The 70,614-nt window shown below is 47.6% G+C and overlaps 2 protein-coding genes and 1 pseudogene across 4 annotated transcripts in view; 2 read left to right on the top strand and 1 right to left on the bottom strand.

The window, feature by feature from the left end:
• Positions 1-13,552: 13,552 nt before the first annotated feature.
• Positions 13,553-34,024, bottom strand: FGD2 (FYVE, RhoGEF and PH domain containing 2). Its single transcript, XM_039856114.1, has 16 exons — positions 33,802-34,024; positions 30,359-30,584; positions 28,694-28,774; positions 27,858-28,006; positions 26,456-26,612; positions 26,029-26,167; positions 25,421-25,479; positions 25,028-25,174; positions 24,298-24,390; positions 20,358-20,437; positions 20,245-20,275; positions 19,697-19,789; positions 18,947-19,078; positions 15,974-16,120; positions 14,672-14,818; positions 13,553-14,349 (listed from the first exon to the last, which is right to left on the bottom strand). Exons 1-16 carry the CDS (start codon positions 33,867-33,869, stop codon positions 14,134-14,136), a joined length of 1,965 nt encoding a protein of 654 aa, XP_039712048.1. The 5' UTR covers positions 33,870-34,024; the 3' UTR covers positions 13,553-14,133.
• A 4,524-nt stretch (positions 34,025-38,548) lies between these two features.
• LOC120597568 (40S ribosomal protein S3a-like) lies at positions 38,549-39,347 on the top strand (annotated as a pseudogene).
• Positions 39,348-53,665: 14,318 nt separating this feature from the next.
• The window catches only part of MTCH1 (mitochondrial carrier 1), an 18,441-nt gene continuing 1,492 nt past the window's right edge, over positions 53,666-70,614 (top strand). The window contains exons 1-11 of one of the 3 annotated variants that reach the window (XM_039856066.1): positions 53,666-54,359; positions 58,189-58,273; positions 61,251-61,357; positions 61,764-61,841; positions 62,222-62,279; positions 62,635-62,686; positions 64,155-64,214; positions 66,422-66,515; positions 68,597-68,644; positions 68,845-68,912; positions 69,175-69,250. In XM_039856066.1, coding sequence (XP_039712000.1) covers positions 54,039-54,359; positions 58,189-58,273; positions 61,251-61,357; positions 61,764-61,841; positions 62,222-62,279; positions 62,635-62,686; positions 64,155-64,214; positions 66,422-66,515; positions 68,597-68,644; positions 68,845-68,912; positions 69,175-69,250 — 1,047 coding nt within the window. In that variant the 5' untranslated portion in view covers positions 53,666-54,038. Of the gene's footprint in view, positions 54,360-58,188; positions 58,452-61,250; positions 61,358-61,763; positions 61,842-62,221; positions 62,280-62,634; positions 62,687-64,154; positions 64,215-66,421; positions 66,567-68,596; positions 68,645-68,844; positions 68,913-69,174; positions 69,251-70,614 lie in introns of those variants that run through there. The other 2 variants (XM_039856065.1, XM_039856067.1) reach the window with 2 other exon arrangements.

The raw sequence follows: 70,614 nt of genomic DNA on the forward strand, positions 1-70,614 counted from the left end.
TTCAAATTTAACTGGATATCCTGTTTTGTATCTAGCAAATCTAGACACTCAGCATCTGGGGCAAAGCTCTAGCCTTCCCCAAGGTCCCAGCAGAGTGCTGCACAGGGAAAGAGACAGCAAGGTTAGGGGCACACCACTGACCCGAGATGAAAACAAACCTGGGGGCTTCAATGGTCAGAGAAGGGTGGAAACACTCTCCCTCGAGGAGGAACTCCTGAAAAATCTCCAAGTGTCGATCTCTCCCCAGGACAGAGTTCCGAGTTCAAATTCCACAAAAATGAATGGGCGCTGCTGAAGGAGACGCTCCTTTCTCTGGGCCTTGATTTTCTCATCTCCGTGATGGGGAGGAGGTATGGATTCTATGAGGGACAAGGACCCTCTTAGCCCTGGGCTTTTCTGGCTTGTGGGAAATCTGCTAGAAGCAAGAGAAGGTGTGAACTAGCCAAGGGGCAAGTTTGGAGGAGGGGTGGGGCAGCTTTGCTGGGAAAAGTGCCACCCTCCCTCCTCTAAAGGGGACAGGGGCTTTGCAGCTGGTCACTGGGTGCTTTGTGGGCTCCTCCTGGGTCAGGCACACCCATTGTACACTGGACCACCTTGGAAGGGGCCCTGGGGATGACCCACAGCTGAGTCTGTGGCTGCCATGCCTGAGGCCAGCCAGCTTTTCATGGAAATGACTGAACCACAGTGGGGATCACTATTAGCTCCAAAATTAGAAAAGTGTGTTGTAAGGATGAAATGATTAAATGTCTACAAAATGTTGACTAGACTATTGCAATTTGACTCCTATGGTATATGTAAATTATATGTGATGTGGTATGCGGGTTCGTTTGAATATATTTGAGGAATGTGGCCTCTGAGAGTAAGAATGTCCAGGGCCTCTAGGCTCCACGAAGGGCAGTCCTGGGGGTGCGGAGGCAGTGAATTCCCTCCAAACTAGCAACCATATTCGAGGCTGAAGGCGGATTGGGGGTGAACCTTAGCAGCCAGATCTCTGGGGCTAGAGGGGCCTGGTGTGGGAGGGGGCAGCTAAAAGGCAGGGAAGGCTCCTTCTGAGAAGAGTGTCAGGGGACCAAATGGTCCCTGGAGGAGACTGGAGAGACCAGGCAGAGGCCTCAGGCTCCAGTCTTGACAGAGAGCTGGTGGCCACATGGCCTGCCAATTCCCAGGCACTTCTCAGGCTGGATAGGTAATGGAATTACTTCTCTACCTCCATCAGGGAGCGGCCAGGGATGCTAACTTGAAGCCTGCTGGAAAGGCACCTTAGGGGCTGGGGGTACCATAATTAAGGCCCCCATTATCATCATCAGTTGTATACCTCAAAGCCTCCATCAGAAGATCATAGTCTTCGCTGTAGACAGCGCATCTTATTAAAAATATATTTCTAGGAGACTTGGTGTATTAGTCTGCTTGGGCTGCCATACAAAGTACCACCATCTGGGTGGTTTAAACAACAGAAACTTATTTTCTCACAAACTTGGAGGCTAAGATCAAGGCGTTAGCAGGGTTAGTTTCTTCTGAGGCCTCTCTCCTCTTTGTCTTCACATGGCCTTCTCCTGTGCCTGTCTGTATCGTAAATTCTTCTTATAAAGACGTATTGGATCAGGGCCCACATTAGTGACCTCATTTTACCTTAATTACCTCTTTAAAGGCCATCTTTTCAAATACAGTCATTCTGAGGTACTGGGGGTTAGGACGTCAACATATGAATTTGGTGGGTGAGAATATACGATTCAGTCCACAACACTGGGTGATTTTTAACCTATAATGGAAGGGAAAACCTGTGTACTGGCTTCGGAAATGCAGGGTGGAGACTGGTCCCGAGACCATGCTTCAGAGATGGCTACCTTCCTTTGGAAATTCTGGAGCTTCCCCTGCCTACCTAGTTTTGGTCAGGGGTAGTCTGGAGATGCAGCCTCTGGATGTGGCTCCCACTGGCCAGTGGGCTGGGAGGGGGTTCATGTGGTGACTAAAATGCTAGGACTTCTTAAAACAGGATGGGCAGCTCTCTCCATCCAGGAATAAGGTCTAGTAATCTTTGTCCTTGAAAAACTGTCCTCTTTAAAACAAAGTTTCTAATTCTCTACCTGGAGCTGCTATTTATAGGATCATCTAGGAATCTTAAAAAAAAGAGAGAGAGAGAGACAAACTTTTAGCATTTATGTTTTTACAAAAGTAACACTTGTTTATTTTCGAAAACACAGACAGAAAAGAAAACAAAATTAACAATAATCTGACCTCCCAGAGATAATCACTGTTAACATTTTGGTTTCTATATCTATCTGTATCTCTTCATGTGTCTTAAGCCACATCTCCATTTACATTTATATGGTTCACTTTAAAGAGGAGATTATATCGTACCATTTCATAACTTCTCATAGCTAAATCTTTGTCATAATTATTTACTAACGATAAATTCCTAGAAATAAATTATCTGAGTTGAAGAGAAAGTACTATTTATACAAAATGAACTTTATTACCAATGTCTTATGTTTTTTACAGAGATATTTTGTATTTATATATTATATATAAACATAGTGTGTGTGTATATATATATATATAAAAAAATATGTGTATTCTCTATAATTATGCGTATGTACATAGATATGTCTGTATGTATATACATTTTTTTCATAAATGGTAGTATCCTCTATGTACTATTCTGCATTTTGCATTTTTCACTTAAATTATATTGGAGAGCTTTCCATGTCAGTATATAAAGAGCCTCTTCATTTTTAATAACAGCTGCACAATATTTCATTATATGCATGTAGTGTAATATATTTAAATAGTCCCCTATTGATGGACATATAGGTTGTGTATTAATTATATATATGGTTATTTAACAAATCACCCTGAAATGTAGTGACATAAAACAACAATAAAAATTTATATTATCTTATGGTTTCCGTTGGTCAGAAATTTGAGAAGGCCTCAGTTGGGCAGTTCTCACTTGAGGTCTCCGACAGGCTCAAGTAGGCCTGGAGGGTCTATTTCTAAAGTTACTCACTCATATAGCTGGCAAGTTAGTGTGGACTGTAGCCTGGGAGCCTCAGTTGCTCTCCACATGGACCTCTCCACAGAGCTGTTCAGGTGTCCTCATGACGTGGCAGCTAGCTTTCGCAGTGCAAGTTATCCAAGAGGCCAAGATGGAAGCCTCAGTGCCTTTTATAACCTAGCTTTGGAAGTCACACACCATGGCTTCCACTCTATTCTATTGGTTGTGGCAACTACAAAGATCTGTTCAGGTTCAAGGGGAGGGAATAGACCCTACCACTCAATGGAGGAGTGCTAAAAACACATTGTAAGAAAAGCATAGGAAATGGGTTATACTGGTTCTTCCATCTCTAGAAAATACAACCTGCCATAGGTCATTTCCAATATTTTGCTATTATAAAAAAATGTTAGTACATTTTTAAGACCTTCAATGTGTATTACTAAATTCCCTCCAGAAAGTTGTACCAATTTAGATTCCCACCAGTGGAGGTTGAGAAAGTCTATTTCTCCATATCCTTACTACTGCTAAGTTAATCTTTCAAAAATCTTTGCCAGTTTGTTATACAAGAAATGATAGCTCACTGTCTTAAGAAAATTCCTTCTAAAAAAGTAGAAGACCTAAATCTGAGTATCAGCATCTATATTTGTTCGCTAGGGCTTCCATAACAAAACACCACGAACTGGGTGACTCAAACAACAGAAACTTATTTTCTCATAATTCTGCAGCCTAGAAGTCCATGATCAAGGCGTCAACAGGTCTGGTGTCTCCAGAGGCCTCTCTCCTTGGCTTGCGGACAGCCACCTTCTTGCTGTGTCCTCACATAGCCTTTTCCCTGTACGTGTCCTCTCGGATTAAGTTTCACTCATAAGACCTCATTTAACCTTAATTACCTCTTTAAAGGCCTTGTCTCCAAATACAGTAACATAACAGGGCTATGTTATGTTAGAGCTTCAACATATGAATTTGGGGGGACACAATTCAGTTCATAATAACATCCTTACTGACTTGCTGTGCAATCCTGTGGCAGTCATATATCTTTCTGTGTCTCAGTTTTCTAATTTGTTTAGTGAAAATATGCCACATTTTCTCTTCTTTTTCCTCACTGGATTGTCATGACAATTAAATTAGATAGTACATGTAAAGGTGATCTGGAGAATATAATTATTAACACATAAGATATTTATAATTCTGGATCTCACAATTCTGAGTTTGCCTAACATGAGAGAGCCTTTGTAGACTGGACAGTAAATTTACAGGATAGAGGGATGCATCAGTTATCTGTTGCTGTGTAACAAACCATTCCCAAGTTTGAAGCAACGATCTGTTATTTCTTGCAGGTCTATGAGTTGGCTGGATGATTCCTCTGTTGGTCTTATTCATGTAGCTGCAGTCTGCCGACAGCTCAGCTCAGCTCAGTTGGAAAGCCTAGGCCTTTCTATCCCTGAGGTCTTTCATGCTTGGCTTCTTTACAGGATGACAGAAACATCCCCAAAGAGAGAAAGCAGGGTCCCAGACTCAGAAGTTGCACAACATCACTTCTACCACATCCTATTGGTCAAAGCAAGTCACTAGGCCAACCTAGATTCAAGGGGAGGTGACATACATCCCACCTTGCGATAGCAGAAGCAGTAGAGTCCATTGCAAAGGGGCATGGACATGGTGGGGGCAATTCTGTTGGGGGCCATTACTGTAACAATTTTCCATAAAGATGGTGTACGAAGTCCATATGCTGGATCAGCATGCCCCACACATGCACCCAGGGACCAAAGAACTTTGGCTTCACTCTTGGAAATGACCTGGTACTTCCCAACTTGTTCCTAACTCCATTCCCATCTAGTCTAGCTCAGAAGCTCTGCCTGTTGGCTGTCTCTGGCTTGGGGCCTAGTTTATGCCTTTTGGCCTTGCTGATGCATCTGAGGACTTTGATTTGGATTACCCGGCTAGCCTTCCCGATCCTGACTGGGCCCCTCTCCCGCTTCCTGGCAGTCCCAGCCCAGCCCAACCCTCTCAGCTGCCCTCTGGCAGGGCTCCACTTGCCCTCCCTTTAGGGAAGTTCATACAACGCCAGCAGATTCTCTTGACCAATGTTCCAGGAAAACTGCTTAATAACCCTGAAAATACAAAATATTTCTTCCTCCTTTTATTCACCCCAACCTTTGAGAAATTCTACAATTTATGCTCCAAATTTAAGTCACCATTTGTTTTGGTCTCTCACATGTGTCGTTTAGAGCTCATGAGTTATTAATAATATAAACCCATGATGTTGTTATTGATATGAGCTATAAAAGGAAAAGATAATACCAATAAGATAGAATCCTACGGAATGCTTTATTGGATAGGTTGTCGAAAAGTTATATGAATCACATTTGTCTGATTGAATTGTATTTTTTGGTATAGCGGAAGAACTCACTGTCTAAGAACCCTCAGAAGGCTGTAAAGCAGAGCATAGAATTATTTGGTAATAAAAATTTGGCATTTTTATAAACCAAGTTTTTTGTAAGGTACAGCTTTTTGGTAAAGGTATTAATTTTTAAAGGTATTAATTATTAAAAATAAGGGTACTAATTATTTAAATGGTCCTAGTGTTTTAAGAGTATTAAGTGGAAAAAAGCGTACAATCGCATAGTTAAGTACCTTTTGTGTAAAAAGAGAGAAAATATGCAGTATAACAACACAACGTAATGTGTGAGTGTGAGTGTGAGTGTGTGTGTGTGTGTACATATCTTCCTTCTTTGGCAGTATCTATAAGAAACCAGCAATATGGATTTTTGGGTAAAAAAAAGTGGATATCTGACAACAGGATGGGAGGGAGATTTTTCAATTTATCCTTTGTATCGCTTGGAGTTTGTACCGAAAATAAATATTGTGGGGACAGGTATTGCCTGGGGGTGGGGCACAAGGGAAGCCTCCAGGGTTCTAGGTCTTGGTCTGAGTGGCGGTTATGGGGGTGAAGACACGTGAAAAGTCATCAGTTCCTACACATAAGATCTGTACACTTCGTTGTAAATTACAGCATCAAGAAAATGAAGTCTTTTTTGTATTAAAGATTGTATTTATATTTATAATAATTCAAGGAAAATATTCATCTTTTCAACATTTAGCAAGTAATGTAAAATGCCTAATTTATTTAAAGTTAATTCTCTAACATAAAATATGATTTCTCAACAAATAGATTTTAAAATGACTTACATCATGTTTGAATTAGGGCCTAAATATTTATGAAACCATAGACTAAATTTAACTATGTGTTCTGGAAGAAAATGAAGTCTTTTAATGAAAAAATTAAATATATTTAAAAATACTGTTTTAAAAAGAAAAATAAAGTCAGACCAGGATTTATTGCCTTGCTCCACAAAAGTAGATGTGTTTCTGAAAAGTTTACTTAAGCCAAATTCTATAAAGTGAGGCATAATTTCCCATTGGCCTCCATTATAATGTCTAAGGTGTATTTGTGTATTTATTACAGTGCTGGTCTGAATTTGCATGTTAGAAGCTTGCTAGGGCTACACTCCCACCCTCTGATCCTGGGCATGATAATAGTGAGAGTAGGGGTGAGGTGATCAGTCTCCCTGAAAGCTTGAGAAATAAGAGCCCAGTGGGAAGACAGAGGGAAAAAAGTCACACTGAGGACTCTGAGACCAGAAGCCTGCTGTGCGCTACACAAGTTTGTATAACCGAGGCAGACAAAGAACCCTTCTGAGAGGCAAGAGAGAAAATTAAAAATGGAAAACAGAACCATTTACTAATAATCCACTCATTTGCCCAGCATTTTACCATTTTCAAAGCCCTTTTATACCCATTATATCATTTGACCTGAAATAACCCTGAATCGACAGGGCACATGTTGGTCATCTCATTTTATGAATAAGGAAGGAAACTGAGGCCTAGAAAGCAAAGTCACAAGTTGGTGACAGAGCCAGAACTCAAACTGTGTTTTAAAATTCTAAGTCCGATGTGTTTATTGCTGCTTCGCAGAGAAGTCACAGAACATCTCTAGTCAGCTCTGGCTTCCCTACTTTCCAGCTACGTGACTTGGGGCAAATCACTGAATCTCTCTGTGCTTCCCTATTCTCATCTGTACATGGAGCTGGCGTAAAGATTAAATGAGTTGATTAATGGAAAGCACACAGTAGGTGCTCATTAAAAGTTAGCTCTTGCTTTTACTCTTAGCGATAAAGAGAGACACGAGGAGAATGGCGAAGATGAGAAATAATAGAATCGTGGCGAGAGGGGGGTGAGGAGAAAACTTCAGAGGCAGAAATGGCTCCAGCATGTCAGTGCATAGTTCCCGCCCAGCCAGTGACAAACAGGAAGGGGGTGACTAGGCAGAGGCCAGGGTCAGGTCAGTGGCACCAGCAGGAAGGTGCCCTCACCCCCACCTTGGTCTTCAACCTGCAGAAGCTCACTTTTGCATGGGGCTACAGCCAGCTGGCAGCAGGCCCAGGACAGAATGTGAGGCCTGGCAGAAGAGAAAAGAGAGAGATAAGGCATATGGGCCAACCATGAGGGGCTTACGGTCTAGTTGTAAGCTCAAGATGTGGATAGGTGAGCGGGCAGCTTCACTCAGTCTCCTAATTCTGACCAGGCACTCCGTGTCCGGCGATGTGCTGCTAAAAATTAACAACCAGTTCTTGGGAGGTGAGGGTCAGTGCTGGCAGAGGGGCAGGCATGAGAGTTCTATGACCTCATGTAGCTATAGCAATAATTGGGAAATACAAGGTGACCGCCTTGCTGTATCTGAGCCATACAATTCATTCTGTCAATCCCAGAACTTTAGCAAGGACAAACTATGGGTCCGATGCTGGGAAATAGTGGTGAATAGAGACAACGTTCCTGCCCTCCAGGAATTTACATTTTTAGTGGTAGAGAAAGATACCAACCAAACACAAACTAGATATAACGGTATGACGTCAGTGAGATCATGATAAAGTGAAGCAGAGTCAGGGAACAGAATGGCAAGGTGTGTGAGGTTAGGCAGGTCGACAGGGAGCCTCTCCGAAGAGGGGCATTGAGGCGGGGACCTGAGTGAGGTGAGGGAGGGTGCCATGCGGATTTCTAGGGGAGAGAGTGTCCAGGCCAAAGAAACAGCAGAAGCAAAGTCTCCGAGGTGGAGTGTGCTCAGTGAGGGGCAAGATGTGGCAAGGGAAGGAAGGGGTGAACTCTGAAAGGCAGCTAAGGGCCGGATCACAAAAGGCCTGGTGGACTGTGGGAGGGAGGCATCAGATGGACTTCTAACTGCGATGCCCCTGCGGAGTTGCATTAGGGTCTCAGATAGAAAAGAACCCCTTTGTGGGCTGTTTGGAGAATGACCACCAGGGGGCGAGTGTAGCAGAAGGGAAAGCCCCTCTTCTGTCACCAGAGATGGTGGTGGCTTGGACCAGAGCAGTGGCCTGTAAGAAGTACGAGATGTGAGGAGGGGCTCCCTTTGGAATATATCCTGAAGGTAGAAGCAACCGGACTTGCTGCTGGAACAAATCATTCCAGGAATGGAACTACATGAAGAGCATAGCTAGTAACAACTCCAGGCTATTGAATTCCTCCTGTGGACCAGGGAGTTCCTTGCATTATCTTCTTGGTTTTCCCACAAAACCTGGAAGGGGGTATCGCTCAATCTACTTATGATAAATAAATGGGGCTCAGAGAGGCTGAGTGATGTGCCCACGGTCCCACAGCAAGCCCACAGCAGATTGGAGCCTTTCTGGGATTGGAGCCTTTTGGACCATCATGGGTGATTTCCCTGTCATATCAGCCACCCCTGGGACTTTGGAAGGATTAGGATACTGCTTAGTACATAGTAAGTGTGTACACGATTATGAGTTTGCAAAATATTTACTATTAAATGTCCTTATTCCTTTACATTCACAAACTTTTCCCCAGCTTTATCGAGGTATCATTGACAAACAAAACTTTTAGATTAAAGTTGTACAATAGATTAAAGGTGTACAATGTGATGTTTTTGACACATTCATAAACTTTTAAAAAGGTTGTAAGCACTACACAAGTACCAGAATGGCTAAAATTAAAAACAAACTAAACAAAACAAAAAAATCCTGACCCTGCCAAATGCTGGCAAGGATGCAAGCAATGGGAACGCTCATCATTGTTGACAGGAATGAAAAATGGTATAGCCACACTGGAAGACAGCTTGCCAGTTTTTGAGAAAGTTTATCACATGTTTATCATATATCCCAGTGGTCCAACTCTAGATATTTACCCAAGATAAATGAAAATATATACTCACACCAAAACTTGAACATGAATGTTTATAGATCATCTCAGCATTATTCATAACTACCCCAAACTGGAAATAAGCCAAAGGTCCTTCAGCTGGTAAATAGATAAACAAACTGTGGTATATCCATACAAGGGAATACTACTCAGCAATGAAAAGAACAAACTACTGATCCATACAACAACATTGATGAGTCCCACAGCTGAGTAAAAAAAAAGCCAGACTCAAAAGGCTACATGCTGTATGAAATCCATATATATGAAATCCTGGAAAAGATAAAACTAAGGTAAGAGAACAGATCGGTGGTTGTCAGGGGCTAGGGAGTGAGGGAAGGGAGTGACAACCAAAGGGGTAGCACAGAGAAGCTTCTGGGGGAGATAGAGCTCTTCTATATCTTTATTGTGGTGGTGTTTACATGACTCATAGTACTTTTGCTAAAATTCATAGTATTATACTATAAAGGGTAAATTTTACTGTATGTAAATTATCCTTCAATTAACCTAATTTAGTGCCATGGTAAGGCCACTTCCCATACCCCACTCAGACTAAGCTCCCCTGCCCCCGGCCCTGGGAACCCTTGAAGACCAGAGTCAGGGCTCCCGGGCTCTAGAATTGATTCTGCCCTTACTGAGGGGCTGGCCATCAGAATCACTGGTGATCTTTAAAATGCTCATGCCACAGCCCCAGCCTAAATCAGATGTTCTGATTTAATAGGCTTGGAGTACAGCCTGGGCATTGGGAGATTTTCAAAAGTTCCCCAGGTATTTCTAATGACATAGATGCTGAGCTCCCTAGGAGCAGGGACTATAATTTGTTCAACTGTGTATCCCTAGAAATCCCATAAATATGTGCATTGCAGCTCATGAAGGCAGACGACACAGTGTGAAAGAGCTGAGAACTACAAACACCTGTAATAACCACCTCTGTTCTGAGTACTGGATGCATATTCATTCATTCAGGACACATATTCATTCAGTTGAGCGCCCCCAGTCCCCAGGGATGTAGGAGCATGGTTATTCCCCAGGAGGGAAGGCAGGAAGAGGCAAGGTCTTCCCGCTGACTCAGGGTCTGCTAGGCCCCCCAGAGATGCCCCAACCCTGGTATCTATCAGCCTTCCCTGCTCCCCACAGACGGAGCCACCAGACTGCCACCAGACTGCTGGGGGAGCTTCCAGATTTTTATTTTTATTTATTTATTTTCCCCTCTTTAATTCCCTCTTCTCCCCCCTCCACCCCCACTTCCACCCCTGACCCATGGATGTTGCCGTTTCCCCTTAAGAACTGGATCTCTGAAGGTAGAGCGTCCCCTCCCACATGCTCGGGGCATGCACCCATGTACCCGGGGCCTGGCGCACCCTGGGTGTGGTCCGTGGCTCCACGAGCAAATCTGGGGTAAGGTACTGCCCGGGACAGTCGGGGGCTCCCCCGGGTCACACAGGCCCCTTCGAGCTCCCAGGGAAGAGCCTCGAGGATAGCACTCTCTGGCTCTCAGTGGGACCCTGGGTACTGCCAGGTCCGGGCTCTGCTCTAACCCTTGTCACTTCTCATTTCCATGTCCCCACACTCATTTGTAGAATAATAATCACCCCCATTCCTACTGGGTGCTTTCCGGTGGTTCCTGGGGCACAGAGCCTCTGGGCTCTGGCACTGATGCTTTAGTGACCCCACATGGTGGCACTTCAGGCCTCTTGGGCAGGGCACATGAGTCTTATTTTCACCCTGACACAGGAAAGGCACTTTTGTTCTTGTGATTATAGAAATAATGCATGATATTGAAAAAATATATACAAAAAACACAGAAGCATCTAAAGAAGAAGCAAAACAGCCACTTCCGAAGGGTGTCACATACCCCTTTAGATGGTGCAGATATAAAATGTCTTCGTCCAAGCAGGACCAGAATGTTCCACAGCACAGTAGTTCAGAATGCTGCTTCTCCCCGCCCCTTTACGTGACGACAAGCACATTACTTAACAAGGGATGCCTCAGTTTTCTCATCTGTAAAATGAGGATCTGAGTATAGTATCTACTTCTAATGTTATACAGAATTAAATGAAATAATCCCCACTAAGGCCTTAGTACAGGGCTTGACACATAGTGAGTGTTTAAAAATGTTAGCTCTTGCTGTAGTTTCTACTCACTTAACCTCTCACAGGCATCTTCCCACATCAGCACATTAAGATCTAAGCCTTCTCGTCAAACAGCCGCACTGTCCTCTGTTGCATGGATGCAGCTGAGCTTCCTAGGATTCCCTCTCAATAGGCGTGAGTTCATTTAATGAGTCTCCTTTGGATGGTTATTTATGTAGTTTTCAACTTGGGGGACTATTTTAAACAATGTGCTCAAGTCTTGTCACACTGGCCCGTCTGTCTCCTTGGGGTAAATTCTCAGAATTGTAACTGCAGGCGAAAGGGTTAGAATATTGGTGTATGTGCAGGTAGAATATTGGTATACGTGCGGGGTGCACACGTTTAGAATTGTGATGCGTGCCCGATTAAAACGTTGGAGTGCACAGGGTTCAGTCCTTGGACCTCTTCCTTCTCCTGTCTCGCGCACACTTTAAACCCCATCTCTGGGATGACAGCTCCCATGTCTACATCCCAGCCCAGACCTGGCACCTGCGCTCAGATGCCCAACTACTGGAAAGGGCACTCAGCTGCAACCTGTCCGCGTCAGAGCTCCTGATGTATTGCTGTTCCCCAGCCGGCCCTTCCACTGTCTTCTCATCTTAGTGGCAGATCCGTCCTCCATGCTCTCAGGTTAGAGGCACCACTAGCTCCTCCTTCTCTCCCACCCCATTCACTCTATAAGAGACTCTCTTCCACTCTTCCTTCAGAATAAATCCAGAATCCCATCCCTTCCCACCACCTTCACTGCTCCAACCTTGATGGAAGCCGTCACCTCTCACCTGGATTGTTGCAACGGCCTCTGAACTGCTTCCACCCTCATTCCTTTTAGTCTATTGCAACAAGCAGAGGGGGTTGTTAAACCAAATCAGATCCTTCCAATGACTCCCCTCTCACTCAGCCCTCGGAGGGCCTCGTATCTGCCTCCCCTCGCTCCACCCTTAGTTTTAGGGATGGTTTGATGTCTTCTGCTATGACTTCCTTCCTGCCAGCTCTGCTTCAGTCACACTTACCTCCTTACTGTTCCTTGCATGCACCAGGCAGGCTCCCACCTCAGGACCTTTGCACTGGATGTTCTCTCCACCTGGAATGCTCTTCCCCAGATGTCTGCATAGCTCCTTCCCTTATTTCTTTCCTCAAGGTTGTTTGCCAAACATCGACTTTTCAGTGAGGCCTCCCTTGATTTTCCTTTAAAACACACACACACGCACGCACGCACGCACACCGTTCTCCCTCATTCCTTTCCTTGCTTTTTCTTCTTCCACCAGGGCGATCATCCATCCTGGTTTGTCTGAACTGCAGGGTTTCTTGGGACTTGAAACTTTAAGTTTTAAAACTAGGAAAGTCCTGAGATGGTTTGTCACCATAGTTAAGCACTTATCAAATCTAATAGGTTCTATGTTTTACATACTTATTTTGTTGATTATCCCGCCCGCCCCGCCCCCACACACACTAGAATATAATCTCTATGAAGGCAAAAAATTTTGTTTGTCTTGTTGATTGCTGTATCCCAGCACAGGAACTGCATTTGGTTCATAGGAGATGCTCAATACATTTGTTGAATAAAAGGATGAACTCATGGCCAGCCTGGTCCCCAGAGACTGTGCCAATGAAGCTTTCTTGGGCTTTTTAAACACTCTATAGGTGGCAGGTAGCCTCAGGGCAGGGGCAGGCGAACCGCTAGGCCTGGAAGGGGACAAAGGTCTATGACTTGTCTGTTTTGCCTTCTTCAAGGGCAGAGCCTCGATGTGTCTGGATCTGACAGAAGGGGCTTAGGGTGTGAGCCCAGGCTGGGGCCACTGCATATGGCCTGCTGACCACTGTCACCTCCTGGTGGTTTCTTACGAAAAAGCAGCCTCGCTCACCAGCCAAGGAGCCAGGGAGGTGCTCCTGCCCTCCCTCCTGCTACCACCTCTTCCCTCCTGGTCTCGCCCAGCTTTTCTTCTTTTTCCCTCCTTTTCCTCTCCTTCTGGACTCCCCTTCTTGCTTGCCTTATTGCTCTGCTACCTGACAGAAAGAGCTCTGACCTTAGTGCGCCAGGTTAAAACCCAGCTCTGCCATCCACCCGCTGTGTGACCTTGAGCCAATGACTAAGCCATTCTAAGGCCCGATGTCCCCATCTGGAAAATGGGGATTATAACTCCTGAGGGTAAAATGAAGTAATCCATGTAAAACACGTATCACTCAGTGCCTGGCCCAGTAGATGTTTATTATTATTTATCATCATCATCATCATCATTATCATCATCACGATTATTATTATCATGCCTTGCACTTGATAGGTGCTCAATCAATAGTCATTTGCTTTTTCTTCTTCATCCGAGTAATCCAGGCTGCACATTAGATTCATGTGGGTATTCCTGAACATAACCATGCCTCCCCAACCCAGACCAATTAAATCAGAAATCTTCGATGATGGCTAGAGGCACTGTTTTTTTATTTTTTATTTTATTTTTCATGGGTATTTTTTAAAGATTCCAGGTGACACTACTGAGCAGCTCAAGCTGAGAACCACCCTGGTGACCAACAGTCCTGGTGACCTGGGACTTCCCTAGTTTTACTACTGAAAGTCCCATGTCCCAGGATTCCCCTGAGCAAACCAAGAGCTTGGTCCCAAAGAAACAGGCATGTGTTTTCTGAATGCCAAATCAGGACACACAGTCTGGGCACAAGATGACTAGAAATCGATTATTTAAACCTCAGCTTGGAGTGGTGGTTCACAGAGGACGCAGGGGTAGACTGTGGCAGGAACCAGGCTTTGAGGGGGGAGTGGCCAGCTGTGGCTCAGTCAGACAGATCCCCATCACTGGGTTCCCCAGGGCTCCAGCCGCTGGCCGCCCGCTCCATGGCTTTCATCCAGCGGCCCCTCAGCTCCTCGGTTTCAGCCTTGAAGGTGTAGAGCTGGCCTGACTGTTGCAGCTGGAAGACCCGGGGGTCCCCCTGGGGTCCAGCTGACACCTGGTAGCCCAGCAGGGGGATGGAGGTGTGAGCCCGAATATCCTGGGAGAGAAGAGAGTGGTGACTAGCTGTCCTCCCATTCAGCCCCACCACCCCAGTCATTTGAAGGTCACCTCTCACTCCCCACACACCCACGAGGCAGGGCAGGCTGATGGGAGGGCATCCAGAAAGAGAACTGGTTGCCCCTTATGGGCAAAGCGATTATGACCTGGGGTCTGGGACCATCTTTGAAAGCCACTAACCCTGTGACTGGAGGGAACCATGTCCTCATTAGGCCTCAGTTTCCTCGTCTAACATATGAGGCCAACAATACTCCCCCTCTCCCACATACTGTAAGAAGGCCAAGGCCTGGGGGTGGCATTACCTGAGGGGCAGCATAGATGTACAGCACGAGGGGGTCATCCCGGGGGATCACACACCAGCCCCGGGTGCTGCTCTTGCCCCACTTGTCGCCGATGAGCTGTAGGAAGCTGCACATTAGGCTCTGCTCAGAACCCATGGTGGACCCTTTCTAAAACCAGAGAAAGGGACCGTCAGGGAACAGAACACCCACTGTGTGACAGACATTGGTCTGCGGGCTTGACAATCACTATTTCTAGTCCTTGCAGCAACCCTGCAAGGAGAGGTTATTTATCCCTGAGGCTCAGAAAGGTCCTATCATGAGCCTGTGGTCGCACGGCCGGCCAAACCCCAGCCAGCCTGAACTCAAAGCAGATGCTGGGAGGCTCCTTCCAGGGAATGGAATTACAGCCTGAGAAGGGGCCGATCATCCCCTCTCTCCTGAAGCAGGTTGTGTTGCATAATGGTCAGGGAGGGCATGAGCAAGGGCTGGACATAGAAAAATGGGGAGAACTGGAAACCAGGCAGATGTCCATGGAAAAGAACCAACTTGAAACCTGGGAGTTGTGTTCAGCTGCAATAGGCTGGGGTCTTCTCCCACCTCCCAGGGATGGTGGGATATCAACCTGGCCTTTAATGAAGGAAGGGCAGAGGGCAGTGGTCACTGGTGTCTGGGCTGAGTTACATTGCATTTGTAGCAAGAAGCTGAACACAATGCCCCATCGATGCTGACCGGCACTACTTGAGCAGCCTGAGGAGTGCCTGTGGGTGGAGAGTGGCTCAGCAAGGCCCCAAGGGCAGCAGAGAGGACATCTGTGGCAAAGTTAGAGAGCTGGCTCCTAACTCACAGGGTGACCTTGGGCAAGTCACTTCTCTGGGCCTGGATCTCCATGGGATAGGTCCCTGAAGTCCCCTCCAGTTAGAATGGAGACTTCAATCTGCTTCTTTCCAACAGTGGGACCCTGACCTGGAGCCTCAGATTCCCCATCTGTAAACTGGAATCAGTAATATCAGCCCTCTTCACCCCCTGGGACTGTCGGGCAGGGGGTGGGGATGTGAACAGGGACTGTCCAGAGAGGCTGTGAGACTCCTGGATGGAGACACAGAGGAGAGGTAGGAGAGCCTAGATGACAGCCTGCAGCCCAAAGTTGCTTCGATTTGGTGGCGGGCCCAGTTGTTTGGGAAGAAGAGGGTGGGGGTGTGTCTGTGGGCAGAGAGAGGAGGGAGGGTGTGACCACAGTTGGCTTTTCCTCAGCACCTAGGACAGTGTCAGTATGTGGTGGGTGCCTGGCACCCACTTGCTGAATGGAAGAACGGTGGCCCTCACCTCTAGGATGCCCCGCCTCCTGTCCTCCTTGTCCTCGGGGAGCACGTTTCCGGTGAGGAATGTGTAGCAGTTGAAGCAGACTCGGTTGGGCCTGTTGTCATCATATTTGAGCTCAGCCCGGTAGTCAGAGCACCTGGCACACACCACCTGGGAGAGGACAGATAGGAGGGGCTTGGGAACGGAGGGGAGGCAGGGGAAGATCATGCTTGTACCTTGGCCTTTGAGGCGGGCGTGAGAGTAACCAAGGACAGGAGAAAGAAAAAGCAAGATTCAGGGAAGGAATGGAGGCAGAGAGTACTTCCCATGCTGGCAGAAGCCCGGCCGCCTGGAGGCCACAGTACAGGGAGAGAGGTCAGATCTGGCCCCCATTGCAGGTACCCCAACTTTTCTCCCCTTCAGAGTCCCCTTTTGTGAAGGCAGCTGTGAATCCCAGGGGCTTGCTCTACACACACCCCTTGCACCTGATTCACTTCTCCGAGTGCTCTCTGCCCCCTCTGCGATCTCACCTGACTCTCACAGCAGCCCCACCAGGTAAACAGCACTGGGTCTTTTATCTTCACCTAACAGCTGGGCACAGGGCAACCTAGAGGGGGCAGCGAATTGCTCTGGGCCCCACAGCTCACTGGGCACAACTGGCCCTCCAGCAGTTTAGCTTTAAGAGTCATGCAAATTTTGCGGTTCCACTCAATCCTAGAGTCAAGCATGTTCTAATATAAAAGTGATGGGCTGGTTGTTTTTGCCAGGAAGACCTGCCCTGGGTACCCTGTGGAGTGGGGCTCACCCCCAGCCCACCATGGAGAGGCCTCCAAGAAGGCTAATATAGATCATGCTGAGGATACTGGGTGCAAGAGGCATGACAAGACTCGAAGAGAAAATGGGGTACTGTAGGACGTGACTTCCAGGAAGACAGGGGTGTCACAGTGAGTCTGGGATGTGGGGTTGGAAATGAGGATCAAGAGATAGAGACAAGGAGGAAGTGATATTCATCAGGGAGCTCCTGTGTGTGCCCAACACAGCACGCTACCAGGGAGGGCCCCACAGGAGAAGGCCAGGGCCTGCCCCACCCTGCCCCACCAGGATTCCCATCTGGCAGGCGGGAGACAGAAACTGGGCACCAAACCACCAAAAGGATGACTCACAGGGTACAAAAGTATGCACAGGCAGGAGAAACCTCAAAATCAGGCCAAGAGCACCTCACACAGTCTCACACCATGGATTTCAACTACCTTGGGAGTATTTTATTTTTTTAACTTTTAAAAATAAATTTATTTAAATTAATTTCAAAGGGAGTATTTTATTTTCTATTGAGATTTAATTTTTTATAATATTAGTCTGTATTTATTTTCTCCTCACCAACTTTTTATTTTGAAAAATGTCAAACCTGCAGACAAGTTGAAAGAATAATACAATGACACCCCACCACCACACAATCCCCTAATTGTTAACATTTTTGCCACATTTGCTTTCTCTGACTCTGTATATATGTATTTTATTTCTGAACCATTTGAATATAAATTATAGTCGTCATGACACCCCACCCTTAAATATGTAGCTGATGTCAAATAAGAATAAGGACACTCTCTTGCCTATCAACAATGTCATGATCACACTCAGGAAATTTAACATTGATACAATATTATCTACATATGACTCATAATTAAATTTCTCCCAATGGTTCCAATAATTTTTGTAGCTGGTTTTGCTTTTCCCATCCAGGATCCAACTAAAGATCATACCTTTCATTTCGTTGTCAGAATGTTTTATTTCTTCCATGTACCCAGAAGGCAGGTACATGAGTATTATTATACTATTCTTTGTGCTTTTTGTATTTCTTAACTATTTTTAATAATTTTTAAGGCACTACTTACAAAGTCACAGATGTGAATCGACTCAAAGCTTATCTACAGATAGAATTACCGAGAACAGTAGCTATCCCCAGATCCTTTCTATCTGGCTCTGGGATGTAACTTATCACTTACATCTGAACATAGGTGTGTCCCCAGTCCTAGAAATTTACTTTGTGTCCTGATTGCAGTTTTACACATTTTGGGGCTACTTCCCTGACTGAACCTGTCCAGCTGGTCTCCTATCCCCACCAGAGGTAATTAAGGACTACAGTAAAGGGCTTCTCTGTTTGCAAGGTAAACGGAGAGGGTAGTAAAGTCAGCAGAGAACAATTCAAGTGCAGCAGGTGCTTAAAAAGCAAAGCAAGATCTGCCTCTGGTCACTGGGCCTGAGCTGATAAGAGGGAGGAGTGGAGTAGACAGGTCCCTTCCTCAAGCAGCTGGTGGCTCGCTCCTCTGAGTGAGCCCTGCCTGAACTCTTGAGGAGGCAGAAGGAAGGGAGGAGAGGGAAGGGAGTGCACCTTCTCTCGTCGAGTCCTCACTACCATCCTGGAGGTAGGTATTATAATCCCCAAGGTACAAGCGAGGAAACTAAGAGCAGAATTAGGAGTAGAGCTGATCATGCGCTGGAGTGCTGAGGACTTGCCAAGAAGAGGAGGGCACTGTTATCTGAGAAGAGAGGACAATGAGGGGTGGGTTTAACAGGCATGGGGCTGATGAGGTAGTGGGTGCAAGGCCTGAGAGCAGCTGTGGGGGTTGGATGCCCTTCACCCTGGAACTAAAGAATATTTCCCGATACTGGGTTTGGAGCCCAGACAAATGGCGGTAAGAAAGAAGGCGGATTAACAGGGTCACTTCGGAGGGTATCCTGAGCAAGCCATTTAACCTCTCTGAGCCTCATCTCCCCATCTGTAGAATGGGGATAACGCAGGCCCTGCTTCACAGGTGGACGCCCGTGAGGTCCAGACAAAGTAGTTCACATGCCTGGCTCAGAGTTGGCACCTAGCAGTCTGGGGTGCACTGGGTAAAGCCAGCAGGGTTAGTGGGGAGGGACGAGCGGGGCCTGAGCATGGAAGGCACAGGCCAGGGTAGGACTGGTGGAGGCAGGGGTGCTGGGAGGAGCACTCACGTAGCCGCAGGCCCGGCAGTGGTGGCGACGGCGCGTCAGGGCGTTGAAGGGCTCCTGGCAGCGCATGCACATGGTCACCATCTTGTCCCGGACCCACTGTGGTGCCCGGAGGCCCAGCTCCTCGGACTGCAGCTGTTGGGGCAGCAGGGCAGAGACTTCATGACCCTCTTCTGCCCACTCCCTGAGGTTTTGGAGCCCCTGCCCATCTGCTGGTGGCAGCATTATGTGTGTGGTGCTTCCCAGTGGCTTCCATGTAGAGCTGACTGAACTGATGAAGACGGTATGATAGGTCACTTACTATTATTCCTGTTTTACAGGTGAGGAAACCGAGGCCCAGAGAGGTCAAGAGACTCAGCAGAGACACCCAGCAAGCCGGAGTACAGAGCTGAATTTGAAATTCAGTCACAGACACTCTCCCTGATGCTGCACCTTCCCTTGGTCTTACGTTTCTCAGGCACTTTCAAGCCCAAACCCGCACTGCCCCCCACAGCCAGAGCTCTATAGACCTGAAGTCCTTCCTAGGGGTAGCTGCATGTGGAGGCTTCCACAGGAATGGTTTACTAATGGAGAACCTTTCGTATTGAGCCTCTAGGTAGGATGGGTGGGCTTCCCAGGTCCTTCAAATCACTCCGGGGTGGGGGGTGGGGGGGGGTGACACTCCCTGCCCTCCAAGCAGGCCTGGGTGGAGCAGAGAGGGAGTAGCCCTGTGTGAGACTGGCGGCTCCAGCCAAGGACGCAGTCTTCATTTACCTCCTGCTCCTGAGCATCTCCCTCAGGGCCCTGGACTGCAGCCTTGAAGGTTTCATTCCGCTTCTCGATCTGGTCAATGGCTGCTTGGCAGGCCTGAGGGGTGAGGGGCACGGGGAGGTTGTTAGAAGGGTGGCAGGGAGGGCGTGCTCATCTGTCCATCCATCCACACATTCAACAAACATTGCTGAAAGCCTACTGATGCTGGATTATAAGCACACATTGACTGACTTAAGGGAAGAGAAACTATTATCCTCAGATTACAGATGTGAAAACTGAGGCTCAGGGATATTAAGTGATTTGTCTCAGACTACCAGCTAGCCAGTGAGAGACAGCAGGATTTGAACTCAGGTCTGACTCTCCAAACTGCCACAGAGCAACTCCTGAGGAAGAGCAGAGAGCAGCTGGGCCCGCGTGCTCACACACACACACACACACACACACACACACACACACGATCCCCTCCTTCTCCCCACACATATGTGCCCTCCCGTCCCCTCAGCCTGGGTAGGTAGGGTCAGAATTCTAGGGGCCCTGGAGCGTTCTGATACCTGCATCCAGGAAATCATTTCCTCTTGGGACCTGCTCAGAAAGTGAACACCGATGTTGAGGAGAGCAGCCCTTCCCAATTTCCCGCCTCCCCGCCCCGCGCCTGCCCGCCTACCGGGCTTGCAGCTCCAAGGTGCGCTGCTTCCCAGACACCAGGAAGGAGTGCGGGAACTCGGCATCAGTCAGCTCCCGCACCTGCTTGGAAACAAGAGGGAGACGGCTGGTCACACTTGTTCCACCTGCCCCACCCCCCACCCCCAGGCACTGTGGGTAGTGGGAGCTGGATTGTGCCCAGAGGACAATTTAAATTTGTGAGACAGGGATAGGGAGCTTGTTCACAGCCTCCCTAATCCCATGGTTAAGCAAATGCATTGGGCCTCCTCTAAGCAAGTGGAACCTACGCTTCTGGAATTTAAGCAGTAGCTAAATTGGCCCAGTGTGAGGTAGAAGCGACAGCTCCTGACAAAAGATTCACCAGAAATGGAAGTTGGGTCACAAATTGGATCTGGGAACACGATTTTTTCAAGAGCAGATGGAGGGTCTAGACTAAGACCCTCTACCTCATACAGTGAATGAAAGAATTGATTGCCCCATTCATAGATCAAACAGATCCCCCGCTTCTTTCACCATCTTCTTGTCCCAGAATGTCACAGGGTCCCAAGGCCATTATGAAAGCTGCCAGTCAGGGAGAGCTTACTAAGTGACGGCCACTGAGCTCAGGGCTCTCCATACATGTTCTCATTTAATCCGCTCAACTGCTGAACCTACTGATCAGTTCTGACGCTTAATGGGCATTATGTGCCTCCTGAGGACAGCGCCTCCTGCACAGCTGAATCTGGTCGGGTCTCTAGGTTAGCTACCAGGTTACAAGAAATATGGGGACCAGGGGACATGTTAAATAACACCAATGAAGTGGTGGGAGGCAGTCAGCAAAATCCAGACTATGAGAAACTCTACCAGAGAAATGATCTGATTTGTTTCTATGAATAAATGAGAAAAAGTGGGAGAGAGAAGTTTAATGGTCTAAAAGGGATGTAAGAAGCATATCACAAATGATTCAGACAGATCAGCTGTGAGAAGACATTTATGAGACAGTCAAGGAAAACCGAAGTATCTTAGTGTTACTAAATAATTATTATCAACGTGTGAGATATGATAATGGTACTGTTGTCACCCTTGAGGCCAAAAAAAAAAAAACAGTTCTAATTTCTTACAGAAATATACTGAAGTCTTTATGGGTGAAATGATTATATGTCTGGGATTTGCTGTTAAATAATCCAGTGGAAAAGGAGATTAAGAGGAGAAATGCCGAGGAAACAATACTGGCTTTGAGTTGACAATTGTTGAAGCCAGGTAATAAGTATATGGGGGTTCGTTGTACCATTTTCTCTGTTTAAAATGTTCATAATTAAAAGTTAAAGGAAATCTTCACAGCAATCTTGGGAGGCAGTTATTATCACCCTCATTTAAGAGATGAGGAAATGGAGACTCAGAGAGGGCAAGAGATCTGTCTGAGGTCACACAGCATCTAAAGGACAGAATGAGGATTCAAACTCAGGTTTTTGGCCCCTAAGGGTAAAATTAAAGAATGCCTATTTCCACTCAATCCCCAGAGTCCTATAAGCACAGATCTCTCCCAGGCAGTGTGGAGTCACAAAGGGAAGCTAAGACATAAAGCCCTAGAGCCCAAGAGCCCTAGTGTAGGGAAACTTTGTTGTCGCTGAACTCATCTGACATTTGAGCCCCTCTGCTGGCTCCCTGCCACATGTGACCACTTTCAGAGCAGTCCACCACACGCCAGAGAGCATAGATTCTGGGCATGCCCTTCTTCACGTTAGGCCTTGTCTACCCTTCAGGCCCACAGAATCAGTCTGCTCTCTCTAGAACGACCTGATGTGATTTGGACTCAATATTCATGGCAATGGAGAGGTTCTAAGGGTTTATAAATGGAGAAGCTCATGTGGAAGAAGGTGTTTGGGAAGTCACTCCAGCAGCTGTGTGTAAGGGATAAAGGGCTGGATCTGGAGGGAATGGGGCACACCAGTAGCCCAAAGGCCAGTTGGGAAGTGATGCCCTAAATGGGGCAGGCCTGCCCAGGGGGCTTGCCTGCACCTGGGAGAGAGAAAGTTTTCTACCTGGGGGACAGTATCAGGAAATTTGGCAAAACTCTATGACTGATTGGGTGGGGGAGAGGGGAGAGAGAAAAGAAGGATTGGAGTCCAGAGGTAAGAATATGATGCTTTTAATAGAAATGGGTGGAGGGAGGGAATTCCTGATCTGAGGGTCCATGGTCACCTACCTCTGCAGAGGGACAGGACGAAGGTTTCTAGAGAACAGTTTCCTGAATGCCCAGTCTCAATCACCCCCAAGTCTGGGCGGTTTCAGGCCACTGCTAGCCCATACAGTGCCTTTGTGCTAATTAGAAGACATCACCTCCTCAAAACACCTTACTGACATCTGTTGGCAAACTGGCGGAACAGTCAGATATTGTTGGAACAAGACGCTTGACTGCCATCTGCTGGACAATGAGAATTGTAACTATACCATCTATCCCTGCTGCTGTGGATGAGGTGTGCTCGTGCAGTGCACAATCCGCACAATGGTACGTGGAGACCCTAAGTGTGTGTGCTCACATTCCAGACTGGCCCTCTACAGGATGGCACAACATTAGGACCAAGTCAGATCTCAGGGAGCATCAGCTGCTGAGAACAAGGCCTCCTTGACACCCAAGCAGGAGGAGGCCAGGGGGTCATAGGCCAATGGGAAACATGGTGGTCAAAGGCCACCATGCATATCACTTAGTAATATGCATGTAAGTTTCCTCCATGTCTTTTTATGGATTAATAGCTCGTTTTTTTAATCACTGAATAATACTCCATCGTCTGGATGTACTAAAGTTTTTCTCCTTATTTTTAAAAGTGGAATTAACCACGTATATACGCTCACACGCAGGCAAACTGCACACAGTAACTCAATGCAGTCTCATCTGCAGAGACTGACACCTGAAAACAATCTAAACGTCCCTCAGTAGAGGGCTGGCTGAGTGAATCACAATATGTCCACATGCTGGGCCACCATGTAGCTCTTCGAAAGGAAAATGAAGGTCCTCAAGTGCTGACATGCAGCAATCTCCAGAATTAGTAGGTAGTTATAAAAGCAAAGTGCAGAACAGTGTATGTGAAAAGCGGTTTTCACATACACCATTCGTTTATGTGAAGCAAAAGTAAGGAAGTGATAATAAATATAGAATCAGTTTGAGTATGCAAAGACTACCTCTGGAAGGCCTCACAATAAGCCAAAGCTGCCTCCAGAAAGGGGAGCTAGGGGATAGGCGATTGCATATATTTTCGTATTGTTTGATTTTGGAATGTATATAATCTATATTTTTAAAGTAATGGAAATATGATTTTTAAAAGATTTAAAACCCCAAACTACAGGGCATAATAAGAGCCCCTACATCACAGGGCTGTTATGAGGATCTGATGGGATGATGCACGACCTGATCCACGGTGACTGCCCAGTCAATGGGCACTATTATGGACTGCTGTCCCCACTCCTATTTGGCCATCTCTAAATGAAGACACACACAGCTAGGAGCTTAGATGACAGGGTAGACCTTTCCTACTCAAAGTGTGGCCTGTGGACCTGCAGTGCCAGAATCACTGGGAGCTGGTGAGAAATGTAGAATCTCTGGTCCCATTCGACCCACTGAATCAGAACCCGCATTTTAAGAAGACCCTCAGGGAATTCATGCACATACTAAAGTTTTGGAAGCACTGGTGTAGGTAGTGGGGAAAGCAGAATGAGCTTAGCTATAACGAATGCCATCCAGAGGGTAGGCCAGGCCTGTGGGAGCTGGGGAGGACCATGGACAGGAAGGCTGGGAACCCAGACAGGAGAGCTCTAATCGCAAACTCTTCCACCTCCATGTTGGCCCAGGACCTGCTGCGGTTTGGATTCCTGGATTGAGAACCCAGGTTGGCCCCTCCCGTTACTCCCCATACTTAAGGCCCACCCTCAGGGTGAATCCCAATAGTGATTGGGGTGCCTCTCACCTTCATCCCAGCCACGTCGATGCGGGTCCTCACCTGGAAGTGGGCACCCACCTGGATGACCCTGGGCACACAGTAGAGCAGCATGTTGTTGAACTGCAGGAGACACAACATGAGTGTGTGTGCAGTGGCCGAGGCAGGAAGGATGCTCAGGTGGGGCTTCCCTGAAGGTGGGCCCAGCACCACTGATCTCCCTCCCCTCTCCCCACATTCTGGGCCAGCTCCCACTACTGGGTTGCCCTACTTGTGGGCACCCAGGGGCCACAGCAGAGCTCAGACACCTATGAGGCCTTTCTCATGGGGGCTCAGGGCGGCAGGGGCTTACTAGAGCTGTAGCACCCTCCCCGAGACCTCTAGTCAGGACCAGTTTCCAGATCTCCAGGAGATCCCTGGCTTCTTCAGTGCAAACTGAGGCAGTTCTTTCTAGTAGCTAACCTAACTCCCTCCGGCTGTGCACTCCTAGAACACTGATAAATACCACAGACTTTGGAGCCAGACCTAATTCAAATGCTGACTCTGTTGCTTCCTAGGGCATGTCTGGGAAACCTATTAGTTAGAAATCTCTGAGGCCAAGATTGTCCAAAGTCACCCAGGTGACAAAGCAGAGAAGGACAAAGAAGCAAGTTATTCCCTGTTCCTCCTGCAGTGCCAGGCAGACACTGGGCAGGAAGGACCTAGGCAGTGTGGCCCATGACTTCCCTCCCCAGTAGGAATGGACCCGGCATCTCCTTACCAAGAAAAGGTAGCGTTCCATGGGGTCACTGCGGCGGAAGGAGATCTTGAGGACCGGGCCCTCACGCAGCAAGGTGTTGGAGGGGTCCACTATGTCGTCTTCGAGGCCCAGGCGCTGGTACACCTCCCACAGTTCCTGCAGCCGCTCCTGGGGACGGAGGTGCATCCTCAGCAAAGGCTGGGCAGGGCCGACCCCCTTCTGGAAGGCTGGCCTTGTATGGACCGGGACAGGGTATGAGAGGGAGGGCCATAGCTGACCGGCGCCATGGGCAGGATCAGGGGATGAGCAGATACAGAGACCTGGGTGGGCTGAGGGAGGCTGAGAGGGCAGGTTGATGGTGACAGGGCCCCAGAAGATGCCCGCTGCTTCCACCCTGAGGGCTGGGCTGCTCACCATCTCAGTGATGGCTGCGTTGGAGTGCTGCGCCGCTGAGAAGATCATGTCGAGGGCTTCTGACAGGGTAAAAGAGCCAGAGTTGTCCCCTGAAATTCTGGGGCTGGTGGCTGAGGTAGAAGGTCCTCGAGGCTTAACGAGGTAGCCTCAGGGCCTGCTGTGAGCGCCTCCGGAGCAGCCCTGTCTGCGCAGCCCAGCATATGGGGTGCCCGGATGATTGGGGGCCGTTTCCCACCCAGGTGGAGAGACTGGCAGCCACTCAAAGACAGGGCTTATGTGTTTGGCTTCCGTGTCTCGCAGTTCCCTAAACCAAGCCAGACCCAGAGGGTACAGTGGAAAGAGCATGGGCTTTGGCTTCCAAAAGGCAGGGCTTCAAATCCCAGCACTGCTTTTTTCTAGGGCTGTGTGACCTTAAGCAAGTCACTTAACCTCTCTGGGACCTAGTGTCCTTGCCTGTAAAAAATGACTAATAGTATAATGTCTAGGAAGTACCAACGACCAATGTTGATGGCTGACGGTCATCATAACCATTTTAGCGGGTGCTCATTAAATACATGGGAGCAGTTCGGGCATCCCTGGACCTCTGGGTCCCCCGGGGGTGTCCTCACTCTGGGCATCGGCTCGGTCTATGGCCTCGGCTGGCAGCTTCTGCAAGTACTCCTTGAGCAGCAGCTCGTAGCGTGGGATTCTCTGCACAGGTTCCAGCATGTGGTGCTGCAGGGTCAGGCTTCCAGAGGCCTCGCTGCTCTTGGGGAGGGTGGGGAGGTAAGTGTGGGGTGAGATTGGAGGGTGGGTGAGAGTGGGGAGGGTGGGGGTTAGTGTGGGGTGAGAGTAGGGGTTGGGGGTTACTGTGGGGGAGAGTGGGGAGGGGTGGCTCTGGCTGCCCCTGAGGGTCAGGGGAATGGGCTGGGCAGGTAGGTACCCGGACCTATGGAAGCACTGAGCCTGGGAGATGCCCCAAATCACTGGGGAAACTGAGCTACTGCCCATGAGGGTGGCAATGCAGGCTCTGCCCTGCCCCCACCCCAACCTCACCTGAATGCGGGTGAGAACCTCCTGGAAGGGGGGAGACTTGTCAGTCCAGGTGGCCAACAGCTCAGCAGCTCGCTCAAAGTTCTTGACATACTCACTGTACATCTTCAGGAAGGGAGCCAGTTTCTGGATCACATCACCAATGCGGGGGGTGGCTGGCCTACAGGAGGGGCATCCAGGTGTTGTCCTCAGCCTGAGGACCTTGATGCCAGGCTCCCTACACCTCCCCAAACAGCCTTTCTGCTGCACTTCTGGGTGCAGGCAATGGGGGATGTGTCATCCTCCCACACGTGTGTGTGGTTTATCCCCTTTAGACTGTGAGACCTCTGAGGGCAGATGCTGTTCTCTCCCAGGGACTGGGCTCACCCAAAGGCCCAGTACAGTGCTGGGCCCAGAACAGGAGGTCAACAACAACTTGACACTTGTAACAATAACAAGTGCCACATGCCAAGCAGTGCCTGAGACATGCTGCATGTCTCATCTCATCTAATTTTCATAACCCTACAAGGGCAACAGTTCTTGGCCCACCTTAGAGATGAGGAAATCAAGGCTCACAGGGGTACGAACTGACCCAGGACCATCCTGTGGTAGGGCCCGAAGGTCTCCAACCCAGGAACTGTTACAGCAGAGCGGTCAGGAGTCACCATCTGGAGCTGCCCTGCTTGAGCTGGATTCCCAACTGTACCACTTATTCTAGCTGTGTGTTCATGTGCAAATCACCTAGCTTCTCTGTACCTTAGTTTTCCCATCTGACAAATGAAAATGATGGTAGGTGACCTCAAAGCATTGTCTTTTTTTAAAAACAAACAAACAAAAACATTTATTATGAAAACTTTTAAGCAAGGTAAAATAAAAAGAATATAAAAATGAACCGTATGTATCCATCACTGGATCTAACAATTCCTAACATTCTTCTTTGCCAAAGAATTTTAAAAGATATCCCAGACATCATGGCATTTCTTTGGTAAAATATATAAAGCAAGTAATTTCACCACTAAATGCTTTAGTGGTCATCTCTGAAAGCAGAGAGGGTTTCTTGCATAACCCGATGCCATCACCTTACAGTGGGCTGATTTGAAGATTAAGCGAGTTAATAAGTGAGGTATAAAGCCCAAGTCCGGTCATGTAGGGAGCTCTCAGTTAACACTGGCTATTTCCACTGGCTCCTGTCACTCAGCCTAGTGAGAACCTGATCCACACATACAGGCTCGCGCGCACGCATGCACACACACACGCACACACACAGCCTCCCACAGCTCATTCCTCCAAGCCCCTTGCCATGAAGACAATGAGCCTAGAGCAGAAGACTGCTATGGCCACACAGCAAGGGCAGGGGCCTAAAAGGCCAAACCCAGTACACTGGGAGCTGTGGTCAGGGGCCTCAGGGGCTCCTGGTGGACCTCACCAGTCATCCAGCCTCTGCTGCAGCTCTGGGAGGAAGAATTGCGCATGGAACTGGTAGATGGAGGAGATGTTGGAGAAGATGAGCCTGACCACATCCTCAGGGAAGGCCTTGCTGCTTCGGGCCTCCTTCAGCAGCTCCTGGAAGAACACCTGCAGCCGCCATTGGATTACTGGGCCTGCAGCAGAGAGGGAGCCACCCACACCAGCCCAGGGGAAGACAAACACAGCCCCAGGGACTTCGGGGACCCTCCCAGCCTACCGAAGGCTTTCGCCTCCTTGATATCCCATTATTCTCACAAGAACCCCAGAAGAGATAGGCAGGGATATTCTGGCCACTTTACAGATGGATAAACCAAGGCCTATAGACTCAGGGACTTGGCCAAAGGTTAGCAGCTGATGAACGTCAGAAATGGGGCAATTCAGGGTCTGTCAAGGTCTTGGCCTTCGCCAGGCTAAAAAGCCCTCTGCTGATGTTAAATGATTTAACCCTCTAGCCTAGGGGCTCCTTAAGAAAGTGTGAAAGGGTAATAATGGTGAAGATGTTGACATTGGGATGACAGATGGGGATGCTCTGTGGGGCCTGGAAAGACTGGCTGGTGTGTATTCTGTTATACGTGAGGCACAAGGCACCAGGGTGAAATGGGGAGTGGCACTAATGGGTTAAATCCTGATTTCTGCCCCAACTCCAGCCAATGGGGTTAAAGGACTCAGACTTCCTAAAATCAATTTGAGGGGTTCTAATTCTTAGCCCTGACGAGGTGGGTCGAGAGGAAGAGCAGGAGTAGGGAGAGGAGACCCGGGTGCTGGGGGTCCAGTAGGGGCATCCTGGCCACTGGCCTGGTCTAGCAGGTGGAGGCGTGCCACGTAGGCCTGCTCTGTCTCCAGCAGCTCCTGGACGATTCTCTTCTCCTCAGGCTCCTGTAGGGTGTTTGCGGGGAGGAGAAGAAGAGGGACAGCTTTGGTCTCTGATGGGGACCTTGGGTATAGTCTCCAAAGATGCCTCAGTGAAACACACCTCCCGGCATTCATGCCTTCCCATGGTGCATCTGGGCTGGCTCTGGGGTCACTTTAACTGAGAGAATTGGACAGAAGTGAGGCTGTACCAATTCTGAGTCTAAGCCCTAAGAGGCCTGGAAGCTTCTGCCTGTGCTCTCTTGGGAGCCTCGAATCACCATATCTGGAGGTTTGGTTGCCCTGGTGAAGAGACCTCGTGAAGAAACCACATGGAGAGAAGAAGCCCTGAGACTACACAGAGAGAGAGCCAGGGGCCCAGCCATGCCAGCATCCCAACTGAGCCCAGCTGTCTCCATCCAGCCAGGCACCCGGCTTGAGAGTTGAGCTTCTTGGACATTCCAGTCCCAGCCGCTATGTAACTGCAGCCACAGAGAGACCCTGTTATGGACTAAACTGTGCCCCTCCCCGCCAATTCATATGCTGAAGCACTAACCTCAAATGGGACTGTATTTAGAGATAGGGCCTTTAAGGAGGTAATTAAGGTTAATTGCAGTCATAAGGGTGGGGCCCTAATACACTAGGAAGAAGAAGAGATAGCAGAAAGAGATACCAAGAAGAGATGCCACAAAGAGAAAAAGTCCTGTGAGGAGACAGTAAGAAGGCAACTGTCTACAAGCCAAGAAGAAAGGCTTCACCAGAAATCAACCCTGTAAGCACCTGGATCTTGGACTTCCAGTCTCCAGAACTGTGAGAAAATAAATTTCTGTTGTGTAAGTCACCCAGTCTACGGTATTTTGTTATAGCAGCCTGTGCTGACTAGGACAAACCCAAGCGAGACCAATATAAAAACTATCCAATAGCATTCCAGTCAACATACAAAATTATGAGAAATAATAAATTGTATTCAGACACTACATTTTTGGGTGGTTTGTTATGAAGCAATTAATAACCAGAACATACTATTATGATCACCATCCCCATTTTGCGAGTGAGGAAACTGAGGTACGAAGAGGTTAAAGTGACTTGCCCAAGGTCACACAGTTTGTAAGCAAAAGAGCCGGGATGTGAACCTTGGCAGTCTGGCTCCAGGTACACAGTATCGTGCAGCCTAGCTCTTGAACTCCACAGACAAGGAAACTGAAACCCAGAGAAGGGAGGTGACTTGCCTGGGATCAATATAAGGGCAAGAATTAGCACTGATCTCTATTTCTAGTTGGGCTTGTTACCTCCTTCAGTGGGTAAACTGAGGCCACACCAGGGTAGGGTATCTGGTTCACAAGATGGAGACTGTTCCTAGCTGTGTGGCCTTGGACCAGTTCCTTAAGCTGTCTGAGTTTTGATTTCCTTGCCCAGAAGACTCTACACTGAGGGGTGTGTGAAATAGTACCAGCAGTGCGGTGCATATTAGACACTTAAAAGCCTTTAGTGGAAGAGAATTTAGCTTCCAGCTGGGGAAGTGCTGACTCTGGCTGAGAGAGAACGTATGGGGAGGAGGAGGGCGGTGGAGGGGACTCCTAGTTCCCCACTTCTACCCCAGCCCTTAGGCACCTGCATCCCCGTCTGGGTCCCGGGCTGGTAAGATTTCCTCCAGGCCCCGCTGGACAGTTTGTTCTTCAGGGAGCTCAGGTACCTCCTGCTGACAGTCCTGGGCTCAGACCCCAGGGCCTCCTCCACATCGGGCCTCTGCCATGGCCCTGTGGGTGGGGGAGGCCTGCACCCAGGGTGATGATGCTTGGCCTCCAGCACGTGGGCTCCAGGTGCTGCTCCTGGTGTCCTGAGAAGAGAGCGGACTTGAGCGTTTCCTGTCTGTAGAGTAGGAACAATAGTGCTTCGTTGGTGGGGATTTTGGAGTGATTAATGCAAATCACTCGTGTGCAGTGGCCCCTGAATACCTGGCCCTCAGGAAGAATTTGGTAAGTAAAATATCCACTTCCCTCCTAACACTTTCTTGGTGGGAACACCAGTCTTCAAAATGAGTCATCCTGAACTGTGTTTTGTTCTCTGGGGAACTACATACTTCCCTGTTTAAAATGCAGTGAGGAACCCTTCCTTCTGCACACAGAGGTTTTTAAGAGCCATCCCCCTCCCCACCAGTCACCCTCATCTGTGGACCTTGCCCCTGTTTTTAGTCTCTGCAGCAAGAAAGGCCTTAAAACCTTAGTAGCTGACAGGTCAAGGGAAGGTGGGAGTCACAGAACACTGTGAAGGGAGGGTAGAGCTGCTAAAGGTAGGGCTTTTCAGTAGGAGCTATATGCCCTATGCACCTCCAGCAGGGGGCAAAAACCAGCCTGGGAGCAGCTTTCCTGTGCTACCAGAGACGGGGCCTTCGTAGGGCAGCTCTGTCACTATACTTACTGGGTCTGCAGGCCAGCTAACTTCTTTAGAAAACAGAGTCCACCCTCACCGAATATATCCAACGATTTGGGCTACATTCCATTCCCTTTGGTGTGGAATGGCTTGTGACGACAGCACAGGTAGGCACCCTTATGAGAAAGATAGGCTGGGAAATGGAAAACCAGCCAGGTACAGAATCTCCGACGTTCTGTGTAAAAGTTTTTCATTACTCCCATTTTGAGCTAAGGAAAGTGAGATGCAGAGAAGATAAGCACATTTCAGCTAGGGGGTGGCAGAGGTGGGATTCAGGTCAGGCAGGCTGGCTCCTGAGCTTTCACTTTAAACTGCCCCTGCACATTTGAGCCAAGGAGAAACAGGTCCAGAGAGTCGATACAACCTGCCCCAAGTCACAGCTTGACTTTGCGGCAGAGAGAGGATTGAGACCCAGTGTCCAATGGCCCCTCGTGGGTTCTTTCACTGGCACTCCAATGCCCAGTTTCTCAGCCTATAGATCTTCGGCTCATGGAAGTAGCTGAGACTCAGGTTTTCTGTTTTACATGTGGTTTCAGCTTCTGCATTTCTCTCCAAGTGCCCCAGGCCAGTTTCTCTTTCCTCTTCACCCGCCTTAGTTTCAGATCAGCTAAAGTGCTGAAGACCTCACAAGAAAGCCCAGGCCAAGGCAGCTAGCATGGGGCCCCTTACACAATAAGGGGTAACTTTTACCCTCTTGACTGGGCTACCTCTGACCACATTCTGGTCTGAGGGCTGCCTCCTCCTGCTAGGGTTGTTGTCTGGGCAGAGTACATATACTTGAGGGTCTCCACCGGGCACGCCTGGCATGCTGGGTTGGGTGCTGCCTTCTCCTCACACCCATGGGGATGGTGGGCCAGGACGGTGGTTCCTAGAGCTGTCCTCTGTGCTAAACAGACATGCTTGGCAAAGGACCCCGGGAGAGGCAGAGTAAGGTCACCTGGCTCAGAAAGTTGAACCACCCTTCCAGGTCCACATCTATGCCGCTCCTGCTGGGAAGCCCACTGAAGGTTTTGTCTGCTCTGAGCGCCCTCAGCACAGCCCTCCAGCATATCAACAAGTACGCCCTCACCTCCAGTAATTAGGATATTTACTGTCCACAAGCTGGCATCACGGTAATTCTATGAGCTTAGCATCCAAAGACAGAAATCTTCTGGATGGAGATCATTTTTTAGGCACCTGGGTCTGCTACAGTTCCTGTGTGACGCTGCTCTGTACCAACTATACCCCTTCGGGACTGAGGCGCTTGTCCCTGCAGCTGCTGTTAGTATGGCAGCTGATGGGTTATTACCTGAGTTCCTCTCTGGAAATTGTCCTCCTTGGAAGAGAGCTGCCTCACCCAAGGTCAAGTCCACATCCGACGACTAGTCCATGTGGGGGTATAAGGACCCAACCCTTTGGAGTGACCTGAGGAGCATCCCAGCTCTAGAACTCCCTGGGACAGACTGGGAACTCTGTTGCAGGTATATGGCAGTTCAACTCCTCCCTCTGCCCAAAGCTGTGTCCCTCACCCCCGCAGGTGTTGTTCCCAAAACTCCACCTAGTAAATCTCCTGAAGTAAATCTCTATCTCAGTCTATTTCCAGGAAACCCTACCTAAGAAGGTCCCTAACACAGTCCTTAACATGCCTCCAGAGTGGATTAAAGCCACACACAAACACATGCACACACATGTGTGCATGCACACATACATCATCCATGCCACTAATGACCTCCACACATCTGACCCCGTCTTTTCCCTTCAGACAGAAGCCCCTGCATGGCCCCTTGCCCATGAACTTAAAGCACTTAAAGCCTTTCTACCTCTCTGTATCTTTATTTTCTCATCTATAAAATGGGAATAAAAATAGAACCTACCCCGGTTAGGCTGTTAGATGATTAAATGAAATAATTAACAAAACGCACTTAGAACAGTGCCCCATAGGTAGGCTGACCATACATCCAGGTTTACCTGGTTTAGTCTCAGCTTTTCCTATTGTCCGCTCCTCCCACCAAAAAAAATTTAATGGCATTCACTTTCAATGTCAGTAGTGTCCTGGTTTGAATGATAAATTACATGTTTATCCTATATATCAGGAGTAAGTGCTTGATGAGTATTAGCTATCATTTCTCTGGAGGGGCAACAGGTGGAGTTCTGCAGCTCAAACCCTGTGCTCGGTCCACCCCGTCTCACTCATAATTACACACAGGTCTGGAGTCTCTCCAGCATATCAACAAGCACGCCCTCACCTCTGCTCAGCTCCTGGTGCCCCAACAACATTCTCCTGTGCTCTGAGGAACCCATGACTGAGGGACACAGGCGCTGCCCAGGCAGGAGTCCAGGACAGGGCCCAGAGAGAGATCTGCTCACTGAGAGGAGTCCAGAGCTCCTGGGACAGGCTGGGGCCTCTGTTGCAAGTACATAGCAGTTCAACTCCTCCCTCTGCCCAATGCTGTGTCTCTCACCCCCACAGGTGTTGTTCCCAAAACTCCACCCAGTAAATTCCCTGATTTACTGGCCCTGGTCCTATTCCTCAGCCTGGAGACTGGGAGGGTCTGTGCTGCCCAAGGGCCCAGGGGAGGGAGGAGGAGCTAGAGGGAGGCTGGAGGGAGGCCAAGGTGACCCTTCCCACCCCCACTACCCCATACCTGCTGTTCTCAAACACAGTCACCAGATTGGATACAGATGCCAGTTTCTCTTTACTCTTCCCCTCCATCCTGCAGGCCTCCAGGGTCCCTGAAGTAGGGAGAGAGGCCTCCAGCCAGCACACTCAAGCCACCCCCGCCTGGGGTCATAGGTAGGCTAAGTAAGGCATTGGGAATCTGCTCCCATCCTTCCTGAGGGCCCAGCAGATCTTCTCCTGGCTTCCGAAAAAAGAAGAAGGAAGTGGTCCCAGAGCCACAGCCCTGCAGGGGAAAGGCCACTGCTCCCCACAGAGGGAGGAGCCCACTCAGGCCCCACCCCTCCCTCACAGGGGCTGACCTTTCACTCCTATAGACCTTCACTTCTAGAAGCCACAGCACCAGAGGTGGTTTCTGGAGCTGGACCCCTGGCTGGTCTCTCGGCCTGACCATCTCTGGCCAACTACACTTTCTCACAAGATCCTATGGTTTTACTTGGTCCTTTCTCAACTTCTTTTCCGCAAATGACCCTGTTCACTGCTGTAAGGAAACAGTTTTTTTCTTATTAAAAATAAATCACGAGCCTGTTAAGGGCTGGCAAAGAGGAGTTTATGTTCTCACCTCCCCACTGGGGTTTTCTTATTTTAATGGCTGCTGTCTCCACCTTGTTGCCCCAGGGGAGGACGGCTTCCTCCCTGAAACTCTGATAATAATAATAGCTAATACACACTCTTTTTTAGTGCTTACAAGTGTTTTCTCATTTAATCCCATAACCACCTATGAAGTGAGTCCTATTACTATCCCCATTTTACAGAAGAAAAAACTGAGGATCAAAGAGGTTAAGTAACTTACTCAAAGTCACCCAGTAAGAACGCAAAAGAAATGTTTCTAAAGCAAAGGTGAATATCTTACAATTCTAGCAAAGATTCGGTTGTGAACTTGGATGACCATGTTCTCACTGCTCCACCCTCAGGCTTCCCTGCTCCTAGCACAGTGGGTTGTCTCCGCCTGATGCCTCTTCTACCACCTGGCCTTCCAGAACAAATGGCCACTTCCTCTGTTCCCTTAATTAAGCCTCACAGGCCCTCAGGGATCTCCCGCTGGGTGCTGGTCTCCCTTGTCCTGAGCCAGGGGCCTCCATTGAGATTGGTCTTTGTTCTGCAGTGTAGAGACTTGGTACTCAAGTACCTAGCACAGCTTCACACTCCAGTGCCTATGAACCCCTGGGGCCTCACACGCCCAACAGCCTCACTCTCTCAGAGCTTCCCCTGAGCAACTTCTAGCAAATACCTGACTCCTCCCCCAAACCCTAAAGTTCACGAATCTTCCTCACTTTTCGTCTTTACTTTTTATTACGGAGTATTTAGAACATATACAAAAGTAGACAGAACAATATAATGCACCCCGTGAACCCATAACCCAGACCCAACAACCAGTGACTCATGGCCAGTCCTGCTCCATCTGTAGCCACATTCATTCCCCCTTCCCCTATAATTTGAAACAAATCCCAGACATCAGATGATTTTTCGCCCATTAATATTTCTGTGTGTATCTACACACACACACAATCACACACATACATATAATGGTAATATTATTCTATATGTACATATATACATATGTTTTATATATATTATATACAGTTGACACTTGAACAACGTGGGTGTGAGCTGTGTTGGTCCACTTGTACATGGATTTTTTTTCTAATTGACCCGCGCAGGTCAAACCTGCTTCGTTCAAGTTTCAAGTGTATTTTTGATCAGCCATTGGGACCCATGTATGCAGAAGGCTGATTTAAGTTATATGTAAATTTTCAACTTCGTGGGAGGTCAGCACCCCTCACCCCCACATTGTTCAACTGTACATGTATATGTAAATGTATGAAACAATATTATCATTACCATACCCCAAGAGATATTTAGCAATGGTTCTTCAATATGCTTAAATACCCAGTCAGCATTCAAAGTGCCAATTCATCATAAATGTCATCTGCTATAGACTGAATTATGTCTCCCTCAAATGCGTTTATTGAAGCCCTAACCCCTAATGTATCTATATTTGGAAATAGAGAGTTTTAGAAGTAATGAAGGTTAAATGAGGTCATAAGAGTAGGGTCATAATCTGATAGGACTGGTGGCCTTATAAGAAGAAGAAGTGATCTCTCTCTCCACAGCCTCCCCAAGTCCCCAACCTCAGAATAAAAGCCATGTGAAGATAAGTAGCCACGTACAAGCCAGGAGAGAGTCCTCCCCATACACAGAACCCTGCCAGACCTTGACTTGGGACTTCAGAACTGTGAGAAATAAATTCTCCTGTTTTTAAGCTTTCCAGTCTGTGGTATTTTGTTATGGCAACCTGAGCAGAGTAATTTATCATTATCTTCAAAAAATCAGGATCCAAATAAGGTCTACATGTCACAACGTGCTGACCCATCTATTAAGTCTCTTTTCATCCACAGGTTCACCTCGCTCTTTTGGTTATGCTACACAGAACAGCTGAGAGGACACTGGGTTGCTGGCCCTACAGGTCACACAGTCGGGATGATGGTAGTGCTGGCTCTTGGATTTCCTGTTCATGATAATTAGAGCTAGGGGATTGATCAGATTCCTACTTAAATGCCATTCCTTCCTGGATGTCCTCCCAGGTCTGGAGAGGCCACCTTCGTTGGTGCTCCTCTTCTTTCGACTGCAGTGCCTGGTTTCCCCTCGGCCTCCAGACTGACGTCGGCTCCCTACAGGCAGGGCGAAGGCATGTGTGCTTCCTGGCTTCCAGAGCAGAGTCTGGGCTGGAACAGCGGGACATGCGTGCCCCTCACACGGAGGTGGGAGAGTGGGCAGAGGCATCTGCAGTAGGCCACCTAATAGCCCAACTCTGAACATGACACAGGCACCATCAGAGCAGCATCTGCCCAGGTAGAAGGGTCATGATGCGCACATCGCCAAACAATCTTCCAGGGTTCTGCCTCCCAAAGCTACCCATGCTCCTTAACCTTGGCTCCTCACAGTTCTGTCAGCCTTTCTACCTAATGTCTCACCTGCAGGCATCACCTGAGGTTCAGCCCAGGCTTTCTGGTCTCCTTCTTCACACACACACACACCACACACACACGCACACACACACACGCACACACACTGCGCTTTTACACACCCTGAACCACCCAATTCAGAATCTATCCCAGGGTTCCTGCCCTCCTACCCCAGCCTGAGTATTCCCAAGACTTCAGGGCATCTCTAGGGGCATGTCTCATCTTCGCTTCCAACTCAACACGCAGACTCTAAAACCAGCACTGTTATCCCATGGAAAGATTCTCAAATTCTTGGTGAGCTGTCGAGACCCTCCTGGTCTGGCTCTGATCAACCTTCCCAGCCATTTCTTCCTCACGTGCCCCCAGGCCTGGGTTGTGACTTTGAGTGCTGGCTCTGTGCTGAATCAGCTGAGCTAAGCTGAGCCACAGTTCTAGACACCCCTTTCTTGCAATTGTCCGTGGTTCCAGAAGGGATGCAGCAGCCGCGTTCACTCCTGAGGAGGGCACAGGGCTCCAGCATTGTTGTACTTCACACTTGTTGATGCAGGTCTCTGGGCTCTCCACTCACCTCCTCCTTCAGCTCATCTAACTCCTGGACCAGGTGTGTGGTTAGTTTCAGGACAGAGGGTGCCTACTTCTTCTGCAGGTCACCTGTATCACTGAAGTTGGTGGCTTGGAGGTGGCTGCCTGTTCATCCTCCAGAGTCCCACTTCTTCTCACTGGTTCAGTTCATTGTTGCTTTCCCCACTTCACATCCATCTTCCCTATCCGACTGCCTCCCCTGATGATTTTAGACTCAGAAGTAGCAAATCTTTAAGTAGCTTCCCCATTGTAAAAGGTCAAATCCTATATTCTGTCTCACTCCTGGTAGTTCTACTTCTCTCATTAAATCTGACCTATAGGAAAAATGGTCATGGGAATGTGAAGTACATCATAAGGAATATAGTCAATAATATTGTAATAACGGTGTTGTGTCAGATGGATTCCAGACTTATGGAGGGATCATTTCATAAGTTATATAAATGCCTAACCACTATGTTGTATATCTGAAACTAATATAATGTTGTATGTCAACTGTAATTGAAAATTTTTAAAATTATCGGACATATATGCCTTCGGCTAGTAACTGAACTTCACTTTCCTCATCTGTGAAATGGAGATAATCACAGTGCCAACCTCTTGTGGTGTTGTGAAGATTAAATGGGAAAATAATATGTGTAAGGGCTTAGAAAAAGGCCAGGTACAGAGTAGGTCCTCAGTGAATGTTGGCTACAAACATTTTTATTCCTGACAGAAGACCTTCCCATGGCTCCCCTCTGCCTTGACCAATCAGTTCTTTTGCCTGGAATGTCTCTGCCCTATCAACAAACAGCCTGTTCACTTCCTCTAGGAAGGCTTCCTTGATTGATATCCACCGCCAGAAATTCCTTTTCTTCCTCAAAGACTTGGTGTTTCTCTCTGTTTACTTGGACCTCTTCTGCCCCATTCATTAAGTCACACATTCAATCGACAAGTATTGAGCACCTACTATGTGTCAGCACTCTGATAGAGGTTATGGATTAAACACAGTCTCCTGCCCCTTAGCCCACAATGTAATAAGGAAAGTGAACCTGTTAACCACTAAAATATGGTGGGAAATTCTTTGAACAAATGAGTCATGAACACCCAAAGAAGGGGCATTGAAGTCTGCAGAAAGCAGAGGGTGCTGCTGTTAAGGCTTCCTAGCCTTTTGGCTCTCTAGGCGGCACCATGGAGGTTGGCACGAACAAGTGCCTTACAAAAGGTGGCAAAAACAGAGTCAAGAAGAAAGTAGTCGGCGCATTTTCTAAGAAATATTGGTATGATGTGAAAGCAGCAGCTATGCTCAATATAAGAAATATTGGGAAAACACTAGTCACAAGAACTCAAGGAATCAAAATTGCATCTGATAGTCTCAAGAGTCATGTTTTTGAAGTGAGCCTAGCTGATCCGCAGAATGACAAGACTGCATTTAGAAATCTCAAGCTAATTACTGAGGATGTTCAGAGCAAAACTACCTAACTCATTTCCATGTCATGGACCTTACCCATGACAAAATGAGTTCCACAGTCAAAAACTGGCAGACCATGACTGAAGCTCATGTTGACGTCAAGACCAAAGGTGGTTACTTGCTTCATCTGTTCTGTATTGGTTTTACTAAAAAACGCAGCAAACAGATTCGGAAGACCTCTTATGCTCAGCATCAACAGGTCCACCAAATCCGGAAGAAGATGATAGAAATCGTGACCCGAAAGGCACAAATGACTTGAAAGAAGTAGTCAATAAATTGATTCCAGAAACATTGGAAAAGACATAGAAAATGACTTGCCAATCTATTTATCCGCTCCGTGATATCTTTTTTAGAAAAGTCAAAATGCCGAAGAAGCCCAACTTTGAATTAGAAAAACTCATGGAATATTATAATGAAGGTAGCAGTTCTAGAAAGGCTAGTAAGAATGAGACAGGTGTTAAAGTTGAAAGAGCTGATGGATACGAGCCCCCAGTCCAAGAATCTGTTTAAAATTCAGACTTTTCATGGAGATAAATAAAACCTATTCATGATATTGGAAAAAAAAAGAAAAGAAAAGAAAAAAGAAAAAAAAGAGCTTTCTAGCAGAGGCAACCTGAAGGATGAAGGATGAATTAACTCTCCAGGTGGACAAGGTAAGAAAATGCATTCAAAGCAGAAGGAACAGCATGTGCAAAGGGGTGTGGGCATGAGAGACCAGGGCAAGACCAGAAGAAGAGCAGGGAGTCCAGCACATCAGGGTGCCCAGGGGCTGGGGAATGAATGGCAGGGCATAGGCTGAGGGCCCTGGCAGGATTTGTCTGCAAAGTTGAACGATGTGCTTATGAGGTGGGGGAGTGTATACAGAATTTTAAACAGAGGAGCCCCTGATCTGATGGCTATGAACACGTCCCCTCTGAGGGTGGACAACGTCTCCATTGCAGGGTTCTTGGGGTCCTTACATGGATAAGCCTGGTGCTTTCTCCCCTCTGCTTTCAAGCCCTAAGGAGAATGGAAGAGCTCAGTTCTCTGCAGCCCAGACAGGGGGAAAGAGAGAGGAGAGAGGAGGGAGGGAGAGACGTCCAAGCACAAACTGTGGGGCTGGGCAGTCACGGGGCTGACAAGAAAGCTCTGCCCTGGGATGCAAAGGGAGCTTGTGAGCAGACTGGGGGCACCCAAAAGGCCCCTCGCTGAGAGCCTTGGGGCAGCAGGGGGCATTTGAGGCTGCCAGGGTAGAACTGTCAGAATTGGGTACCTGGATGCTGTGAGTGTGTGTGGTTTGTAGTGAGTATGTGGTATGTGTATATGTGTGGTGTGTGTATGTATGTGACATGTGTGGTGTATGTGGTATATGTTGTGTGCGTGTGTGTGTGTGTATGTGCTGTGTGTGCAGGGAATTTCCAGGGGTTCATGAAGGTGTAGCTTTTTCAGGGGAGAATGAGAACTCGCAGGGGAACATTTATCCCCAGTGAGCCAAGGCCTGGGAGGGAACAAGCTTGGCCTGGTGTGTTCCCAGAGGCTTCCCCTCATTCTCAGCTCCGCCTCACCTGCTGGCCTCTAGCCTTAGCCAAGCGCAGCACCTTCTGAGAGCTTAATGGCCTGTAACAGACAGGCCTGTGATCAAGGGACGAAGTGGCTCCAGGGACTGATGCAGGCAGCCAGCCGAAACCTGTTCCTGTGGCTTGTGTGGTCCTTGACACCCCTCCCCATGCCAGCCTCACAGCCCTCTCTTCCCCCTCAGCCCCTACTCTCTGGCAGGAGCTGTCTGAGTAGTCACGTGGTGAGCAGAGACCATGCCACCAGTACCAATGAGAGGAGTGGGCCTTTGTCACCGGTCCCTGACTTGGAGGGGGAAAGCTAAAAAAAGCTAGCCTCCCTCTCAGACTAGTCTGGACTGTCCCCTCCCTTAAACAGTCAGAATTTCCCCACTCTGCTGCACTCCCACTACTGCTGAGACTGTCTTCTGGGAGGACTTGGGGCTGCCCCTTTAGCGGGTGTGGGTCCAGGCTTCAGACAGTCACCTGCCTTCTTTCCCTTCACCTTTTCCAGGACACTTCCCACATTTTGGTTTCTGTATGTCTCTGCCCCTTTATGGTCTGGATGTTCCTAAATTGTATTGTTAGTCTGAGGGCTATAATTACTCAGAGCCATTCAGCTCTGTGAAGAACACAGGGAGGCAAAACTCAAACTCCCCCAGTTGAGGGCTGGCCGCTCAGGCAGGGAGTCTGCTCAAGGGTGTAAAGACAGCAGAAAGACAAGACAGCAAATGAGTCAGTCCTGACGTGGGTGGCCGAGAGGACGTCAGCGAAGAACGTAAACAGCTTTCTTCTTCTGCAGTGTGTGAACTATCTAGTTTCAAAGTTGGCATTCTCAGGGATTGGGCAAGGCTTGCCCTGGCGTCCACCCCACTGTTCAGGAAGGACTCAGGGTCACCAGAGGCAGACAGCAGGCGGGGCTGAGGGAGGTGTCCTGGGAAACAGGGAATGAGAGGGAGGGGTGTATGTGAAATAGCAGCAGGGCTATTTATAGCAGCCAACAGTGCAGGAGGCAGGAGCCATGCCCCCAGGAGGCAGAGGGACAGATTGTGTTTCTAGGGGAGGAGAGTGGGCCTGGCAGAGCTAAGGCCAGGATCTGGTCAGGAAGGCGCCAGAAGGGAGGCAGCGAGGTTGCCCAGGCCAGGAATGGTGCCAAGCTGTGCCTGAGAAGGCACCCAGAGTGCCAGCACACGGCCAGCATACAGGACCTCACGCTCCACCCCGGGTCAGGTTCCTTTTATCTCCAAAGAGCTGTGGGCTGTCCAGGACCGCTGAGTCCTTCACAGCAGCTCATAAAGAAACATGAGTCGCTTGGAGAGAATCAACAGATTTCCAAGTAGAGCAAGGGAACCATTTGTTCTTACACAGCCAGCCAATTGCCCTGCCCACTGGTAAACTTTCTCCCATGGCCCACCTCCCAGCCTGAGCCACTTCTTCCCATCTTCCTGCACAATAGCAAGAGCTGTTCTCTGCCTGCGATTCCACCATTAATACACCTTCTCTAAGCTCCTCTTTTACATACGTTCCAGGAGAGCTGTTATATAACCAACCACACATAAGCCACTAAAATCCAGTTCTCCCATAAAAAGCTGCAGGATTCCTTCCTTCCGTCCCATCAGGGTTCTCCCTTTATTCTTTCAGCACATAGTGCCTGTGCTCAGAACTTGGAGGAAAGGTGACAAATGATACTCATAAATCCTGCCTGAGGCCTCAGTCCTTACAAGACCCTGAGAGGGCAGGACCTTTATTTGTGTCTGCGTCCCCGGTGTCAGCACAGTGCCTGCCACACAGTAGGCCCTCCACAAATCTTTTGTGAGTTCTGAGCGTGTAGGAAGGGGTCCTGGGAGAGAGAGTTTGGCTTTTGGTGTCCCCTAACCTCATTATCCACTCTGGCCAGGTTCTGTCAAGCCCCAGCCCTGTCTCCCGCTCCTCTCCCCACCCCTCGAAGTTAGAACACACTCTTCAGTTTTCTACCCACCTCGGGGCTCCGTGCTCCAGTATGAGTGAAGCACCAATCCTTCCCCATCACAGTCCCAGTCCCTCACAAGGCAAATCGGAAAGATTTGCTAGCCGAATGTCCACTCTAGCTTCAGTTTCTCGACATTTTTTAGAGGCCAGCTTCCTCTGGTCTATGTGAGAGGTATATCTAGTTTATGTCTTACTGGGTGTCATAGCCAAGTCCATAGCCAATGGTCTACAAGGCCCAACTCCCTGGCCTCATTTCCACCAGTTTTCCCTCTCTCAGTCTGCTCTGGACACTTGGCCTCCTCCTGCCCTTTGACTTGCCAGACATATTCCCACCTCAGGGGCTTTGCACTTGCCATTTCTGTCTACAACTCTGTTCTGCCAGATATCTGCATAGCCCACCCTTTCGCCTTCTTCAAATCTTTACTTAAATGTTACCTTCTCACCAAAGCCTTTCCTCACCCCAATATACCCTCCAAATTGTAACACTGATGTAGGGAGGAGGCAAGAGAATTAAATTGTTAATCAAGCCACAATCAGAGACTGCAATATGCAGATCAGACTGCAGCTAGGCCAGGAGGACACCTTCAGAACAAAGGAAAATTTTGGTTTGGATTGCTAACAAACCATTCCCCACACCTGTGAAGGGGAAACGGGAACCAAGAGTCATTCCGTATGGCTAAAACATGGGGAATCTATGAATTAAAGGCTGGGAACTGCCAGCAGGCCTTTCACTCTAAATATGCTTACCCTTTCACATTACATACTCTTCCCCTTCCTTGCTGTATGTCCATATCAAAGGAAATGGGTTAACATAGTTCTTTTAAACTATGGCTCACAGATAAACTGAATTCCCTGAATACTCTGGGTCCCTCTCAGTGCCTTTATTCTGTCCCTCTCTCCCTGTCTCTCTCACTGTTCCTCTCACTCTCTGCCTCTGAGAGGAGACCTGTCCATGGAGTGTCACCTCTTTTTTAATAAACTTTCCTTTGACTCTAACTCTGGCGTGTGTGTTGAATTCTTTCTACACTCTCCACCAAGGACCCTCTTCTTCTCTCGGTACAGGGTTTGGTCTCCCCCTCCGCTCACGGAAATTTGTCCTGTCCTGTATCAACACCACCACACATTCCTAGTCTTTCTCCTTGCTTTATTTTTCTCACTTTCTGATATACTGATTTCTTTGCTATGTTGATTGTCTCTCTCCCCCACTAGAATGTTAGCTCCATGAAGGCAGGTGTTTTTGTCTATTTTGCTTACTGCTATAGCCCCAGCATCTACAACAGCATCTGGAACATAGTAGGTGTTCAATAAATATCATCGAAAGAATCAAGGGGAATTTTTGCTTTCTGTCTCTCCTAAGCTCTCACAGGGCAGAAACTCCAGGACTCAGCTTCACTGTGAGCCAAAGTCCATTCTGCCTCTGGTCCCTACTGCAATCTCTTCCCTCCTGGACAAGATGCAGCTTCTACCTGGTCCCCAGCAGGGTGGAAGGGAGTAAGCCACACCTCTCTTACTGCCTTACCCTTTATTAGAGGCAGAATTGGGAGCTACAACCTGGGGTGGGAAGAGAACTTAAACTGATGCTATCTGTGACTTCTCTCTCAGTCCAAAGAAAAAGTGGTGCCTTCCTTTAAAACTATAAATTGATAAAATTTTAAAAGGTGCACGTTGGAATCATCATCTGTAGAGTTTCTCTAAAACATTTTGTTTCCAGAATCCATCCTCAGAGAATTTTTTAAAATAATATTTTTATTAAATATAAATATAAATGTTTATATTTTTAATTATAGTTGGCATATGATATTATATTAGTTCCATGTATACAACACAGTGATTAGATATCTAAATAACTCATGAAGTGATCACCCCAATAATTCTTGTATCTCTCTGATACCATACATAGTTGTTACAATATTATTGACTATATTCCTTATGCTTTACTTTATATCTCCATGACTATTTTATAAATACCAATTTGTACTTTTTAATCCCTTCCCCCTTTTCATCTGACTCCTCCCAAACACTCTCCCATCTGGTAACCCTCAAAATGTTCTCTATATCTATGAGTTTATTTCTGGTTTTTTGGTTTTTGTTTTTGTCATTGTTGTTTGTTCTTTAGATTCCACATGTAAGTGAAATCATATGACATTTGTCTTTCTCTCTTTGACTTAGTCCACTCAGCAAAATACCCTCTAGGACCATCATGAAATATCTTTTTGCATATCTTCTGTCTGTGTGTGTCTTTTAATCTGAAGCGAGGCTCTTGTAGGCAGCATACATAAGGGTCTTGTTTTCTTATTCATTCAGCCACCCTATCTTTTGATTGGAACATCTAATTCTTGTTCGTTTGAAGCATTTGTTGATAGATATGTAGTTATTGCCATTCTTTATTTGGATTTTCATACATATATTTTTCTTCTTCTTAAAGAAGTCCCTCCAACATTTTGTGTAATAGTGGCTTGGTGGTGATGAACTCCTTTAGCTTTTTCTTGTCTGGGAAGCTCTTTATCTGTCTTAAGATTCTAAATGATAGTTTTGCTGGATAGAGTAATCTTGGTTGTAGGTCCTTACTTCTCATCATTTTGAATATTTTGTGCCAGGCCGTTCTGACCTGCAAAGTTTCTTTTGAAAAATTACCTGACGATCTTCTGGGTGCTCCCTTGTAGGTAACTAATTGCTTTTCTCTTGCTGCTTTTAAGATTCTCTCTTTCTATTTAACCTTTGGCATTTTAATTATGATGTGTCTTGGTGTGGGCCTCTTTGAGTTCATCTTGTTTGGGACTCTCTGAGCTTCCTGGGGTTGTATGTCTATTTCCTTTACCACGTTAGGGAAATTTTCTGTCATTATTTCTTCAAATAGGTTTTCAAAATTTCTTGCTCTCTCCTCTCCTCTGGTACCCCTATGATGTGAATGTTGTTATACTTGACGTTGTCCCAGAGGGCCCTTAAACTATCCTCAGTTTTTTGGAATATTTTTTCTTGTTGCTGTTCTGATTGGGTGTTTTCTGCTAGCTTAAGTTCTAAATTGCTGATTTGATCCTCTGCTTCATTTAATCTACTGTTGATTCTTTTTAATATATTCTTCTTTTATTATATTCTCCATTTCTGACTGGTTATTTTAATGTTTTCTATCTCCATTTTTATGTTTTTTATCTCTTTGTTAAAGTTCTCACTGACTTCATCTACTCTCTTCTAAGTTCATTGAGCCACCTTATAACCAGCGTTTTGAACTCTGCATCTGGTAGATTGCTTGTCTCCATTTTTTAAAGTTATTTTTCTGGAGCTTTGTTCTGTTCTTTCCTGTGGGACATGTTTCTTTGTCTCCCCATTTTGGTTGCCTCCCTATGTTTGTTTCTATGTATTAGGTAGGGCTACTATGTTCCTGGTGTTAGTAGAGTGGTCTTAAGTAGTAGGTGTCCTGTGGGACCCAGTAGAGCAGTCTCCCTGGTCACTGAGCCGGGTGCTCCAGGTATGTCCCTTGTATGGGTTGTGCGTACCAACTCATGTTGTAGTTGAGCCTTGGTTGCTGTTTCTATTTCAGTTGGAGGGATTGACCCTCGGGCCAATTGGTCTAAACTGTACTCTTAAGATCTGGGCATTTAATTGTGTGACCATTATTCCTTAATTAAGAAAAAGATATTTCAGTACTAATATTCCTGTCGTTTCCTCTTAGTGGTTACCTAGGTGTTTTAAAGGGGAAGTGCTGTCAAATATCTACTACGCACATTCATATGAATTCTTATGCAACTAGAAAGACACACCTACTCCCTTCTCCATTGCTTCATTACTGGCCCTTGACAGAGTCTAAATCCTTATATGCAGTGGTGTTCTGGTAAGTGTTTAACAACTGGCTCTCTAGGGGAAAAAAAAGTTCCAATTTGTAGCATTTGCTGACTCATGTGGTGTAAATACTGTCACCAAGGATGATTTCAAGCTGGTAACATGATATCACTGAGCATGGCTTTGGAAAGAGATTGGCACAATTGACTTTTGCAAGCCAGTAGGAGCCAGTCTTTATTTTAAAACTTCAGGGGAGTCTTGGCAGAGCTGAGGGAGCAGCCGTTAAGCAGCGTGTAGCTCTGGAGTAAGCAACCATTTCCTATTAGCTTGAATGTGTGAAGGGATGGAAGGTGGAAGGGACAGAGCACTTGCCCTCCCCAAAATAATGGGAGTGTGTGAAAATACTGACCTGGTCAAGTGTAATAATATATGTGGCAGTCGAATAACTGGGAAGAAGTGGGATTACAACTCAAAGCTAGAGAGAACAGGGAATTTTCTACAATGAAAATGTGATGGTGGTTTACTTGTAAAATTCCTGAATTTAATTTTATCCTGGGGGACAACAATTGGGGAGAAAAATCTAAGAATTACAGGTCTGTGATTCCTCCTGATACAACAAACAGGGTCACAGTGGAGTGCTGCCCCTCTGTTAGAAGTGGGCATGATTCTTCCACCTGTCTCCATGTTCAAGGTTGACACACCTGCTGCTGCAACCAGCGAAGCTACCTGTGAAGTAGGGTTCTCACAAAGCATTTCCAGCCTTTGTAGACCTCATTTTAATCTGTACCCATTTGAGAATTCATTCATTTCTAGAAGAATGTGTGTGTGTGTGTGTGTAAGATGAAGAATATCCATGCACACCCACAATTCCCCCAGTTACAGGAACAGACTTGGCATCTTAGGGTACCCATGCTCACTCTGAGTGCTTTTGGTCCATCAAGGAACAACAGAACCTGGCTAGGATGTTGCCTGGACCACTTGTTCCCAATCCTGGCTGCACATTAGAATAACTTTTCATTAAAGAATTAAAAAAAAACAAAAGCCAGGCCTCAGCCCAGACAGTTGATTAAGAATCTAGGATAGAGGATGGGGTAGTGGAGGACATCCAATCAGAACAGCAACAAGAAAAAATATTCCAAAAAACTGAGGATAGTTTAAAGACTCTCTGGGACAACGTCAAGCATCACAACATTCACATCATAGGGGTACCAGAGGAGAGGAGAGAGCAAGAAATTTTGAAAACCTATTTGAAGAAATAATGACAGAAAATTTCCCTAACGTGGTAAAGGAAATAGACATACAACCCCAGGAAGCTCAGAGAGTCCCAAACAAGATGAACTCAAAGAGGCCCACACCAAGACACATCATAATTAAAATGCCAAAGGTTAAATAGAAAGAGAGAATCTTAAAAGCAGCAAGAGAAAAGCAATTAGTTACCTACAAGGGAGCACCCAGAAGATCGTCAGGTAATTTTTCAAAAGAAACTTTGCAGGTCAGAACGGCCTGGCACAAAATATTCAAAATGATGAGAAGTAAGGACCTACAACCAAGATTACTCTATCCAGCAAAACTATCATTTAGAATCTTAAGACAGATAAAGAGCTTCCCAGACAAGAAAAAGCTAAAGGAGTTCATCACCACCAAGCCACTATTACACAAAATGTTGGAGGGACTTCTTTAAGAAGAAGAAAAATATATGTATGAAAATCCAAATAAAGAATGGCAATAACTACATATCTATCAACAAATGCTTCAAACGAACAAGAATTAGATGTTCCAATCAAAAGATAGGATGGCTGAATGGATAAGAAAACAAGACTCTTATGCATGCTGCCTACAAGAATCTTGCTTCAAATCGAAAGACACACACAGACAGAAAGTAAAAAGATGGAAAAAATTTTTCATGAAAATGAAAAAACACACACACACACACACACACACACACACATGCACGCACACACAAGCTGGGGTAGCAATATTTATACCAGAGAAAGTAGACTTTAAAACCAAGGCTATAACAAGAGACAAAGAAGGACCCAGTAATCTCACTTCTGGGTATTTATCTGAAGAAACTCAAAACACTACTTCGAACGGCGTGTAAATCCATATGTTCATTACAATATTATTTATAGCAGCCAAGATATGGAAGCAATGTCCATCAATGGATGAGTGGATAAAAAAGAGGTGGTACATATATACAATGAAATATTACTCAGCCATAACAAAAGAAAGAAATCTTGCCACCTGCAATGACATGAATGGACCTATAAGGTATTGTGCTGAGTGGAGTAAGTCAGACAGAAAAAGACAAATTTCATATGATTTCACTTACATGTGGAATCTAAAGAACAAAACAAACAAACAAAACAAAAACAAACTCATAGATACAGAAAACATTTTGATGGTTGCTAGATGGGAGGGGGTTGGGGGAATAGGTGAAAAAGGGGAAGGAATAAGAAGTACAAATTGGTAGTTATTAAACAGTCACGGGGATGTAAAGTATAGCATAAGGAATATAGTCAATAATATTGTAAACTATGTATGGTATCAGATGGGTACTGGATTTACTGGGGTGATCACTTCATAAGTTATATACGTCTCTAATCACTGTGTTATACACCTGAAACTAATATAATACTGTATGCCAACTGTAATTGAAAAATGAAAATATTATTTAAATAAAGAATAGAGTTTAGTGAGCTTTTACTGGTGTATTCATTCATGTAAGTACCACTTCAATTAAGATGAAGAATCTCCACAGAGAGTTCCTCATTCCTCAAGTTTCTAATCAGTCCTTCCTCATAGGCAATCACTGTGCTGATTTTTATCCCCCACAGATTAATTTTGCCTGTTTTAGAGCTTAATACAATGGACCGTACAGTAGATGCTCTTTTGTGCCTGCATAATTTTACTCAGAATAACGTTTTTGAGACCCATCCATGTCGTTGCCCAGATCAATAGTTCATTCACTGTTAGTATTGAATAGTCTTTCACTGAATGAGATCATCTTGATCCCCAAACTCTGGACAGGGCCCATTAATGTTTAATTTTTACTGATTACTGCAGAAGAAGAAAACTTCTTTCTACATCTATGGACAAACAAACATTAGGCACGAGAGATTTAGATGGACTCACCTTTCTCCCCTAAGAGGAGAATGGTAGAGCAGAATATAAACTAGGTATCTGGTCCTTTCTGACACTCGGTGTGCTGCACTCACTGTGACATGCCCCATTTCTCCAGAGTTTAAAGGCCCCATTTCTCTTCTTTGCTCTTGTAAGTTTCATCCCAAGGCCTTGGGGCCGTTTAGTCCCACAGTTGTCTTTCATGTTTCTCTCAGAATGCTTAATGATTCCTCATTCCAAAACGTTTCTGGTGACCTGCATGATATGACAGAATTCCTGATGTGATCACAGTTATAATGCACCTTCCTTTAACATAATTAGGACAAGAGGTGTTTCCTGAATTGAGCAGCTCTATCCTAGCACAGTTCTCTGCTCTCTTAATTCAGAGAGTCCCCTTGAACAGGAACTGCTGGGGCTGTCACTAGCTAGTGAGAGCCCTATTACTTTCTGGGTAAAAGTGGTCCCACACTGGCAAGGTAACCAACTTGCTTTATGCGGAAACGGATTGGACCGTACAAATGAACTATTCACAAAGAAGGGAGTGATGAGAGGCTGAGGAAACATTCAAAGTCATCCATGGAGGAAATTCTCAAACCCCAAGATGAGGCTTTACCCCAGGTATTTTGACACTAATAATAGCCAGCATTTATTGAGTGGTGGTTCTGTCACTCTGTCACATTCCTTATTCCCAGTTCTTATTGCATACCTGGGGAAACTGAGGCTCAGAGAGGCTCTCAGGGCCTCGCAGTGGGAGTAGCAATGCCAGAATTCACAGTCAGACACCTTTGACTCCAGATTGTACGTTTTCTTCACCAGGTAGGCTGTTTTTAGAGAAGTCAGCAACTACTGGGCTCCCAAACCTAGACATGGCCTGCAGAGAGTATAATCTCAGGGGAGAGTGATCAGCCTTTTAGGAGAGGCTGCCTCCACAGGAGGTGTGAAGAAATGGAGGAGGAAGACCAAAGCGAGGCTCACATCAGGCTGTCCTCTGGCTCACAAGTGCATGGTATCCACACTGAGCATGCATTAGTAGATGGGGACTAACAGGATGTGTGTCACAGCTGAAATCTTGCTTTCTTCATAGACCATACATCTAGAAGGCTTTTGTGCCATCAACAATTTTGAAGTGACTGGTCCACCTGGCAACAGTCCCCAGAGGCCTAGGATCATCACTCTGGACACCTGTCCACTTACTGTCTTTGATCTCCATTTAAGAGTGTGGAGTGTCAGACTCAGTCAGATCTTGATCTGAATCCTGGCTCTGCCTCATTAGCTGTATGACCCTGGGCAAGCTACTTAACTTCTTTGGGTCTCTGTTTCCTCACCTGTAGAATGAAGATAATCATCATAGCCCCAGCCTCATGTTATAATAATCAATGGAGTTAATACCTGTAAAGCCAGTAGTAACCATGTCTGGCAGAACCTGGGCAACGGTGCAGGCATGCCTCACTTCACTTAGCAGAGGAGTCCCTAAACATAGGACAGCTGGTTGAATTTAGCCCTTAAAATTGTTCAATAGAATCTTACAAGTTTTGGGGGAGGGTAGGGAGTGGTGGAGGCAGTGGTGCCGGAATCTAAAGTTGGCTCCTTTTCTAGCTTTGTCTCTAGATGGGGTTGATATCTGGGTATGAGAACCTAGGGATCCAGGATGGAAGGAAGGCCAGTGCTCCTTACCCCCACCCAGGCCAACGGGTGAACAGAGGCAGCAGCCAGAACATTCTCATCCAGAACTAGTAAACGGGGAGCCTACATCAGGCTTTACACCAGGGTAAATTCTCCTAACACCTGCTGTACCTCTCCTATCCCCAGGTGAGGCCTGAACTTTCACGCTAACCTTGGCATCACCTTAACTTCACTCCTGACCTAATTAGTGTGATGTCGACTTAGTTGCAATAATGGGTACTTACTATTTTGTATTTTATTTCCATCGTACCATTAGTTTTCCACAGGATTTTGGGGACTGGTGGTTTATACACTTGGCAATTCTCAAAGTCTGTAAGAGTCTTATTTCTTGTTAATTTTCTGCTGTTCGTAGATCCTACTTTGGGGCATATGGATCTCCCTAAAGATTTCATTCTGTAAGTGGTGTTGTCACAAATAACTTTGTACATTGTTAAAGGTATTTTTGCTTTTTCACTCATTCTCTAGTAAGTATTTAGTGGGTTCCTACCATGTGCCAGGCACTGTGCCAACCATGAATAGGACAGTCCCTGCGATCTAAAAACTTACACTCTGACAGGAGAGACTGACAAAGCAGACAGCCACAGCACCGTGTGGTAAGCATTGTGCGGTGGTGATTGCAGAGGGTAATGGGACCACAGAGGGGCACTAACCAGCTCCGAGCTAACTGCGCTAAGTACATTCTGCCAGATTGCTCAGTAGAGTGGATTCTGAGCAAGATTTTACTTTTCATTCAAAAGATGATCTGTTTGATTCCTTTTCAAATGTACTTGTTCTTTTTTCACAATGCCCTTTTCTTTTTATCTAATATTTTCTATTCTTTGTCTTTGCCTTCTTTTGAAAACTACATTTTCCCCCTTAAAGTTTCTTTCAGATTGCTCTATTATGTGAAGTTCCCAGGAGTATTAATCTTCCTGTTTTGTCCACTCACTCTCTTGATGGAATGTGTTTTCGAATGGTAACTGTGTGTGTGTGTGTGTGTGTGTGTGTGTGTGTGTGTGTGTGTGTGTGTGAGTGGTTTTTTCCCCTGACTCTCAGTGTCCTTGTGAGCCTGGGTTTTGGAAATATAGCCATAGTGCAGTTTTACATTTGCTTCTGTTCAGTTTCCCAGGGGTCTAACCACTTTAACTGACCTATTTTTTCTTTAATTTCTTTGCTTAGGGAAATTATACAATCACTTAAAAACAATTTACTGAACATTTACTATACGTATATCCCCATATTTTGGTACCGTGGATGATATAAAATAATGCAAGACAATACAATGTAGCTGCCTTACATGGCACCACTGTCTGAAAGGATCAAATATACACATAAAGTAAGGTGACCATGCAAGGCAGAGTAAAAGGCCTAACAGTGGGCACACAGTCAAGTTCAGAAGGAAAAACTGCTGAAGAAAAATGGGGAGAAACCAGAGAAGTAAAAGGTTTATGTGAAGAAGTTTTAGAAGGAAGATGAGGTAACCCTACCTCCCATGCTAGAAACTCAACTTCTGGGTGGAGAACGTGTGGCACTGTAATGCTAGATGAGGCTATGGATGAACTTGACTTTAAGTTCCCTGATGAGGAAGCTAAATCAGAATCCAGGCAAAAGTAAATCATTTAAAGTGCTCCTGGAGCAGGAGATAGGGTTGATGAAAATTGTGTTTGAAAGAGAAAACATGGTAACTTGAAAGGGCTAGGAGGCTTTGCAGTGATTCGGACCAGAACAAATCTTGGTTAGAGGGGCCAAGCGTTGGGCAGAAAGGAAAGGAGGGAGGTGGATTGGCAGGATTTGGATGTGGAAGACTTATGGAGTATTTGTCAGGAGTGGCAAGGGAGGAAGTGGCTTTTTAGGGGGCAAATCAAAACAGGAAGGGAGTTGGGAAGGGTAGACTGCAGGAAACCTAGACTAAGTGGTCAGAAAGCAGACTTCTATTCTAAAGAACTTTCTCACAATGAACACAAGATAACTACAAGCAAAGGGACCAAGTCACCCATTGCTGTGTTCCTGCGACTCTAGGTTACTTGGATTCCTTTCCGTTTAAACGGAAACATTTACTGAGCACCTTCACAAGTAGCAGAGCACCATTCTGGGTGTTGTTGCACATTTACAAACAGAAACAGAGCTATAATATAGTGTTTATTATACTTACTTGCTATAATAAATATAATAAGTCCTCACTGAACAGTAGTGGATAGGTTCTGTGACTTTAAGTGAAACCTATAATGAAACCGGTTTTATCATAATCAACATAAACAGGAGGTAAGTTCCTATGCATTTCATCGTTATAACAAAAGAAAACGAAGTTGAACGAATATTAGAGGACATGCTGTGCCCTCCTCCCCAGCTTCTTGTGAGGATCACATTGGCGTTAACACGCACAAAGCCCTTTAAAACGCGTCTGGAACAAAGTAAGTGCGATATAAAGGCCAGTTATAATTCATTTTTATTAACTAAAGATTAAAATATCGACATCTAGCAGGCACAGTGCCTGTGTGTGCTCACATCGAACAACTGATTAAAACTCCCTCGATCTAGTCAGACGGGTGCTACGCCAAGTACCTTATGAGAAAACACATTTTGTAAACGTGACCTCTTATGGATGTTCGCGAAGACTCAAGTGCAAAGGAGAGTGACCACATCGCTGAGGGGCGACTGGGTTCCCTTTGGTGTGGAAGCCAAAGGGTGGACACGGCTGGAGACCACAGAAGGGTCTGCCCGCAGCAAGAAGCGCCCTGCCTGGGATCTGGGCTGCAAAGGGGCGGGCACAAAACTGCAGAGAAAGATCCCGAAGCGTGGGAGGGGGCTTACAAACGCCGCAGACCACATTGGGGGCTTACGCTTTCAGGGCCGCTGAGCCCCGCCCCTGCCGCTCTCTGGGCCTCCCGGGGGAACGCCCGGGCCCACAGCGACACACGCAGGCCCCGAACCCGCGGCCCGGTCCGCCAGCGACCACCAACACCCCGCCCACAGCCCAGCGCGGCGCCAGGCCCCCGCCCCGCCTCGGGTCACATCCGGCGCCCATCACCCGCCGCCTCCCGCGCTCCCCCGCAGCCCAGAGTGGTGCGGCCCGGCCCCGCCCCCTGCCACCAATAGGGGCGGGTCGCTGCCCGTCACGTGACGGTGAGTGACCTCGCTGCCCGGCGCCATGGGGGCCTCAGACCCGGAAGTGGTGCCCTGGGCTCCCGGCGGTGCCGCGGGGATGGCGGGAGCCGGTGCAGGAGCTGGAGCTCGCGGCGGAGCGGCAGCGGGGGTCGAGGCCCGGGCTCGCGATCCGCCGCCAGCGCACCGCGCACACCCGCGCCACCCTCGGCCTGCGGCGCAGCCCTCTGCCCGCAGGATGGACGGTGCGTCCGGGGGCTTGGGCTCCGGGGACAACGCCCCGACCACCGAGGCTCTTTTCGTGGCGCTGGGCGCGGGCGTTACGGCTCTCAGCCATCCGCTGCTCTACGTGAAACTGCTCATCCAGGTGGGGGGCCAGGGTCTCCATAGGGAGGTGGGGATCATGTGAAGGTGACAGGCCTCGATCTGGTTAGGATTGGGGCAGGAGAGTCTGGCGACGGATTTGGGGAGAGGAGTGAGGATCGAAGGTTTGGTGGGCCGAAGGAATGGGAGAATAGGAAAGCGGTAAGGGGTTCCGGGGGATGCAGGGAGCATGGGTTTGGAGGTGCAGAAGAGGGGGCGAAGGGGTCGAAGCGGCAGGTTTGGGAGAGGGTGGAAGGAACAAGGGATTTGGGGGCAAAGGAAGGGTGGATGGGATGAGGATCCAAGTGTAAAAGGGTACGAACGAGCAACGAACTGAACAGAAGTTCAACTAAAGAGCAAGAAGTCAACAGAACCGGAGGAGCACGCGGGAAGCTCGGCGAGGGAGGAGCGATTGAAATGATGGTGCTTATTTTAGGTGACGAGCACATTTAAGAGTGGTTGTTCGGATTGGATACAAATGATTCTTTAGCCGGTTTGGTGAAGACGAAGCGATCTAAATAAAATTAAGCAACCTAGGAGGAGAAGAAGCATCAAGACGGCATTTGGGGGTGGGGGTAGTGGATTAAACTTATCGAACCAGCAGGACGGCGAAGGCAGAGAATTTAGCAGGGGAGAGCCTGGTCTGGTGAAGATGGGGCCTGGACCGATGGCGACAGATTCAGCAGAGGAGGACCGTGCGGACGTCTGGGGAGGAACGATAGGCATGACGCATAGAATGAGTGGCAGCAAACCACCGCTGAAGACGAACCAGGCTGATGATACTTTAGGTAAGCGACGACGCATCGGATATAAAACCGGTATTAGGTCAGGCCCGAGAGATAGAAATCTTAGTCCTTGTGTCTGGGGGGATGGGCTGAAGGGGTTTGTAATTGGAATTGGGCAGAAGGGGCGGTTGGGACATAAGATGACAGAATAGGTAGGGGCTGGCAGAAACCGAGGCTAAGGTAGGTATGTCACTGGAACCGTGCCATGCAGGTGCACTCAGTGTATTTGGTGGTGGCCAACAAAGCCTTAAAAATTTAGTAGGCTGCTTGAGAAAGAGAGAGATTAACTTGGAAGGAGGTGGGTGAAGGAGTACCTTTGTCAGAATTAGGTGGGAGTGAAGGAGATGGGCGCTGAAGATTTAGCCTAGAATTTTCCAGTTAAGAGTGGGCAGTGGAAGGTAAAAATTGAGATGGAGACCTGACCAAGTTTTAAGGTTTGCTTTGAGTTGAGGTGAATGCATGTCAGATTTACTGTCTTTATAATTGTATTGACAATGGAAGATAAAATTGGAATAAGAGAGACTTGAATGGTAGTAATTGAAATCTGAGGTCTGAGGAATGGGGCAGTAGGTTTTGGGGTGTGACCAGGAATGGACAGAGAAGGAGGAGATTCCGTCAGGAACATCAGGGTCCCTGACCAGAATCTAATTGTGACTGAGATTTGGAAATGGCTGATGGGGGAAGGTGGAGACTGGCATTTGGTTGTGATTTGGGAGTGAGGGCTGCTTTACTTACAGAATTAGGATTGTATTTACAGTAATAGAGATAACTATTGGGAGAGAAACTGGGACTTTGGAACTGCTGGTACCTGAGATGCAAAGTAAGGGTACTTACTGGGAGCTGAGTTTTTTGACCATTGGAGTGAGATTAGTGAAGGCTGAGATTTTAGGGTGGCAGATGGGAGGGTCCGTGGAGTAGATGATGCTGGAGTACAGGAATGGGGGGCTCCATGTGAAGGTAGTAGGAAGTTGCTTCATCATTTGGACCATGGTAGATTTAATTTACAGGTTTGAGAAGAAAATTGAGATAAGGGTGATTCAAAGAGGGAATTGGAGAGAAAATTGGGATTAAGGGAGAGTGGGAAATTTGGAGACTAAAGAGAGACTAAAGGATGAGAAGAACTGGATGTTGGGTGGTTAAGGATGGGTGACAGGTGGCCTATCTGATTTGAACCCAGCTGGTGCTAAGTGCAACATATTTTAGGTTGAAATCTTAACGGGCATAGCTTGAGAATCAGTAACGTTTTACAAAAAGGCAGATCTCAGTTTGGGGGAGTAGGGCAGGATTACAGTGGCAGATTTGGGGTTGTCTAGATTAGGTAAATAAGAATGCAGTGGTGCCTCAAATCAGGGCCCATAGGTGTCAAGATTTGGAGATTTGAGGATGATGGACTGGCTCTGCCAGTGTCTGTTCTAGAGCTACAGTTTTGGCTGTGGTTACGATTGGGTTAATTACGCATGAAATTGAGTAGGTATGACTTTAGCACAAATAATGAAAACATGAGGGTGAAAGGAATAGGAGTGAAGTGTGGCCAGTGTGCCTTTGATAATCCAGGTGGAAGTTAAAAATATACACTCAACAGATTTGGGAGCTATGAGGACATGGGGTGAAGGGACACAGCAGGTTTAAGGGTAAAATTAAAATAAATGGGACTCCCAGATTGTTGTGACTAGACTAGGTAAGACAACAAAAGAGCACTAGCTCAAATTTGGTGTCAAGGGTATACAAGGACTATTGCCCATATAAGAGAACAAAATCAAAACAAAACTGAACTCAGAACCTTTTGAGTTTTTAACCCAGAAGGGGAAAGTTCTAAAAGGGGTGGGCTAACTGCTTGAATCAGCTGGCTCATCCCTTTTCTCCAACCCCGCTGGGCTAGAATTTTTTTAAAGAAGGTCCCCATCCAGAGGGGTTTTTAATTTATAGTCAGTAATTTGTCATGTAGCTCAGAATCACATCCATAAGGAACATATTGAACTTTTAAAAACACTTGACCAACTAAGACAAGAAGGAATTGAGCCAGGAAGCACTAGAAGCATACCTAATCATTTCTAAGGAAGAGTTTCCTAACCCTGCCATTTCTGCTCCTTTCCACTTTCAAGGGTTGCTGCTTTGGTTTATGGGCTCAGTTGGCCTACCCTGAGGGCCTGCTGTCCCAGCCCCCCGCCAAGGAAGGGGCCTTTTCACACCCCACTTAGGGGCTGGTCTCCTGTACACTGCCTCCTGCATGGCGGGAGAGAGAGCCTCTCTCCTCATGAATAACACACGACCTCACCCCTCAGGCGAGACCCCACCTCCTCACAGGGGTATGTGTGGCTTGGTCATTCACTCAAGAGTTTAACAGGTAACTTAGTTATAACCAGCATCTATATAACAAGAATAACGATAGCCCCACAAAAATGAGAGGACATTCTGTCACAGAGATTTGGATGATCAAGATCAGAACACAGTTGAGGAATTGTTTGAGGAGCAACTTGGATTTGAAGTTACAGTTTGCTCTATCTGGGAGTGAAAGGGACAGATTTGTTGGCATCTTCAGAGGGTGAGGTCAGAAATTGGAGTTGTGAGGTGAACTTTGGAATGGGTTACATGGAGATGAGCTGTCTGAGGTTTGGGACTGAGATTTTGGCTTTCTGTGTTTTGGTGTTACCACATTTGATTGAGACAGGACTGAAGTTTTTAAACTGGAGATGAGAATTAACTGAGGTTTATTCTGAGTTGAGCATGAGGTTCAAAATATATATAAAATAGGGAGGGTTTTACCCTGGTAATATCTGGAATTCGAAGTAAGAGTATTGGGGGATGGAGGTGACTCGATTGTGGTAGGGGTGGTATCTGAGACTAGACATTTCTGTTCATTGAGAGATTCCATGATGCTGATGGTTGTAGACACCGATGAAATTTCTGGTATGTCTCAATGAGGAAAACATCAACAGGAACAGCATTAGGATTTGTGGGAGAAGAGTTAGAGACTGGGAAATATGAGAAGCCCTAAGACTGAATCAGCAGTAATATCTGACCTTCCTTTTGTATTTGTTGATTCTGAAGGTGGGTCATGAGCCGATGCCCCCCACAATTGGGACCAACGTGCTCGGAAGGAAGGTCCTCTATCTGCCGAGCTTCTTCACCTATGGTGAGTGTGCTTCTGAGGCAGAAAGCCCACACTGACAAAAAAGAAGCGTCAAAGAGGGAGCAGACCCCACTGGCCCTGGGGAACATGCTGGGCAGCATGGCACCCAGAGTCAGAGCTGGCATGGAAGAGAGGATCGCAGAGTGTGGCCAGAGACAGCAGGGTGTTGCAGTGGGAGCAGGTGAGCAATACGGCTTTGGTGCAGCTCCTCTGCTTACAGTTGCCAGCCATCAACCCAGGCAGCAGGAGGGGCGGACAGGTGCCCGAGGGAGGGGCTAGTCCAGGACACTGATCTCTGTCATCCCTGCCACCCCAGGTTGTTCTTGGAATGTGTGTGTGGGGGGCGGGATCCTTTTGCCTTTTGAGCAGTCTGGCCCAGTTACTAGCTTATCTGCTTTCCAGCTACTCCAGCAAGAAGCCTGTTGGGGCCGCCTAGGTTCCTTTCCTTCTTCCTTCGTTCTCTTTCTCTCGTGTTCCCCAGACATGGTACCAACTCACTCTGGCACCTCCACCTACTGGATATAGACCTGCGTGCATGATGACTCGTGGCTTCATGTCTGGTGTGACCTACCTAACCAGCTATGTGAGATCAGGCAGGCCACTTACCTGCCCTGGCTCTGCATTTCTAGTCTGCAAAGTAGCATCAGTCTTCATGCCTGGCCCTTTGTATAAGTGCACATGCGCACGCGCACACACATACACACCCTCCCCGCCTACAAGCAGCTATGCCTTTCATAAGGTCTCTCCACCAAGAAGCTCAGCACAGTAGGACTTACCTGATGCCAGTGAAGCCCACCTGGCTGCCTCTACTGCCCGTTCCCTGGCCCAAAGGTACTAGCCGCTCAAGGCCTTTTCAAGTCTCTCGTTGCTATCCCTCTCCCAGCCCACACCCTCATAGAATGACTGTGATGGAGACTGTTTAAATGTGCCCTTGTTCTTTATGTTCACAGCCAGGCTAATCCTACCTCTGCTCTTATCTCTTTGGTCAGTTCAGAACAGAATGTCCTCTGAATATTATTCTTTCTGCTGAATAACTTGGGGCTTCGCCTCCTGTCACCTTTTATTCACTTTACACACTGTTGCCAGAAACCAGTGTCATGTTTCGCTTCCAGTTCTGCCACTGTGTTGTTGAGTATGGTCTAGGGCCAGGAAGAACATGTCATTTTAAGGAGAAACGTGTTTGTATTTGTTTTTATTTAAGGATTGTCAGTGTCGGGGAGGGGGAAATCACAGAATTAGGGAGGTGCTCCCTACCAAATACAGTGAGGCCGATATACAAAATTAACACTGGATCCGTGGGAGCGGGGCTGGTGGCTGCCTGCTCCTCCCTGGTGGTTTCTTTGTTTACAGCTATGCATGCTCCAGCCAGATCAGCTCTATTCATGTCACACAGTCATTCCTGAAAGGACTCTGGAAGAGGGGTCTCGACTGACTCTCATTTGACAGCCTCTTGCAAAGATAAGCAGAGTTCTGAGGTTCTCCCTCCCACTCCTGTTTGTATAAATGTTATTTCAGCCCGTTGGGTGTTTGAAGACACCATACTGCCTCTCCTGTCGGGGAGGGGGCCTGGCTGTCTGGACATCCAGAGACCGTCTGGACAGCATCTACTCTTCCCTGTCATGGTAAAAAGCGCCACAGCTATCTTGACATTCTTTGGTGTAGTGGAAAGAACTTCTTGGAGAGTCTTCCGGGGACTGCAGAGAACCCCTGGAATGGAGGAGCCTGTGGTCAGCTATGGGCCCTTTGGGCATTTCTGCATGTTTTTCTGCTCTCCTGACTTGTTCACAGTTCATCTCTGACATGGAGAGAAGTAGGGGGTCCTTACTCCTTTTTACTGGTGAACAAATCGGATAGAAAGAGGTTAAATGTCTCACCTGAGATTATACTCAGGCTTTATCCTGTCCTACTTACTCTCTCTTGCTGACTGGAGCTCCCTTCACCCGAATTAAACCTTCCTTCAACCTGTTCACTCTGTGAAGCAGGGTGCCTTGCCACATCTCCCAATGTCCTCTCCCCTCCTACTCGTCTCTTTCCAGCCCTACCTCATCTCAGGAAACCAAATATTCAGGTAACAGGTGTTCTGAGGCCCAGTGAAAGCCGGTGCTAGCAGTGACATTGAATTGCTGGGGTGGCAGACATGTTGCAGAGACAAAGGCCTAATATGCTGGTTCCTGCCACTTTGTGGCGCTAGAGAGCTAAAGTTATGGATTTGAAAGAGGGAGCACATTGAGAGAATGTTCTGCTATCTTCCAAGTATGCAGCTTTAAAAAAATACATCGCCTTTTTTAGCATAGTTTAACAACACATTTAAAAAGCGATCCTTTTAGAGATTCCAATGAAAAAACACTGACTCACAGGTAGGGTCTAGTTCCCTGATTACTTAAGTTTTTTCTATAAAATAGTTCATCAGCGCCTCTATTTTAGTTACTTCTCTACTTGTGTTCCCTACCCCTCCACCTTGATTAATAAATGCCAACAGATGCCAAGTGGGATCCTGGGCAAAGCACGGTGATAGGGTGGGAATGCCTTCTCTGTGGCACGCTCAGGGGACACTCTTGAGCCTTTCTTCTGAGAACTCTTTTTCTTTTTTCCTCCCTTAGGTTGCAAATTTCATCATTGCCTGTGGGCACACTTCCTTTCCCCCGAGAAAAACATTTTTTTATGAGCAACAGAATTGGTTTCTGAGTTGCAGCACTTAAGTTGCTGAGTTTGCCAGATAGATTTTTCAAAGCTAAAAGAAAATGTGTGAACTTGTTTGTGAAAAAATATGTTTAGAAGGTTTTCACATAAAGGAATAGAGGCTACAGAGGATGTTTGGGAGTGGAGCCTGATTGCTTCTGGGGTCCTGGATGGATGCTCCCTTCCATGACGGAAAGCAGCATTTACTGAAGGACAGGCTGCATCTGGTCGGGTGTGACTGTGACCCAGGAGTGGGTGTGTCTGGGCTGGGCATGATATTGCCACGTCTGCTTTCTTATAGCCAAGTACATTGTGCAAGTGGATGGGAAGATAGGGTTGTTCCGAGGCCTGAGCCCCCGACTGATGTCGAATGCCCTCTCCACCGTGACCCGGGGCAGCATGAAGAAGGTGAGCCCGGGGCAAAGGCAGAGCAGTTGTCCAAGGTTCCCCTGAGCTTTCTACCACCCCGGAGGCAGCCATGTGCACTGGTCCAGCTTCTCCATTCCCAGGCTGGTTGGGCCTCCACCCCAGCACCATAGCCAGGCTTCAAACCCTGGTGGCCCAGTGCTGAGTCTCCTTGATTGGGAGGGCTCCTGCTCCACAGTCCTCCCTCTTTCTCCACAACTGTGACACTAGGCAGAATTTTTTCCCCAAGCCCTAGCCCTGGGGATTACCTAGGATAGGATAGGCCCAGCTAATGGACACTGCAGAGAAAATAGTCGGAACTGGTTCCCACAGTCTCTGTCCCGTAAGTGGCATTTACGAGGCATGGCTGTACTTTGCCTTTGGCCCTCTTTTGTTCTTTGTGTCTCAGGTTTTCCCTCCAGATGAGATCGAGCAGGTTTCCAACAAGGATGACATGAAGACTTCTCTGAGGAAAGTGGTGAAAGAGGTGGGCATTGGTATTGGAGAGGGAGAGGTTCTAGGATGAGAGACATTATATCTCCCCTCTGAGTTGGGCAGATCACTGAGCCTCAGTTGGGTCCTTGTGCTTGCATGGGGGGTAGGACATAGCAGGAGCCCCATCATTGAATTTGGACATTGCATTGAATCCCAGAAAGCCTTGAGCTGCCTCGAGGCCTGGCCTGAGACCCGACAGCCCTCCTGGGTATAGGGAATTAAGGGTAGGAAACGAAATGGGGCCATCCGAGGTAGACTGACCCCATGTGGGGTCTGCGGGGTCCTGGGTTTTCCCCATAAGAGCTCTTAGCTCCCCAGGAGTGCCAGTTTCAGAGGCAGGCCGGACCGAGTTCCCCCTCTGCTCTCTTGCAGACCTCCTACGAGATGATGATGCAGTGTGTGTCTCGCATGCTGGCCCACCCCCTGCATGGTGAGCTGCCCCACTGGAGATTACAGCTCAGCTGTGGGATGACCCCTCGTGGACTGTAGCTGGGCAGCGGTAGAATTACTGGGAAGTGGCAGTGGGGTGGGGGTATTTTGTTGGAACTCCACTGAGGAGAGATTGGCTGGGAGTCCTGTCCAAAAGGAGATGGGGCTCTTCCCAGGCAGAATAAATGGGATGCCGCAGTCATGGGGTATGATGGGGAATTGTAGAGGCCCGCCTCGCCTCCTGCACAACAGGCCATGTTGTGCAGCGGCCATTGCAGTGGGCAGCCCACAGCTGGGGTGTCATAAGCTTTGTGTGTATTTGAGTCATGTCACCTGTATGTTTTCTTTTTCCTCAGTCATCTCAATGCGCTGCATGGTCCAGTTTGTGGGACGGGAGGCCAAGTACAGGTGGGTAATTTTTAGGGCGGGCAGGAGCGGCCCCATCACCATTCAGAGTCTGCCAGGACAGGCTGTGCTGGGTCATTCGCTGCCCCTTTCTGTCCTAATTCTAATGTTCTGGCTTCAGAGGAACTTGGTAGTGGCTTCCATGGTCTGTGTCCATGAGCATTTTCTCTTCTGCATCTCTTGTCTGGGCCACCCTGGATCAGCCTGGATGCCCTGCAGAGGGAGGGTGAATGGGATTGGAGTCAGCTTGACGAGGAGTTCTGACACCAGGGCTGATTCTGCCACTTAGGACTGAGCTGGAGTTCCCTCCTGGACCCCTTAAGTTATGCCCTAATGATTTCTCCGGCTGTCATAAAACCTGGCTTACAGCTCATTTCCTCCTCTGTCCACCCCATGCACTTGGGGCTCATCCTTTTAGTTATTTACAAGACACAGCCCTTCCCTATGGCAGTTAGGCCCTCCCTGCCCCTCTAAGGCTCAGTCTAGGATAGGAGGTGGATCCTGAAGGCATGTGACAGGAGAACATACCTCTTTTACCCTTCCTCTCTAAGATTCTCGTTTCCTGGGTTCAGTTTCCTGTAGCTGTCCAGTGAGGCCACAGCCCCAGGAAGCTAGGCTGGCATGGTGCCTCCTTTTGAGTTCACTAATGGGAAATTGGTCCATTCCCCCAGACAGAAATGCAAGGTTGGTGGATAGGACCAGGAGTGGCTGAGCCACTGTTCTGAGAAGAAAGGTAGAGGGGCCTGGAAGGGCTGGGTGCCTGGGGACCAACACTCGCCAGGGCTTTGGCTCCCACTTTCTTTTTCTCACGTAGGCTTTGCAGAGCCTCCTGCGGGACAGGCTTCTTGGCATTGCTAGCCACAGGTCAAGAGGTTGCTCTTGAGCCTCCTTTGCATTTCACACCTAAAACACCACAGCCCATCTTCTGGTCATTTACAGGCTTTGGTGACCAGGGTGCCTGTCCTCAGTCTCCCTGCTGCAGAGGGCCAGGTGCCTTTTCCCAGGCTGCATCTGGGCGGTCTGATTCCAGGGCCCCCCTGCTACAGGGCCTTGTGTTTCTTCTCTGCCCTCTGGGAAGGTAATCCTCTCCACTCGCCATCGCTCCTCCTCTCACTCTGTCAGAAGGTTGTTCAGCCAGAGATAAGCACTAAGGCCAGGAGAAGGGCCTGTTGCCTTTGCAGCAGCCTGGGCTGACAGATTCATTCCTAAATTTAGACCCACAGAAAATACTGATAGTGAACTGCTAGTGTCCTTCCCTGGTGGTGGTTGGGTTTCCCTAGACTCTGTGAACTGGGTACATGGCCCCTCACCCCCAAACAAGAGCTCTCTAATCTTCTCCACTTGGGTTCTGCCTGTAATAGGGAGTCTCCCCTGCCCATCCCGGCCAGGACTGGATGGCTCTGAGCCGGGGCGGAGGGGTGTGAGTGGGCTTTTCCAGGTGACCTCTATCCCTGTCTTGCTTTCTTCACAGCGGTGTGCTGAGCTCCATTGGGAAGATTTTCAAAGAGGAGGGGCTGCTGGGATTCTTTGTGTACGTGAGTTTATACCCCTCGTAACTGGCCATGGGGCATGGCTCTACTAACAGGCTCACTGTCAACCTCTCAGGCCGCAGCCGCTGGCCTAACTACGGGCTCCGCCCCTGCCCGGGTAGCTGCACCTCCACAGCATGTACGGATCATCGGGACCAAAGCTGCCCAGTCCTTTCCAGATCACAGCTCACACGGAGATGGTACTGTTTGTCCAGTACTAACTAGACTGACCCCGCCACAGCCCCAGGCCCTGCCCATTTGCCCCAGGGCATAGGGCTGGACGAGCCAGGGCACTCCATCGTCCTTGGTTGCACTGCTGAAAAATGACTGAAAATCTGTGATGTGGGCGGAAGGTTGAGCACTGGCAGCTCACAGGCTCCAGCTGATGGATTATGTCTGACATAGCATTTCTGACAAATTAGTTCTTCACATCTAACATTTAGGATGTTTCACATAACAATCCATATTTCTAGCTTCTCTCGAAAAGTCAGAAAACATGGTCCTGCTGGGCCTGTGTTTCTACAGAGCAGCCGTCAGCAGGGCACGTGATCTCCCAAGGGCCACAGACCCCCTGCCTTCAGTGTCTCACACCTTGCTTTACCTATGAAGAAAACATACCAAAAAGATTATGCCCAGACAGAATAAGCCACAAACAAAACCCCAGAGCTGGGCCTAATAAAGGTCATGTGTTTTGCCTTTTTAAGGCCTAGACGGTGACGTAAATGCTGTTACATACACAGTGTGTACTAAATATGGGGCTCTCTTAACTCGTGTTTTCATAGTTGCCCAGGTGTTTTTACTTATGATCCCTCATTTAACCAGGAAACAACTACACGTAGCTGTGTGAATGTATGTGTGTGTGTGTGTGTGTGTGTGTGTGTGTGTGTGTGTGTGTGTGTTTCTCACTAGGTGATTTTTGTCCCCAGGGACATTAATACTGTCTGAAGACATCTTTTGGTTGTCATAGCTGATATCTATCTAGTGGGTAGGGTAGAGGCCAGCGACACTGCTGAACGTTCTGCAGTGCAGAGGTCAGCCCCTGCAACAAAGAATTATTTTGCGCTAAATGTCCAAAGTGCTAAAGTTGACAAACCTTGATTTACACACATGCACACACACATGTACATTTTTGAATAAATATTTGCCCATGTGACTGGTACATCAGACCTTAAAACACTTCACCATCTCTGGCATTTTTCACACTCATTGTGTAGTTCTGCTGTGTGAACAGGATTCCCATTGGGTTACTCAACCATTGGGTTCTCATCTTCACGTGTTTGTGGAACAGGTGATACACATACATGTTACAGTACTCGGAAAGCACCAAAGGGTATGTGTGGAAAGTCAATCTGAGCGCAGGACAAGCAACAGGGTTAGAAATTGCATTCATGAAGATTCATCTTACTAATATCCTTCGTAACATAGCTGTTTTGCATATATTCTTTTGAACTTTTCAAATATTTTAAAATAAGATTTTTAAAAATTCAAAGATCATAATTCTGCTTTCCATCCCAAGAGATAACCGTTCTGCTGGAGATCTTTTCAAGTGCACTGAATATCTAAACAAGTAGATAAGCACATAAAAAAAACACATACACACAAGTAGCACAGAGGACCTACTGAGCTGTCTGGCTTTTTGTCCTCAGCACTGTATCTTAAGCAGAAACTTACATATCTGTTTCTAGAGCTGTTTATCACAAAGGCCATCACTTTAAACGTCAGCCCTCCTTCTGAAAGCTTGCATGGAATGGCTTCATTGAAACATTCCAGAGGTGAAGACAACGGATGCCTTGAGCAAAATGTTTTGAGAGTTGGTTAGGTAAAGAGGCCAGGAGAAAACTATCAAGGCCAGGAGAAAACTATCAACATGGAGGCATTCTTTCCTATCTGCATTGAAAATCCTCGATTTAGCAACATTTACATCTTGAGACCTGGCTTCTGGTGATTAGAAAACCACTTGTGAAATCATAAACTAATTTGTGGCATCAGATGTGGCATATAACACCCACCCCCCTGGGGAAAGGAACACTGCCTTCCTAGTGTCGATAGCTGTTGGCCCACGTGGCCCTGCAGGCTTCCTCTCCTGGGGTCGTGTAGGATATGCTGAAGTTTCCAGCTTGGAACATCCCTGCCTGCTTCCTGGGTGTGGAGCTCCCAGGAAATACTCCCCTCCCTCCCCTGCTCATCTTTGCTCACCTTGTGTTTTTAGCGGCTTAATCCCTCACCTCCTTGGAGATGTGGTTTTCTTGTGGGGCTGTAACCTGCTGGCCCACTTCATCAATGCCTACCTGGTGGATGACAGCGTGAGTGACACCCCAGGGGGGCTGGGAAACGACCAGAATCCAGGTTCCCAGGTTGGTTGGAACAAGGACTTGTCCATCTTTCCATGTACTGCTAATGCCCAGGGTCTGGGGCACACTTGAGGACTCTGGGATTCTGAGCACCAGGCCCCAAGGGCTAGAGTGGGCCCCCGGGGGACGAGGACCTCTGGTTGTCCCCAGGTCAGCTATATCTCTGGCTAGATAGAATTGTCCTCAAGAGATGAGATTCAGGATGGGTAACCTGGAGGAATTTATGAAATGCCTGTCCCTGGGCAGCTTTAGAAATAAGACAGACCTCAGCTTATCCAAGGCGGGTTTCAGTTAATGACCCAATTAAGGATCACAAAATCAGAAAATAGACCAGCTAACTATACAACCCTTTAACTTTTGCTTAGTGTTTAATGCTTTTCAAAACCCTTTAGTGAACATTATGACGTTTGGGCCTGACAGCACCCTGGTGAAAGGAACAGGGCAGGTATATCACCCTGTTTACAGGTAGAGAAATTGAGACCTAGGGATTGAAGAGCTTTTCAGAGGCACTCGTCTGGGCATTGACAGAGCTGGGACAGTTCTTTTCCTGTGCTGGGTTGGAGGTGCTTTCCCCCTTGAGGTTTTTCAAACTGGCTAGGATGTGTACTATCCAGGAGCACCCCACTATTTTGTCAGCAGTGGCCAACAAGACTTCTCAGCAAGTTGGGTCAGGCATAGGGAGGTCTGGGTCCTTTTAAAAGGCGCTTGTTGAACAAAGGCTTCTGGGGACCTGATCGGTTGACTGGTTCTGCCTGAACCAAGATGAGAGTTGGGGAGCAGTGATGGGCAAAGGATTCCTAGTAGTAGCCAGACATTGTTACAGCGGGAATTGCTAACACCATGAGGATAAGTGAGGGGTTAGGGACCTGACTACCAGAATCACGGGTGCGGGGCTCCTAGTCTACATGTGTCTGCGTCTGGGCAGTTCTGGGTGTGTTGTGTGTCTGGGCATGTGTCTGTGTGGTGAGAGTGCCCCGCCCCAGCTGAGAGCCTCTACTCAGAAACTGCTGGGTCATTTGACTTGGGTAGGTGAGTTTAAGTGGCCTTTCAATATAAGCAAATTCAAGTGGCTCTGTAGAGACCAGCTCCTGTCTGTAGTCACAGTAGCCATGGCCTTGCCCTTCCTTTTCATGGGCTTCGTGGGTAGGAGACTTGCTGCCAGCACATAGAGACTAAGGCTGAGACAGCTGGGGTCTTTTGGGCTATGGGCTGTCCCACAGCTGATAGGTTTCCTCCAGTCTAGGTGGGCAGGTGTTTTACCAGGGGCTGTTGCACTTACGTCATCAATAGCAGCAGTCAGCAGTTTAATTGAAAGTATTTTTCAACTGCTTTTCTTTTTGAAGGCTAAGATGAAGCTGCCACTCAGGCAGAGGGCTGAGCAGACTACCACCCAGGGTTGCAAGGCACCCATATCTGGTGGTGTGGCCATGCCACAGGAAGCCGAGGGGCAAGTAGTCCCCTTTCCTAGTTAGGGGCTATTTCCTGAGCAAAGTAGACTCCAGGAGTTGGGGTCTGGAGGGGGCAAGAGCTTGGTGTGAGGGAGGAGGTGGCAGTAAGCCCAGAGTTTCTCCTCCCATTTTGCTACAGGACTAGGATTCTGTGGCTGGGTGGTTTGAGTAGGTGTATTTTTTCATTCAGTTAGCACTTACCGAGCACTGACTGTACCAAGCCCCAGGAATTGATGAAGGCAGACACAGGCTGAACCCTTGGAGCTCACAGCTCGGCGAGGTTACACAAGCCAGCAGCCAGTGATTCCACTTACCTGGTCTTCACTTCTCCTCACCATCTCTAGCTGGGACACAGAAGTCCCTTCAGTCTGGTTATCTCACTTCTGCCTCCCAGATATTCTCGGCTCTGACTGCAAGACCACGGAAGCCCTAAGAGGGAACATAGTGTGCGCAGTGGGGGTGTGAAGCCAGTGCGGTACAGTGAAGGGGGCCGCAGACCAGGCAGCACAGGGCAAGGGCTTGTATATCTGAAGTCTGCATCCTGAGGTGCCTGTGGCAAACCGGTCTTCGTTTCTGTCTCTTCAGTTCAGCCAGGCCCTGGCCATCCGGAGCTACACCAAATTTGTGATGGGGGTAAGTCAAGCCAGCTGCCCTTCCCACTGCCCAGTGGGCCTAGGTGGGGCTTAGGAGGCCAGCTCTGGTGGTAGCTGGAGGCAGGCCTCAGTATAGGGTATAGGGTGTTAACACAGTGTGTCCCTGCTCCCAGAGCCCGGGTGGGTGCTGGGGTGCTGAGCTGCTGGGGTCACTGACACTCAGGTCTCTCTGGGTTTCAGATTGCAGTGAGCATGCTGACCTACCCCTTCCTGCTGGTGGGTGATCTCATGGCTGTGAACAACTGCGGGTAGGTGTGCACCCCTCTACCAGGCACTCCGCCAAGGCTGCAGGGGGACCCAGCTGAGCCCATCCAGCCCTCTGCCACCTCCCGCCTGGTCTGTGTGTAGGTCAGCCTGCCAGGTGCCCTGGCTTCCTCTGGGATTCACCACACCCCTTTGGGATGCCTCTGTGGTTTGGGATATGGATAGCGGGATGTGGGTGGGTCTCCTTTTCCTTGGCTGATCATCTCCCACGTTCTCTGGGTCTAACATGCTCTCCTTCCTCGGCAGGCTGCAGGCTGGGCTTCCCCCTTACTCCCCAGTGTTCAAATCCTGGATCCACTGCTGGAAGTACTTGAGTGTGCAGGTAAGCAGGCTCCTAAGGGAGGAGGTGTCTCCCATTCTTACCACTTCGAGCAGATAGAGAGGTTTTCTGGGCCCTTCATCGCACAGAAAGATGAGGGATTGTCATGGAATCCAGTGTTGTGAGTAAGGAGGATAAAGAGAATGTAAACTCTTGGTTTAAGGTAGGTTTTGTTTGTTTGTTTGTTTGTTTGTTTGTTTTAATCTGGAAGGGGTGGTTTCAGTTAATTTTCTTTTACTAAGGGAATGAGTGTCATTCTCATTTTTCCTTGTATGTTGCAGAATTTTATATTCTGGAAAATATAAATGTTATGGAAACTCTGGATTCTGCTGTTGTCTCCAATGAGTGATACTTTTTTTGTTTAAACAGTTAACATGGTTAGATGTAAATTGTAAACTCTGTCCGTTGGGCAACAAGTCTGTTCTCGGTTGGTGTCTTTTTTCTTTAAGTGAGCAGCTTGAGTTGGTTTTGCATACAGGGTTCAGCCACAGATACAGACAAAGAATATGGGGATTCCCTTGCTGGCTTTTTCTTTTCTAAGACTACCCTTTTCTCTCTAGTGACCGCAGTTGCCCTGTGTCAGTACTCTCATTCCCTGGGCCAGAAAGGCTGTGATTATTCTACCAGATCTTCAGGGTACAGTGTGTACCAACAACACCTACCCCCAGTCTATAAGTTTCAAAAGTGGGTAATTACTCTATAGAACTTCCCTTCTTTGAGTGTGTACTTCACACCAAAATTTGCCTCCCTCTCTTCATTCTTCAGTGATAGAAGGTAGCTGCCTGTTTGAATGATGTCCTCTGCAGAAGAGTTAGTCCAGGAGGAAATTGTTGAGCCTTTCTCAGGACCGAAGGCATTCTGGTTTTTTGGGCTGTATCTTTTTGTATTATATTTTTTAGTGGTTGTTCTAGGGATGATAATACACATCTGGAAATAGAATTTTAGGTTGACTTTTTTTCTTTCAGCATTTTAAAGATGGAATTCAATTACCTTTGGCTTACATTGTTTCTGACATGTGTCAGCCATCATTGCTATTTTTATTCCCTAAATTGAATGTGTCATGCTTCCCAGGCTGCTTTAAATTTGTTTCTTTATCTTTAATTTCCAGCAGTTTGACTTTGATGTGTCTAGGTTTGACACATTTAAGGCATTTAAATTAATTTTTCACTTTATTTTAGAAAGGATGCGAAGTAGTTAGATCTGAGTTTACTTAAAAATTTACATGAGACAGGTCTCCTTTTCTTCAACTCTTAAAGACTCTTAGAACAAGTGTGAGGGAGCCATGGGGAGGTGGTGAAGTCCAAAAACTTCTTACACTTCAAATAACATGGCTAGAAATGCAGCCTTGGGGTTGAAACCAATTTCTG

The sequence above is a fragment of the Pteropus medius genome, unplaced genomic scaffold (genome assembly GCF_902729225.1).
Source record: "Pteropus medius unplaced genomic scaffold, Ma_sr-lr_union100, whole genome shotgun sequence".
Lineage (NCBI taxonomy): Eukaryota > Metazoa > Chordata > Mammalia > Chiroptera > Pteropodidae > Pteropus > Pteropus medius.

Excerpts from the sequence above, each read along its gene's own strand:
- FGD2 (XM_039856114.1), bottom strand. The coding sequence starts at position 33,869 with ATGGAGGGGAAGAGTAAAGAGAAACTGGCATCTGTATCCAATCTGGTG. Across the intron at positions 28,775-30,358 it reads GGACCCAGACGGGGATGCAG|GAGCCTGAGGAGAAGAGAAT; the intron begins GTGCCTAAGGGC and ends AACACCCTACAG. Across the intron at positions 26,613-27,857 it reads CAGCAGAGGCTGGATGACTG|GCCAGCCACCCCCCGCATTG; the intron begins GTGAGGTCCACC and ends CCCCTCCTGTAG.